This window comes from Nicotiana tomentosiformis, chromosome 12, assembly GCF_000390325.3.
Source record: "Nicotiana tomentosiformis chromosome 12, ASM39032v3, whole genome shotgun sequence".
NCBI lineage: Eukaryota > Viridiplantae > Streptophyta > Magnoliopsida > Solanales > Solanaceae > Nicotiana > Nicotiana tomentosiformis.
The window spans coordinates 123,986,254-124,058,342 of NC_090823.1; the positions used below are offsets into that span (position 1 = coordinate 123,986,254).

A 72,089-nucleotide genomic window follows, 5' to 3' on the forward strand; every position below is an offset into this window, starting at 1 on the left:
TTAAAAATAGATGAAGATGATAATATTTGGTGTTTTGAGAAGATGGTAGCAGTGAAAATTATGGATTTGCAGATGAAGAAGTTAGAATATATAAAAAGCTTTGGAGATTAAGAATCTAGAAGTAAAAGTTCGAAATGGTGGAGTGAGGGGCTATTTATAAATTTCACAACGACAGTTCAATATTGGCAGTGGCCGACCATTGACTGACGTGCATTTAATGCCTAGGAAACTGTACAGACAGGACGTTTCAGTCACTTCCGTCGCTTACGTCACAAAGATGACGTCATGACAGGTCGAGGTAGAAAATCGAAGGCTCAATTCGTTTCTTGTCATTACACTCCAAACAAACGAGGGGACTATCTGTATACGGTTAAAACCGGGCCCACCCGATTTTACTATTTGACCGAGACCGAGAGTTTGCATCGAAGGACGATTCCGAAGTGGATCGGATCGAGGCACGAAGACAAGGTACCGAGATCGAGATTCCCTGCCAAGATCGAGGCCGACATCAATCGAGACCAAACGAGACAGGCATCGAGCAATACCAAAGATAGCGTAATAACGGAAAAGCAAGATATCCGCGACTGGTCGAATATCATGACGGAAATCTCGGAACAGATCGAATCAAGAACGGTTGTTTTGTTAATCATGGGATTTCCTTCTGTAATTAGAATTGTACCATATATAGTGTCACGACCCAAACCGATGGGCCGTGACGGGCACCCGGTACCTTAATCAACCGAATACCAACATAACGTATCTTTTTGTATCATACTGTCATGGGTAAATGAGACGGAAAGGCTGTCGTAGGATAACTAGAATAAAACATGTAATACCAACTTGGGCATATAAGACCAAATGATCACTCGTACACTAAACGTAGGCCGACAAGGCCATACAATCTTTTGCATACATGGAATATGTCTACAAGATTCTAAGAGTAGATAAATACCATAAAGGTCAGGATAGGGCCCTGCCATACTAAACAATACACGTCTGAATCATACTGGCTAAATAAGTAACTCCGGATCAAATAGAGCGCACTAACATCTTCCGCTGAGCTGATAGCCTACTTGGAGAACTCTCAACCTGTCTATCGAGACCTGCGGGCATAAAACACAGCATCCCCAGGTGAAAGAGACGTCAGTACAAATAATGTACTGAGTATGTAAGGCATGAAAATCAGTACATAAAAGACATAGATGAAACATGGAGTAAAGAATTCCATCAGTAAGTCTAAATAACTTTGTGAATCCTGAAACATTTATAATGCCATGCACGTGTATGTAAATATAGTATCATGCATAGGTATAGGTGTACATAACATCATCAAGCCTCTGAGGGCATCCCATCATATCATCTCGGCCACTGTGGGCAAAATCATCAGCATATACCAGCTGATCAGGTGATGGTGCGTATATAACGCCGTAACTTTTTCCCATATCCCATATGCATATAATATACGCGTATATAACGCCTTCTGGTCATGGGTCAATGTACATGTATAAATGCATGAAATGCATAAGAAATACGTTAATAATATTTCTCGACTATGTCATAAGTTCACTATGCATTTGATTAATATCATGAAATAAACTTTTTCAACTTGCGTATTTTTCTGAAAATCATGAACAGATGATAGAATAATAAGACACACGGGGAATCAAGAATATAGACATTCCTAGTATTTCTATGAATAGAGTCATTTATAAAAGTTACGTATTTGCTCGTTTCGTTTGTATCGTACGGATCATGCCAAAAGGAAATGAGGGATAGCCTTAACATACCTTAACTCCGTTGAGTCCTTAATACCTTCCAAGAAATTATTCAAACAACTCAACCCAATCTACCACATCATAAGGAGATTCAAAATCAGCGCTAAGTAAAGGCTAAGTTCGCAACTTAAACTAGTAGCTCGTTTACGTAAATTTGGGCAGCATCTCCCCTGTAACTAGGCCCTCCTCCAATACCATATACCAACAACAATAAGAAAACTAGAATAACAACATGTAAGCATCATTTTCAAACCTTATCTCCATCACAATATACCAAAAAACAGCCTGCATACCCTAATCACTCCATACATAAAACGACAACCAAAGTAGTGTCAAACAACAAAAATAAATGTAACGACGAACGACCAGCCCACCATTCTGTCATTATGTGGTGTTTCTCCACACCATTTATCCTATAAAACTCCATTAAACAGTAGAAAAATATAGATCCCAAAGGCAACACGAAACATCCCACAAAACAGTCCACTACAAGTCAAATAACTCGAACTCACGACTTCCGATCACCGTCCCGTGAGTTCTAACTATTAGGAAACGAATTTATCAACATTCCTTGATATATAAACACTTAAATATAGAAAGTACACATTTTCTTAACTATGACGTACCTTCCAAAACTCAAACTACAAAGGAAAAGAGAGGTGATATAGCGATACTTACGTCATATGGATCGTTTTAATGTTAACGCTTCTTGATTCCGTGCCCGAGATGATAATCTTGTTTGAAGCTCTTGCAAAGAGCTTAAGAGTAAAGTTAGGGGTGTTATTTGGGTGTGTTCTCTGGAAAAATGAAGAAAGAGATGAGATGGGATGTAAATATCCCTTTTTTTAAAGTAAAAAATGTGCTACTTGGCACCCTATGATTGGCCATTCTTCAACACTTATAACTCTTTATACGTGTGTCGTATGAATGAACGGTTAAGAGCGTTGGAAACTACATTCCAAGGCCTTCAATTTGGTATATAATATATTCCAAAAAGACCTCATATAGAATATAAAATTTATTTTTCAAAAAGCTCTGTTACAAGGCAAATAATTAGTCGTTTTTTCCGCAACTTTAATCCGATTTTTCTCAAACTTCATATTTTCTATCCAAACATCATATATAGCCATATTATGACTTTAAAATCATTTAAATCATGATTAATAAGTCTCATATTCGTTACGTCACCTTGAGACGCACACTCTTGTTCTTTAGCTTATTATGTTTTTATTGTCCTTGCATTAATCAATTTGAGGATACTCTAACTCAAGGGTTGAGTTTTACTCAGATACTGGTTTAATTTACTTTATTGTATAATTCTATCATTTATCTTCATATATTTTAATTGGTATTAAGTGAAATCACGTATCCTTAAATCCACATTATAAGTTTAATTATTATCTAATTTTAAAGGTAAACATAGTTGACGCTTCTTTTTAATTTTTTTAATTTTTTCCTATTCTAGTTTTAGCGACCGGAAATATACTTGCTTAAGACCGGGTATTATCCCCTCGCTATTGATGAGCAGAAAATTGATTTTACCGACCGAAAAATAATTTGGTCGCTATAAATATATTTATAACGACCGGATCCACATCCCTTCGGTTAAGAAATGATCGTTAAAAGTTAAATGTCCTGTAGTGGTGAAAAAATGCAGTTGATGTCTTCGCTTCTTTCTTCCTCTTCTGAACTAAGTTTCGACATCTTTAAATGTTGTTCCAACTCGCAAGATGACGACTTTTGTGTTCTTCCATCTTAATGTTCATTTCAGTGAAAACACACAAAAGTCGCACAATGGAGTTAAAGATTTTGAAGAAAGCGAGCGCAAACAAAAAAATGGAAGAAGATGTTCTTTGTGTAGTTGATTCTGCAGGTAATCTGGAAACGGCTAGCTACTGTTGAATTAAAGTTACGTGCTAGTCTTAGCTTGAAGTTGTAGTTGTTGATGAAGTGTAAAACGTAATTATTTTTGCTTGAAATTGTATGCTACTTAAAAATATCACAACTTTGGGGTATTTTAGGTTGTGAATTGTGACAACGACTTAGATAAGTTTAGTGTTTCATTTTTGGAGTTAAAGATCTTACTTCTAATGTTAAGTGCCTGTTAAGACATAACTTTCTGTCTTAAACAAGCTCAATCTTTAACAGGCACATTTAGAAAATCAGCTTTAAAATTTGAATTTGAATGTTTAATAAAATGATAAATGGATAAAATAAGAAAGCTGATTTTTTTTTTTTTGACAAGTGTCCGTAGTGCGTATCATGCTTCAGTGTTTTCAATTAAGTATTTTATTTCAATCTGTATTTTGACAAGGTGGGTTACTTTGATGGTAAGCACCCTCCATTTTCAACCAAGAGGTTGTGAGTTCGAATCATTCCAAGAATAAGGTGGGGAGTTCCTAGAGGGAAGGATGCCGAAGATCTATCGGAAACAGTCTTCTCTACCACAGGGTTAGGGACTGGGTTTCTTGTATTCTATCAATGGTTTAACAAAAATTGCACTCTCTTCACAAACACTAGTTTTTTTTAATCATTAACTAATATTCCCTTATGTCCACTTTAGTTGATCTTTTAACCTTTTTGTTTTGTAGTCCATAATATTTAATTTTTTCAGATATCCAAAAAGAATTACGTAACTTCTTTTTTTTCTAAAGTTGTCACTAGAGTAAAGAGCCTAGGAGTATTAGTTATATTTCTAATAAATAAAATAAGGTTAATATGGTCGATTTCGTTATTAATTAATATTAAAATATGAATTTCTTAATATGTGTGAAAACAATTAAAGATTAATTAAAGTGAACCGGACTAAGTACTAATAAGAAGTCTCACATTCATTGAAGCTTTGCCAAAATAACATAGAATTAAATTGTCAAACCACATATGTCGCCATCACTGTTAATTATGTGGTTTTCACGTTTCTTCAATGTCTGACTTTATCTTTATAATCTTAAATTCCATTATCATCTCAATTTTTAACTTGTATTCAATTGAACTAATTTATTCCTTATCTTATGCTAGACTTGATTTCTTCCACTTGAAGCTAACTTGAGTTTCGTAAAAATAAAAACAATCTCACATTAGCTATTTAAACAACATTATCATCAAAAGAAAGTACATACTATCCCATTTTTTATGATGACAAAACATTGATCCCCCCTAACAGAAATAAAAAGCCAAACTATTTTATCAAATATCACACCATTTCAATGCAAATTAAGTATTTCAAGTATCTACCTTTTTTTTCTGCAAAATGATGATATTCGAGAAGATCAATACTACTCTTTTACATCAAAGATTCATGGAAATGCACATAATTTAACTAACAGTTGTAATATGTTGGACTAGTATCACTATCCTCCTTAAAAAATAAAAAATAAAAAATAAAAAGGGATGCGTACAAAGCATCTTGCATCCTCCTAAAAAAATGACGATTTAATTTATCTTTAATGGGATATAAGAACCCCTCTCGCAAATAAATAATTTTCAAATGAGCTTAATGTGAAAATATATAATTAGGCATGTTGATTAATTATGTTAATGTATATATATCTACTAGATGAGGAAAGGCCCGTACGGGCCTAACATTATAGTCTTAAAATTATTGTTTGTCAGGGCTCAATTAATTTTTTGATAAATAAATCGATCCTTGTTATATCCATTTAATCACGGATAGAGAATGATATTGGGGATCATAATTTATAATTAGTTTATTTTAATAATTTACTTAAAATTAAACTATAAATTATAATCTGATTAAGTTGCTCCCATTAACATAAAAAAATATATGTGCTATAATACTCATTTTTAACATTCATATCAAACAAAAATATCAAATTGAAAATTTAATTTCAATGGTATTATTTTTCCAATGTATTTGAATATTTTACAAGAGAATACATTAAAACTACAAGTGTCATCTATATTAACAAATTTTCTAGAATAAGAAGCTTACCAATCTATCTGTAAACTATTCTTGAATACATCCAAATTGGTTTCGCAAGAGTTTCAACAGTGGGAACAATCAACTACTTGATGAAAGTTAACACGAACAACATCATTCTTTACAATACGATAAAAGATGAAAAAAACTTACTATGATTTTATTTCATGTCTTGTATACAACAAAATCAAGAGAAATTTTTAGTACATTAAATAAAGAGAACTTTCAAGGAGACTTGCATCCCTAAAGAGGCAATTTACTACTTCAAACAAAGAGAACCAAAGGCACTAAACAAATATTAACATGATATAAATTGTAGTAATTCAATATAGTAGTTCAAATTATATTTTATTACAACTCGTTTAAAACGATGTTAACTGGTGATAAAATATTAAACATTTGATAGAAGTCTATATAAATTATTATAGGGATTTTAATTTTTTTCTTAATTAAGGAGATAAGAGAGATGTTTTTATTTTTCTATAGATTTATCATATGTTAATTTTCATAATGAAACAATATAAAGATTATAACAAATGATGTTTAGGATAATTTATTGATAGTTGAAAACTTACCAGGGAAGAATGAGTTCAAACCATGTAGATTAAATTTTCACATCAATTAATCATATAAGATATAGCCCCCTAATACAGTATGAACTAATCTCATCACTTAAATTAACTTTTGAGATTTAATAAACTATAGTTTTTAAAATTACTTTTGAATATGAAATTTTCTAGTTTGAAATCGCTTTCAAATAGTGTGGATAGATGAAAACCTTTTAATTTTAATTTTTAAATTGCTTTAAAATAGTATGGTAAATATGAAAATCTTGTAAATATTTACCGATATTTCTTTTTGTTGCTCTATTATTTAAATCTTAAGTTTTTCTCTGTGGAAACTTCTAGTTGACTAAACCAAAATCAATAAGTAATTTTGCCAAATGAGAAAAGGAACGTTCCAAATGAGTATTTGCATGAAGTACTCTCTACAAAGTCTAATCAACAGAACATTTAAAGGAGTGTTGTGGTTATGGGAATGTGAGGTCCACGTGTATCAATGACAATTTGCATTTAAGAATTGCAAACAATGTAGGAGTTTTTCTGAAATGATATATATGCCCTTGGTTGACCATCTTTTCTTTTCTATATAATAGAAAAATATCTATATCTAATTTTTCTCTCTCTCGATATATATAAATACCAAAATTAAGAGCTCGTTTGTCCATGATTTTTTTTTCTTTTTTCGATTTTTTTTTACTTTTTTTAGAAATCAATGTTTGGCCATAAAAATTTTATTTTTCACTTGAAGATAAAATTTGAAATTTTTCTAAAATTTGAAATTCCAAAAAACTATTTTTTAAAATTCTCACTCATATCACCCACAAAAAATCAAAAATAATAAAAATTATATTCATGTTCAAACACAACTCTAATTTTCAAATATCATTTTCACTTGAAAAAAAATTCTTTTTTTTTTGAATTTTACAATTCTTATGTCCAAATTGGTTTTTGTTTGTGTGGTGGTATCAAATTGGTATCAATCTAGAGGGAAGAAACGTAATGTGTAATGCTGCATGATAATGAGAAATTTAAAATAAAATAGTTGGTAATCCTTAACCAATTATCAACTAGTAAAAAATGCACTTACTAAGTACCTCACTTAAAGTCAACAAAAAAAAAGTTAGTAGGAGTAATTAATAAGATATTCAACAATATAGTTTTACTAACTATCTTAATAGCGGATGATCATAGTTCATAGGAAAATGGTAAAACCTAATTTCACAAATGCTAATAAAATTAGTGCAATAAAAAATAATAAATGAGAAAAACTAAAAAATTGAACAATTCATTATTTAAAGTTTAAAACTAAAAGTATGAACTGAAGAATGAATATGAAATATTCATAAAATTTTAAAACTTTCCCTAAGGAGTAAGGTTTAAAGATCAGTGACGTCCAAGAGAATTAAGAGAGTGAGAAAATAAAGCCATAAGGTGACTTTATATATCTAAGGATAAAATTATACTTTTAATAAACCTTATTGGGTTATTCGTCAAAACCGTTAATAAAATTGGATAAAACGAGACCTGAAGTGATAACCCAATAGTCAAATAACATTACACCATTATCGAACCATTAACTCAATAATCTGATACCGATAATTCAGTAGCATTTTTTTAGTTCGGACTATCGATATATCCAATATAGGCCCAACCCTAGATGAAGGGAAAAAGCTCTTTTGAACAAAATCAACAATTTGTTTTACCAATTTTTTTTAACTATTTAATAATTGCATTAACACCCTTATTTTTTGTGCTATTTGTACGCCGTCACCCGGCCATCTATATTGACGGTGGGTCCCACGCAAGGGTCATAAACTCAAATTACAATTGTAAATCAGGAAAAAGGTCAAATATACCCCTCTACTTTGGTATATTATTCACATTTACCCTCCACACAAGGGTCGTAAACTCAAATTACAATTGTAAATTGGGAAAATGGTCAAATATACTCATTTACTTTAGTATATTGTTCACATCTACCCTCCGTTATACTATTAGACCACATATACCCTTATCGTTAGTCAAACCTTTTTAAAAATACTCTCCACCTAACGAAAAACTATCAAATTAAAAAAAATCATTTTTAAAAAAAAAATACACTAACCCACATACCATTAAACCCATCATATAAAAATACGGAACCTAGATTTCTGAGACGTCTTAATATATTTTATTCATTTAGAGAGAGTGTGAGAATGATGGTGGCGGTAGGATTAGTAAATGCTTATATTTTGGTTCTTAGTTGTTCACGATGGCGTTAGAATGTCATGTTATCACTTTCGATTGTATTTTGGTGTGGTTATAACATGGCATCCCTTTGTCTAATGTAATGCACATTTGATAGTTGGTTTGTATGTTGGTAACAACTGATATATACTTTAACAATACTTGTGTTTGGTTAATACATTAAGTTAGTGTGCTTATGTTGTTAAGTTACTTTCCAACTTGGTGGTGTACTTTCTTTTATTCTTGATGAATTCCTTAAACTGTAGCTTGGTATTAAATTGAATCTCCTCTAATTATTTTATGATTTTTGTTCATTATAAGTTCAGTTGTTACTAAGAATTATGAGTATCACACCTCATACCTTGGACTCTAATTTTGGTTCTTAAGACGTGATTTGGTGATAATACTCGTAGCTCAAATGCTTTAAGTAGAATAAGAAAATCATAGTGCGTAAATACTCATCAACAAAGACTCACAATTGGAGGAAGAAATATATCGGTAGTTGCCTTAAGACTTCAGAACTATCAACCTAATAAGAGACTATAAATATTCAAGTCATGGTGGAAAGAAAATTATGGTGAATACTCGCTACAGTTCGACATGACAAAAAAAAAAGATAAGCTAGAAGAAGAAAAAAAAATTTGGAAAAGTTAGAATATACTAAACATACAATAAGGATATTAAAATAATTGTGACTAAATATATAAATGAATATATGGTTGATGGTATTTTTATATCTTTCGCTTTTTAGTTCAACAAGACACTACGAAGGAGATGACTAATATTTAAAAAAAAGTGCAATAAATAAAAAGGGTTTAACGGGTAATTAATGGGTTAAAAAAAAGTCTTTTTAAAAAAAAATTGTTTGCTTCCCGTTAGGCGGAGGATATTTTAAAAAAGTTTGGCTAATGATAAGGGTAGATGTGGTCCAATAGTATAAAAGAAGCTAAATGTTAACAATATACCAAAGTAGAGGTGGTATATTTGACCCTTTTTCCTTGTAAATTTCATTTGTAAAGGGCCAAAAATAACAATTTGACCCGACCCACAACCCGGTTTCCCGTCAAAAACCCAGCTAAAGCCCTCGCGACTTGTAAAGACAATTTCACTGAAGCAGCAAACAATCAGTCTCCGAATTCGAATCACTGAATCATGTACGGCGGTGGTGAGTACCAGTTACTTCCTTTCTCGAGTGTAAAAAAATACTTCTATTTACGGCTTTAACATTTTTCTTATTATAAGCACAAGAATTCAGCGCGTTTTTTTGTTTGCATTTTTATTTTTTGGGTCTACAGATGAAGTATCAGCAATTGTGATAGATTTGGGTAGCCATACTTGCAAAGCTGGTTACGCTGGTGAAGATGCTCCCAAAGCCGTTTTCCCTTCTGTAAGTTATAAAGTTTTTGTCCTTTTTAGGTTGCAGATTAATAATGCAGCTTTCAGTAAGATGTTCCAAATCGTTCTTTCGGTCCAAAGTTCAAATTTTTCAAAAGCATAATTACAAAATAGTAGCCTTTTATAGTTACGTGTACCAGCATTTTAAAGGTTATATGCATTATCAGGTTATTTAATAGATAATTACAGGCAACTTTCACCTGTCTATAACAAGTTTGAGGTGGTAACCTCGAAAAGAAAAGTAAATAGCTTGTTACAACTGGTGAAATTGTGGAAATAATGTAAAATAATTTTACACTGATAGAGTGATAGTATATATAATTTAAATCCATGGAATTTTTGGGAAATGCAGCCTGAACACCAGATTTGACTGCTAAAGATGAAGCTTCTAAAGTTTAGAACTTTGGTCATAGGCAGCAACTTTGAGCTTTCATGGCATTTAAGATGCAATTGAGGTAAAAGTATAGGGTAGTAGTAAATATGGATTGACATGGCTTTAGCACGCTACTATTTGCCCGGCATTCAATTTTTATTATTATTTTGGGGATTAATGATTTTAATATAGATCATGAACTCTTCTTAATTATTTTTTGATTTTTCTTGAAGAAATTAGAATATTTAGAAATTAAACTCATTAACTAGAACACCAAAAGACTGAAATTGAGAGATTCAACCAACTTTCCCATCAGCATTTATAAAAATTATCAGGTATAATTTGAGAAAATTGGAAACTTTACATTGTTTTCTCATTTACATGGTGGAGAAACTTGAGGACTATTAGACTCAAGGGCTAGAGAATCCCATACCCCATGTGATGTTTTTTTTTTTCCTGGAGTGCATCAACGTGTGGATTATTTATTATCCAATAAATGCTTACGGTAGCTGTATGCTCTTTGTCAGGTCCTCAAGAACAATCCTTTCAAACAAATTTATACCTTCTTTTAGGTTGAATAGCTGTTGAATATGATTTGGGAATGGGATACTTGTAATGGATTTACGTGGGAGCTTTTACCACATTTAAATGCCAACTCTATGTTATTACCATGAGACCACTGTTATAGATTATCCTGCAAGGTCTTGTAGCTCTAACATATAAGTAGCTTCTGTGCTTGGGGATTTAATACAAGACTTACACATCTCAATCCGTTATGTTTTTTTTTTTTTGGGGTCATGGGGAAGCAATCTTGTAATTTGTAAATGCTTGCCCTTAATCTATGTCAAGTGTTTCCTTGGGCTAAAAGTCAAGCTACTACCAGAAGGTTTGGGTTCCTTGACTTGAAATATTTGGCTATCCACTGAAAGAGAGGAATCCATTTGCCATCTTTAGCTATTTAATTGCGGCATGTGGTTGATATGAATGTTATGGCCACTTGTGCTGCTATTGTAATATTTTTCCAGCTAAGCGGCTACTAGTAATATTGCAATGTGTTCTATTTACAATAAATGACTTATTATTCTTTTACTAAAAATGGATCTCAGTGTTCTATGTTTTGCTGTATGCATCCCATGTCAAGGTTTCTTTCTTTATTCCAAAGCCTGCTAATGGCTTTCTTCTATGCAACTCATGCACGAACAGATATCAAAGGAACCAAGAACAGATTGTCCATTCTCTATCAGTCTAATTATAAAGAAATGATTCAGTTCATCACACAGTTAATGGAGGTAAAATTGGTCAAGAAAACTAATGGTGCAGTAGATGAATACTGAGAAATACTTCTCTTACGTACTTATTGAAAAAAGAAGAAGAAATACTTCTCTTACGCATCTCAGAACTGGAAAGTATAAATGAAGCTGACCCACATATATGTGCTACCATTTCCTCTTTTAACCTTAAGAAAAACGAGAAAACATAGATGCCCCCAAGGCTAAGTTCAAGTGGCAAATGTTGTGGGACTTGTGGCTTAAGTCGCAGGTTCAAGCTCTGCGCCATGGGAACTAAAGCCAGGTATTTAAGTGGAGAAGATTAGAGGGGCGGGCCCATTATCCCGGAGTTTCGAAGGCAGCGATTGGTCATGTGAGTTGGCCCCAGATGGATTTCTCGGTCATTAAAAAAAGACAAAATATAAATGGCTTATCTTATTATATTGCTCATACCCACTTTTGGAGAATGTTGGTTCAATGAGAGAAGTCCCTAATTGCACTCAAGGGTGTAGCCTGGCTGTTAATGAAGTTAGAATGAACCATGAGAGAATGGGGTTCAAATCACAGTAGTATGATAGAAGTCCCTGATTGCACTCAAGGATGTAGCATGGAGGTTAATGAAAGTTAGGATGAACCATGATGGACTGGGGTTAAAATCACAGTAGAGGCAAAAAAGGTAGCTGATTTCTTTCCATCTGTTTACGCTTCGGTGGATAGTGTTACCCTACACCTTTGTTGGTGGGAGGTAGCAAGTAACCGATAGATTAGTCGAGTTACATGCAAGATGGTTCCGACACTGCCATTACAAAAAAATAGATTTCCTACTTAGTCTTGAACAATAAGATTTCTAGTGGAAGCAGCTCAAAATTTCCAGGAAACTTTATACATAAGATAGCTGCTGAGATAATCAGCAAGATCTCTTCTGTTATTTTCTTTTTATATAATCAATTATCTATAACTCTTGTTTTTTCAAGATTAGTTCAAATCCTTTCCTCATTATAGTTGGTGTCCTTTTGAATTCTTGAATATCCTTAGCAGGTTAGCCACTCACAAACTAACCCGCCTGGGTTGTGATGTCTATATCATTATTTATTTTCCTTCATATATGCTCATATTCAGTTTCTCTTTCAACTAGTCACCTACATTGTATTATTTCTGTGTAAAGTTGTCTTGATTTTATCATCTTTTAAAGATTGTTGGATCAGTTGATCAAATGGAAGTTGATTATCCTGATAATCCGGAGGATAATTCTGGATCTGCTCCTGACTCTAAATCAAAGGGTAAGCGGAGATTGTATGTTGGATCTCAAGCCTTGGGATTTCGCCGTGATCTCATGGAGGTCAGTTTGCAAGTTTATATAGAATTGCCTTGTGATGCCATTTCCTTATCTCTGCCATCTAAGATATTGCATTATCTTGGGCAGGTGCTATCGCCCATCAAAGATGGGATGGTTGTGGACTGGGATATTGTAGAGAACATATGGGACCATGCTTTCAGGTAATTGGCCCTTCCTTTCATTGATATGTTGAAACAATTTCCCATGTAACATTAGGGCAAGAATATTACTCTAAATATTTTCAACTTAGCTAAGTGGGGATTTTCAACTTGAAGCAATATGGCACAATTGCATGAGTATGCAGTATTATATTTCTCTGTCTCCAAATCTTATCCCAAAAAAAAGAAAGAAGAAGTCTACTACCCAGTTGCCAGGGATATTTGCAGCACAATATAGTTCGTGGATTTTCTTTCAGACTGCAAAGTGACTGTTTATATACAGCGGATAGTATGTAGTGGCATACGCTTTGCTTATTGTTGCATGGTCGTTCTGTGTATGTCACATCCTCCCCTCCTAGTCTGGGAGTACCCTGGAGACCCTCACCGAGGGATCTTACCACCTTAAGGTGATATACTGCTGATCTTGTTGCTCTGGCACGTTTGCTTTTGATTACCGAGTGCTATGAAACATATTGTAGAATTATTATGCGAGACAGACAAAATCTAAATAATTTCCTTTTAATCTCATTTAGTTTAGTTGATATTGGCCTATTTCACAATTTTCCTAATAGTTGAAAGGATAGTTTTAGGCAATTAACAATATCTAGGACATTGTAGAGTTTTTTTTTTTTTGATAAGGTGACATTGTAGAGTTTGTTGCAGGGTTGTTTTAAGCAATTATTCCTAATGGCCCTCCAGACCACCATTAGCTTTCAAGATTGGACTGCATTACTTTTTTCCCCTTCTTTTAGTTTTACTACTTGGATTACTGGCACTGTCCTCTTTTATACTATGTTGCTCGGAACCTTCAATTTCCGACGGCACTGGAGTCAACACGACAGGACAGACCGGTACAGTTACAGGGTTCGTACTGGGTTCTGTCAACATTCGGTGGATACTTTTACAAAGGAAAGGTGAAACTGAGAACCAAGAAGACAGAGATGAAGCACCAAGGAGAAGAGGAAAAAAACATAAAAGAACAGTTGGAGACATCATTTGAAGCCACCATTCAACTCAAACAGAGGAGTGCATGCTAGGGTTACTGTCTGCTGAAGCCGCCACTGAACTCAAAGGAGGAAATGCCCTAGGAGGGTATCTTTGCCAATTACTGGTGGACTGGGCCTTTACAAAAACACCTGGAAAAATGTATTCTACAAAAATACTGTGATTTAACTGGGTCACAAACTCAGTTCATTGTATATTAATAGACAAGATCCATAAGAACAACATTAATTGGGCTAACTTTGATCATTTAACACTACTTACAAATTATTATTCAACATAACTTAAATTTAATTATACAAAAATGGATTTTGGCGACAATTTATCTAAAAGTTGAGTTATTTTTCTATGTTCTAAATAACTAGTAATTGTTATGCATATTATATTTAAACATTTATTAGCTGTATCCCAGTATATGCACCCCTACTGTTATCCATATCCGGAATATTAGAATTTATGAGATGATGATCCGACCTCTAAATCCATACCTGTGTCAGACACTTGCACCCGTATCCGGGCAACATAGCTTTTGTATTAATGTAAATAATGCTGTATTAGTGATTCATCCCCAAAAAGGAACATGCTTATTCTACAGACACTGGCACTGTATTTTTGTAGATGGGGCTGCATTGTTTTTCACTTTCTTTGATCACTGAAAAATATCTGCTTTATATAAAGATGATGTTGTATTTACTTATAAAAAAAAATAAAATAAAAATAAAGATGATGTTATATTACTTATTCATTTTGAAGAAAGGTAAAAACTGTCTTCTTTATATGCTTTTCCTGCGACATCTTTTTTGCTTTTTCCTGTCCTTTGTCATTTGGTTAAGTTGATGCGGCTCTTAGACTGTTGAAAGAACCTTTTTCCCCTGCCTACTTACATTCACTTACAGGGAATGCTTACTGATCGATCCGAAGGAGCATCCAATGTTACTTGCAGAGCCCTGTTCGAACACTCAGCAGCAGAGGGAAAAGTGAGCAATCCAATCTGTCTTTTAGCAGTCTCATTACCTTACATTATTCTAAGAATCATGCCTTTTGTCTTTTGGGCCTTGTATAATTATTAGGTACAAGATTTCAAGCCTTTATTTTTCCTGAATATGCTAGTCATTTTATTTAATGAAACTCTTAACCTTTCTAATTTTTTTTTGCTGGCATATCTATTTTTGCGTCTTACGTTAATTCTGTTTTACAGAGATAAAGTTTCATTAGGAAGACTAGGAAAGTACAAGGACGAAGCATGCTCTTAAGTAAAAATTACGTATTTATTAATCCTGTAGGCCCTACGTCTTTGCTACTTCAAAGGGCAAACAATGAGCACTGCAGCAGCTTCCTGTCATATTAAAGTCATAAGCACCAAAAGCTTATTATAATTTAATGAGTAAACAATATATATCCCATGAATCAAACTAATCTTGTCCTCAGCTAAAAACAAAGAGAATAATTTAGCAGTCTGTGACTATACTGCATTTCTACCAGAAGGCACATCTAGCAGTGAGTGAAAGGAGGAAGAACAGCGAAACACAGTAAGAGGATTAGTTATTAGAAGGTCGTGGATATTCAATGGATGAATAAGAACCTGAGCGGCTGATACCAGTGATGTAGCACCAGAAAGGGAGTAGGGTGAAAGAGAAGGGGAAAATATGAGAAAGGGGAGAAGGAGAGAAGAATAAAGACAACAACAACAACAACAACAAACCCAGTAGTTTCCCAATGTACGCAGCCTTACCCCTACCCCTGGAAGGGCATATAGGCTGTTTCCGATAGACCCTCGGCGAGAGAAGAATAAAGAGAGGAGAGAAAAACTGAAAGAGAGAAAGAAGAATTGAAGAATCCGCAAAAGAGAGATTTTACAAGTAGTTCATCTGTAAATCTCTTTAGAGTGATTCTTGTAGCCTTGATTGAGCATTTTGATCTCTCAATATAGTCCTCTGAGCTTTCTGCACAGTTAAAGAACAGATTTGGGTCAAGTTTTTGGTCAAAGCTAGGTCCTTCCACTTTGACCTTTTCTGTGAGGTCATTGTAGCCCTCATAGCTTTGCCTGAAATTCCTATCATGGTTGTCTCTTAAGTGAGGATTGTCAAGTAGTGGCTGGTTTACTGATGAACTGCTCATTTGCCGCTGAATGGATCCCAAGTCCCAAGATAGAAACCTTACCTTGTTTAATGTGTAATACCCCTTGTTTAATGTGTAATACCTTGTGAAATTACTCTATTTGAAATGTTTCTTCCCCTTAACGAGAAGAGTCTACTGTGAAAAACTTTGTCCATCGTGAACTGGAATAAAGGAAAGAAGTTATTGTTCAAAGCTATAAATGAAGTTTAACTATTGAGGGAACATTATCATTTAAATGTTTTCTCTTAAGGCAATCTGGTGCCTGCATTATCATGTCATCTGAATGCAAACTGAAAATTACAGTGGACTGATCATATAATTGACAGGGCTGCAGAGATAATGTTTGAAAAGTACCAAGTTCCTGCATTGTTTTTGGCCAAAAATGCTGTAAGTGCCTTTCTCAATTCTTGAATTTTTAATTTGTGGCATCTTAACAGAACCTTCATTGTGCTGTTCAGTAGTGAAACTTTCACTTTTACCTGATTACGAAAAAGAAAAAAAAGAAAAAAGAAAAATACTGTATCTTCATAATGTTACAAGATCATTCCACTCCGGTTGCTAATTATCTCAGGATACTGTTACTGCTAGGTTCTCACATCTTTTGCATCAGGACGTGCGACTTCTTTGGTTGTTGACAGGTAGGAGCTTATTTACGTACTGGCTATCATCCTTGAATTGCTTCTTTGACTTGTCTTGTCAATAAAGTTCTTTTGCGGAGATATTTCACCTCCCAGCGATAATAGCATTCATTTTATCTGCATTGCGCGCTTCTGTACCTTCCCTTTTAGTGAATATAAATTATTGGAAAGATTTCATGATTTCTGATGCATGATGGCATATTAGTTTCAGTTTCTCTTCATCTCGAATTGTTAAGTTTCTACACATTTACATCAGTAGCAGTCTGGTTTGATTCATAACTGTATGATGAGCGAATGATGAAAAATTAGAGCTCTTCAAGTAGGTTAGCATCTTAACTTTTAAGAATCTTGTAAGAATTATGTTTGAGAATATGGAGATATGATATCAAACTTTATAATTATATTAAGGATATGTAAGAGTTGTAGTAATGATATAAAACTTTCGCTTAGATTAGGTGGATGGTATTTTGTATTTTTTATTCTTTTTCAATCTCTACTATTGCATAGTACACCCGTAATACTCTTCCATTTCAATCATCTTTATTTAATGCTATGTGATATCCCAACAACAACAAAAAACCCAGCTTAATCCCATATGTGGGGTCTGGGGAGGGTAGTGTGCAGCCTTACCCCTACCCTATAAAGGCAGAGAGGCTGTTTCCGATAGACCCTCGGCTTAAGGAACAATATAAATAAAGCAACAAGCAATAGCAGCAGTAATTTAATAAGGTAATGGAAGCGAGTGACATCACAAGTAATAAAGAACCAGGAATAAAAGAATACAAGAATAGTACTAGTACTACTGATAAACCTAGGAGAAACTCATAACTACCTGTCAACCTACCACCTTAATCCTCGACGTCCACACACCTTCCTATCGTGAGTCATGTCCTCGGTAAGGTGAAGCAATGACATGTCCTGCTTAATCACCTCTCCCCAATACTTCTTTGGCCTACCCCTGCCTTTTTTCAAGTCCACCATGGTCAATCTCTCACACCTCCTGACCGGAGCATCTATGTCTCTCCTCTTCACATGCCCAAACCATCGCAACCTCGATTCCGGCACCTTGTCCTCCACAGAGGCCACTCCCCACCTTGTCCCTAATAACTTCATTCCTAATCTTGTCTTTCCTGGTATGTCCGCACATCCATCTCAACATCCTCATTTCAGCTACGTTCATCTTCTGGACATGGAACTTCTTGACGGGCCAACACTTAGTTCCGTACAACATAGTCAGTCTAACCACCACCCGGTAGAACTTGCCCTTAATTCTAGGCGGCACATTCTTATCGCATAAAACCCCCAAAGCTAGCCTCCATCTCATCCACCCCGCTCCAATGCGATTGGTAACATCCTTGTCAATCTCCCCGTTGCCTTGGATTATAGACCCAAGATACAGACTATCTCTTTTGGGAATGACTTGAGTATCAATCTTCACTTCCACTTTTGCTTATTGCATCTTTTCTTAATAGTAACTTTTGCTACACTCACAAAGTTAGATACGCAGGAGTATAACAGGAAAGATATGAAGGTTAGACAGATCTCAATAGAGGTTTGGAACTGCCTTGTAAGGGTTGTAGAGGTTTGGTTTAGTATGATGTATCATTATCAAATTGTTCAATGTTGTATTAAGGAGTAGAAAGATACCAAAATAGTGTTTAAGTTAAATTGGCTATTGGTTAGACACCTCACACCAGGACCACAAATGAAATTCTTCAATAATTAAGAAGCTAAATTTGCTATTATTGTTGAAATGTGTGCACTACCTTATCTAAGAGTTTATGGTGTTAAAGAAGGCACACTCTATTTGTTTAGCTCTACAAGTATTTTCCCTAGCAAAGAGAGCTATACAAAGATGTTGTTCTCTGGAATGCTCATCCATGCAATCAACTATACATCAAAAGTCATCCAATCATTTATACAAAATTGAAGCTCAAGTTACCAGTTCTGGAATATTTTGCTTTATATTTTGAAGCTGGTGAAGGAGTGGTTTGCATTTTTCTATGTCCTCGGATCTGCTGACTATTTTCTTTTCAAGTTATAGCTGTTTCTATTTAGGAGACTGAATGCATGTGTACTCTTTTTGTTACTCTACCTTGTTAACTGCTATGAATCTAGCAGTTTCTGCTTGCATCTTTTCTCTGTTGCTCATTGGATATTGCTAAAAGAGCTGTTCTTGAACTAATACAGTGGTGGAGGATCGACTACTGTTGCTCCTGTTCATGATGGATATGTTCTTCAAAAGGTATCCCTCAACAAAGAGCAACTGCCTTAGTGTTTTCCCTTTTCTTTCCTGATGACTGTAGTGTCTTCACTTAATTAAGAGTTTAACATATGATCACTTTTACCTATTTACTTGAGCTATCTATTGTAAAATATACTACTTCCAGTTTGAAATATGACCTCTTTTCCTTTTCTTTCTTATGGAATTCTTTTATTCAATTCCTAGCATTAGCAGAGCTCCTACTTAACAAACAGAGATCTCCATTAATGTTTGTACTTCTGACATGCGTCTGGGAATTGTTTAATGGCACTGAAGCAAATGAATTTGTTCCCGAATCTGCTAACCTCCCCTTCTCACTCTCAAAAATAAAATTAAAATAAAAAAGAAGAAATATCTGTTATCTTGTTGTACTTCCCTCATGGTAATAACTGAGGGCCTCAAATTGTATCTCGCTAGAATTTCTTTAAGAAAAATCATATAATGGTTTGGCTGGCATGTTTCCGTCGAGTAGATGTGTTAACTGACTATTCATTCATAGAATATTCCTTGCTGTTTTCTAAATTGTAAGCCAGAGTAAAGAATAAATCAAGTCCAGGATATGGATTTTAAGGTGGAAAAGCTAATTAATCAATGCAGGATTGATCATGTACTTTAGATGTTGAAGATGGCAGGCACTCAAGATGAAAATTTTAGATGTTTATTTTGTCTATGGGAGGTGGAAGGAGGAAAAGGATTTCATGTTTAGTTGCATCATCCCTCCTCGTTGCTTGGGGAGACAGGGTCTAAGTTGCTGGCGCACTTGTACAATCTTTCTTTTATATTTTGAAGGATGGGAAAATATTAGTGGCTATGGATGTTAAATCTTCAACACATGGTCTGTGCATTGTTGTCCAACTTCTCAAAGTTATGTTTTTGGTTTCGTTGAACATATATTCTATGTTTCTTTATTTTGATTACAGGCGGTTGCTACATCTCCTATTGGGGGAGAAATTCTTACCGATTGCTTGATAAAAAGTTTGGAACAGAAAGGCATTACGGTTAGTTATTTATTGTCAGTTTCCCCCCTTAAGACATGATTTCATACACAATGATCTGCCTTATCTTGAAACAAACTTTTCTTTTCCTTTTTCTCATTATTCTTCTAGATAAAACCTCGGTACTCATTCAAGCGGAAGGAGATCCGTCCAGGAGAATTTCAGGTAACACACCTTTGTTTTAGTGCCATAACCAATCTGATTGGTTAATCCTCACCTAAATGTAATTTTTAAGTATCTTGGTTTATATTTCTTCATTACTATCTTTTTAAGCTTTGTTCACCATTAATCTTCTGATGTTTTGTCGAATTTCTTGATCACATTTATGCTTTGTTTCACAGACAGTAGACCTTGACTTCCCTGATACAACAGAGAGTTACAAACTGTATTGCCAGGTTAGTCATTATTAGCATTTCCTTTCTTCAGTTGTTATTTCTCTTAGCTGCTCAGTCTTGTTCTGTTTGTGCAGAGAGCGATTGCAAGTGACATAAAAGAATGCGTCTCACGAGCCCCAGATACTCCATATGATGGTTTGTTTCTCCTCTTAACTATTATATTCTTATACTCCTTTTGACTCATGGACTCTGTTGTTTATTATCCCTAGAAGATACAAATGTATCTAAATATGAGAAGGCAGTTCTCCAAATAACTTGCTTCCACTCCCAATTGAATGCCCACTTTTATTTTTTGAGGTTCAATTTTGGAAACAGTTACTTCGTCCTGCGAAATTTAATTGAGATACTATAAAAACTTATCATAAACTTTTAAAATGCAATTGGTATAAAAAAAAACTGTTTTGACTCTCAAACAGGAAAATGAGTTACTTTAGTTGGGTCAAGATACTATAATGAACAAAAGCAGCTTCTGCCATAGATCCTTATCTAGCATAGGTATTAAATACTATGTTGTTTCCTCTTCCCTCATCCAACTCTGCCCTGAAAAACTATGAATCATCTAACATCCAAGGCAGGAGAAATTTACAGGGAATTGAATCTTGACCTAAGTGTAGTGAAAGGATATTAACTTTGAAGATATTGCCAACATTCTATTATGTCTTGACAGAAATAACAGTTGTTTCTTTTGTAATCCCTCAGCTATAATGTACCCTTATCTAAAAGGAAACAGAAGAAGGGAAAGGGAACAAAAGTAACTATCCTCATCCAACAAAATGTCACTGATATATTTTGGCCATAGTCTTAGACCTTTTAGTATATATTGTTGCTTACGTTGGCAGTTGACAGAAGAAGGAAAAAGGAAAAAAGTAATCTTCCTCATCTAACAAAATGTCACTGATATCTTTGGCAATAGTCTTAGACCTTTTATTATATATACTATGCTCATCATGGCAGTTGAGATTGCTTCAAGTTCCAGTGATACTATATTCTTGTTGTTTTCATATGCTTTTTTTCTTTGGTGTTGTTCTATATGTAGTATTTTCTTTTTTTGAAGTTTGAAAGTAATATGCTGCTACTCTATTTCTTGCAGACAGTTCATATTCAAACATTCCAACGACGTCTTATGAGCTACCTGACGGGCAGTAAGTGTTGTAGTCTTCCTCTGTTTCATTGGAGAATGAGTGATTGAGTTTCCTTAGATCTTTGGTTGAAGATCTAAATGCAAAAATCGGAACCCCTTTTATTTCTTGGTTTGTAGTTTTACTCTTTCTTGGTATAACTAGAAGCCCCATGGTAGTGGTTTTCGGTCCTAGATGATTAGACCTCAGCCGTTCAGAGTTGCTGCCTGTTACCTATTTTGATTAACCTATGCCTTCTCAAAAACATGTGAATCTCTTTCCTTAATTGGCTGAGTCCATCATTTAAACAATGTCAAGCCGAAGATAACATTCTGTATAAGTTTGTATTAATTGAATTTGATGTGACATCTTTATACTTTTTCATATGACTCAAATATCTAGCAATGTCAAATATAGTAACTCAATTCAATTCTCTTACTCTCTGCAAAAAAATCAATTAAGTCAATTAGATTGGAATTGGGGGATATTCCTTTGTATGGTTAAAATTAAGTTTCATATGCCTTCTATTTTTTTGTTTTGCATGATGAAACAGAACGATAGAAGTCGGAGCGGATAGATTCAAGATTCCTGATATTATTTTCAATCCATCATTAGTTCAGGTTGGTATTTCTTAGCGTCCTAATTTTCGGGTTTCTTGTTCTGTTCTCTTATCTAGTGGGAGTCATGGTCTCATGGATGTATGTGAGCAGTTGTTTTGTGCGCGACTTTCATCTTCTTCTGTGCATGATTCTGTATTTTTAATTATCTTAAGATGTTGAATCTGTAATGCTTCTTGCCCTGCCTCCCCGCTGTCGTATTTTTCACTTTTTATGTATTGATCCTTCAGAAGTTGGGTATACTTATAGCTGAAGCAGTCCTTGGTATGATCTGCAAGGTCCTATCTTTGCATTGCAATGGTTAGAACTATATTTCAAGAATTATATTGATGGTAAATGAGGATAATGGACCTGGCTGTGCTAATTTACACACCTCCAGTACTGCTCACACAATTTGGTTCGATATTACCTTTTTAACTTTGCATCTCATTTCCTTGCATTTCAAGGTTCAACAAAGTTTATAGAATTTCAGGTCATAAATTAGTGGGATGTTTCTGGGGTGACAGTTTATTATGCCATGATCTCTACCTTTGAGATTCAGATTTAGTTGTTGAATTGTCAAAGATATGTATTATTTGAGATATCAGTCTCTAATGATTTTTAATAAAGTATTTTTTTTGTGTTCTTTTCTGTATACTATCATAAGTTGTCAGATGTAAGACAGAACATTCTGTCTGCTTAAGCATACCTATTATCTGGAGAATCTGTCATCTTGCCTTCTCAGGCTAGCCGCTTCAGATTTTCTGGTTTATCTAGTATTTTACTTTGGTGTTTTTCTTTCTGGCGTGTCACAGACTATCCCCGGTATGGAAAGTTTTGCTGAGACTGCTGCTTCTCTTCGTGGTCTACCACAAATGGTTGGTCCTTTCTCCCTTTACTTTGCTCAAATAGATAATATCAGTTGACATTCGTCCTTCAAATTTTGTTCCTCTTTCACATTTCCTTTGTCGTTTGGTGTAGTAATTTACTCAAAATTTTCAGGTTATCGAGAGCATTAACAAGTGCGATGTGGATATCCGAAGAGAACTTTTTAGTAGTATATTGGTAAAGCCATCAATGCTTCTTGTAATCTCTTTAAATATGAGGCTGAAGTTTCCTTTTTGCGCACTTCCTTGTAGTTGCTTTTAACATTTAAATACTTGTGAAGATCATTTTATAAAAGTCAATTCTTTTAAATTCCCATTTTCACATTGTAAGCACTGAAACTGAGAGGACGCTTTCCTTCAGGAGAAAAAAAATGGAAATTGCATGACAAAGTGATTTTAATTTTTCTAACCGGATGATGCTCCTTATGACTTTGTAGATAAAAATTATATAAAGAACAATATGAAAATTCAATGGCAGATTAGAGCCAGTGCTTTTCAAATTTATCATTGGATTAAGTCCCACATCTACCTACCACGAGCATATGGATTTCCGAAGACTACTTATATTTTGCCTGTTTGAATATGAAACTTTGGATGAGATTTTAGTTTGATTCACTGCTTAATACAGCTTGCTGGGGGAACAGCATCGATGCAGCAACTCAAAGAACGGCTGGAAAAGGACTTGCTAGAGGTGCCGTTTCCCATTTGACTCTAACTATGCCCGTCTCCCCTTTCATGCACTTGTTCGAATTCAAGGACAGCAGTCTTATCTTTTCTCCTTAGCTTGAATACCTAATTCCATATCTCGTTTGCGCTTTTTTCCAGGAGTCTCCCCAAGCAGCGAGAGTCAAAGTGCTGGCTAGTGGAAATGCTACAGAAAGGAGATTCAGGTTAAACTATTACTCTGTAGTTCTCATTTCATCTTTCTCAGCCTCTCTTCACGGTGATAGTTCCTTTAGATGTTGAGTGTTTAAAGTAAAGTTAGAAGCTTTCAACTGTCTACGGTGTGTACTGAACTTACTTTTCTCATCTACATGCAGCATTTCGATTTGGGTTTCCTCTGATATTTGCTACTTCTAAGTTTAAAGCTGACAGCATATAACTGAAGCATTTTGCTCAGTAAAATTTCAAGTACTATTGGCATATCCTTTTTTCTCCTTTTCAACAACAAAAAATCCAGTGTAATCCCACAAGTGGGGTATGGGGAGGGTAAACATATAAATGCAGATTTCCCCTTTCCCTATATAAATGCAGATTTGAGAAAACAGTAAACATACTTTTTTTGTTGACTGCTTTTAATAAAATCTTGAAATGCTAGTTTGAAGAAGATATATCTGTTCATCCATAAATAATGGTTTGCATTTAGCAATTAGGAGAGGGTTTCTTTACACAATTCTGATCTAACAAAGGCGTTGTGCAGTGTTTGGATAGGGGGCAGCATATTGGCATCTCTTGGTTCCTTTCAACAAATGTGGTTTTCGAAGTCTGAGTAAGTTCTGCATGTTTCTTTGAAACCAATGCTACTTTTGACAAGCAAGAGCACTCCTTGTTTCTGTTTCCTTTAAAACAGCTCTTCCTACGCCACATAACTACAGTGGTTTTTAATGAGCACACCTCTTCATTATGCTAATGACAGGTACGAAGAGCACGGGGCATCTTACGTTCAAAGAAAATGTCCTTAAGATGATTTCTTACCGTTCTGTTATATTTTGCGGAAAGCACTGTATTTATTTGATTAGCATCAAGCAAAGATGTTTTTCCAAGTGGACTTGCTCTGCTCAAGTCTTGTACCAATGTACATCCATATCGGACTTGCACCGTTGACTAACGTTGTAGGAATCAGAGTGACTTTCTATTTGTATTAGGCTGTTAGCTGTACCACTACTGAAGCTGTTCAATGAAAATGCTAGATTAAACACCTTGTGCTAATTGCTAAGACCTTGTTTGACAACTAAGTGGGTAAAGAGTAAAGACCCCTTTGTAACACTTGGAAGTTCACCGAGTGAACACGGACGATGGGTCAATCATGCTGATTCTTATGCCTATAGGTTGAAAACTGGCTACTTCAAGTGATGAAGCAAGAAGTTCTAGCAAGTCCAATCAAAAGGTAAAATGATTATATGATATCTCAGACAAAAGTTAAAGCCTGTTTGGCTAAACTTTTAAAATCAGCTTATTTCGAAAAGTGATTTTTTCGATATTGTTTTTCAAAAAAGTACTTTTTGTGAGTGTGTTTGGCCAAACTTTTAAAAAGTGCTTTTAAATATATTTTTCAAAGAAGTAACTTTTGTAGAGAAGTTATTTTTTGTGCTTCTCAAAATTGCTTCTACTCAAAAACGCTTTTTTCTTTTTAAAAGTTTGTCCAAACATTTAACTTTTAGAAAAAAGTGCTTGACAAAAAATAAAAAAAAGGAGCTCGGCCAAATAGGCTATTAGTCTCGTTCACTTTTTTTAGGATGCAATGTGTATTGTGATCACTTGTTGGGTCGAACTTTCTCTAGAGGAAGAAACAGAAAACGTTAGGTGGTTTCGGCATGAGAGATCCACAGCCAATATGATCAAGATCTTGCTTACAGACAATAAAAAAAAATTGGTTAAAAAGAATTTCGTAAATTCTCATTTTACTGTGTTGGGTTGGTCACAATCCAATTGACGCTTACAGCATCTCCATTGATATGAAAATGTTTAGCTAATATTCAACAAATTAGAAAAAGGATAACTTTCTTATATTTCCAACCTTTATCGTCGTTTGTGGTCATTCGTCATTACTTGGGGAAAATTACAAACAAGAATCTCATATATTAAACATATTCGTCATTTGTAGCCTTTCTCATGCTCATGTACTTCCTATCAATTTCAACATATTCTCATCTTCTCGACATATAATTCTTTTTCCATGCAATTAAGCTATAGCTAGAAAAAGTTATATGCCTAATGGTCTCAAAGATTGTAGGGCAACAATTACTTTTAGCCCAGCCAAAATTATTTACATTTAGTAGCCGTAAAAGTGTATAGAATTTATTTTTTATTAATAATATACAGAAGAGAGAGAGCGTATGTATAATGTATATTTTTTCGGCTATTATCTTGAGAGTGATTATATAGTGTCATATTTTTTCAAAATTATACACTATGATTCGACTTATAATCTAGAGGAGCTTAGATGCTCAAATGAGCCGATTATTTTCCGGATCGTGATAGCGTAATTTAGGAGAAATAACACCATGTAGTTGTTTTGAACACCTCTATTTAGAACATATTTAGTAAAATTAACCCAATTTTGACAAAGAGGTTTGAAGTTTGTCAAACGTTAGATCACTACACTTTTTTGGCAATATGAAGTTACACTATTAAGGTTTATCCAATTTTGGCAAACGTTAGATCACTACACTTTTTTTTCTCCTTAAAACCTTTATATCAACTTAAGTTATCGGGTTTAAAGTTTAGAACTTATTGATAGTTTACAATTGATTTAGAGGCGGTTAAACTTTAAATTTTTCGTAAATATTGACTATTCTTTAAATAGGGGCCTAAAACGGATTATTTGTGCACTTCCCCTCTGTAATTAAAGGAAAGGAGGTGACCTTTTGGTCATTCCAGGTTAATCTAGGGAGTGCTTTCGCAATTTAAAACATATTTACACACATTTGCGTATCTTTTTTTAGGAATAAATAAATAAAAAGGTACACGCGTAGTCAGTAGGCATAGGACTTTGAAAGCGATAGTCATTTACTGTATCCGACAAGGAACTGCCACGTTGCATTTAAGAGAAAATAAACGGACTTCATCTGACTCCGACCCTTTTCTCCTCTCTCTCTCTCTCTCTCTCCATTTGCATATTTGCATTTGAGAGAAATAGTAAATTTGTTTGGGTAGATTCTGCTCTCATATTGTTGCCATTACCAAATTAGTTATCGCAACTAAATGCAACGGCTCGTTGACCACGTCCTTGCTGTTACCAAAGAGTATGTTCCTTCTTTATATTTGTATATATAATAAGTATATGCCATGCCTAATACAGATTATAAATATTCGAATTAATGTGCATAAAACATGGATGTCTATTTTCTTTCTCAATCTTTCTGCACCTGTAATTTAGCTCCTTTATTTTTGTGAATTTTGAAGGTGCTAGTTCAGGTGACAAGTAAAATGGTCATTTTGGAGTTAATTGTTTTTTAGGTTGGGGGTTAGGGGGTGAGGAGTTAGTTGCCGAATTTTGGAAAATTTAGGGAAGAACAATGTAGCAATTTTAACTACTTTCTTTCTGAGGTTTTTTGGCAGTATTAGCTAGGTCAATTGCTGGATCAATTGTGTGTATGCATAATGACAAATGCATCTCCATTCAGGCATCTGGATCAATGTGTGTGGGAGAATTCCTCTCTTTTTTTTCCCTCTGTTTTGATGTCTTTTAACATCATGTAAAAAAGTTGATATTGATAAGCATTGGTACGCAGCAAACTATCAGAACTGACAGAACAACTATTGATCAAGTGATGGTCTTCTAGAGAGTGTATATGCCCCCCCCCCCCCCCCAAAGAAAAAAAAGGTTGGGGGGGGGGAGGGGAGAGAGAAAAATTAGACCTGTTACTTGCACAAGGAATAGAATTATGATGACACCAATTTGGTGATATGTTATTATAGAAGAATGCCAAAGTGATGTCTTGTTTATCACTGCTAACGGTATACGACTATACAAGCGTCAATTCATTTGTTGCTAATTGAATCATGCAACATGAGGTAAACGCATAATTACGGTAAAGTTCATAAAACTCAATTAACAAAGGAGTGGTTTCAGGATAAGATTGAATTGTGTGAAGTTTCTGAGTTTGACCGTCTGACCAATGAGAGAGGAGTTTGCAGTTACAGAGTGTTGAAGACTAGGAGTTATAGAGAGTACCAGGCAGATGTAAGAGAAAATTGACATTGGTCCCTATATGTTGAAAAAAGAGCCCTTTATAGTTTATATCACTGGACCATGATGGTCTTTTTAGTAAACCTGGAGGATGTGTATTGTTTTTATTGCTTTACCTGGTAGCATAAATGAATGAACTAGGTTAATCACTTACAATAAGAAGGATACACTTACCATAGAGAAAAGGCGGAACTAGGGAAGATATCATTATTAACTATATCAAAAGAAGACATTTTCGGCGTATTCAAGGTTGTCACAACATTATATCCTGTTATAAGTTGGCAGCTGAAGCTTTGCTATTGACATTGTAGGATGTGTATTTATTATTTAAGATATGAAACCATGAGCTTCGGATATACTCTTGCTCACTCACCTGGTGGGAAAGAAGTTGTATACGAGTAATGTCTTTGTATGTTAATCTCTGTAATCTCTCTATTGGCTGTTACTGCTCAGCAAATAACTAGCTCCAACTAAAAGTGACCGATGTCTGCACGAAACAAGCCTTTAGCTGGTTTTATTTAGTTCTTGACACAATTCAAGTAACCGAACTAATGGTGAAAGTACGTAAGACGCAATCTTGGCCAATATGGACATGCATTCGAAGTGGATAGGCTTGGCTATCATCACCTATGTTAACATTCCTTTTTAGCAGGATAAATGAGAGATAGTGCCAAAATTTTTGTGTTGTAAATGAAAGTATTTCTTCTGAGGATAGCCATTTAGTTACGCCACTAAGACATAGTAACTGCCTATCTTATCTAAAGGACGTTTAACTGTTTAGAATGTTTAACTCGAGATCCTTGCGGTTACCGTCATGCTGTTTTATGTGTGTAGTTTTGTCTCTTAACCTCCTTCAGAAATTTGCTGGGATGGATGAATTATTTGATTTTTATATATCTTTCTTCATTCTCTCAGGTCAGTTAAGACATTCACTTATGAGTCACTGAACAATGTTGTGAGGTTGATTAATGGGATGGCAGCACTATTATTGACAATATTGCCAGGGAACTCTTCTATTCTTGAAGGTATTCATGGTTGGGAGCTTCGCCCAACATTTCGTGGACCTAGGCTTCCACGATGGATGGAAAAGTATGTTTCCTCTTTCCCATGTTTTTAAATTCAGAAAACTTGCTTTTTCTCAGGCTATGCATTGACAGATGTGTTATTTTCATCTCCTCTATTTTCCAGTATGTCAAAAATGTAATAAAATCTTACTACCCTTTTCGTATGTTTAATAACTGTGAATTGTGTTAACATATTCCTTGGTGATCACAGTGGCGTCTCATCCTTTAACCAATTCATCCATGAGCTTTCTATTGATTCCAATGCCTCCTCAAGTGTCGAGTGCTCATCACCGGAAGAAGATGGCGATGAAAACATTTGTCCTACATCTCCTCTGTTACGAAGTTCTCGAGCATCTAGAGTGAGCAGTTTTACCAGGCAGAGCAGCCACTGGGTACATTTGCTCGGATACATCTTCTCATGGTTCTTTTTTCCTGTTAAATTTATGTTGGGCATACCTTTGTATCTGTGTGGTCCAAGTAGAAGCAGTGGAGCCTCTAGTACGTCTGTGAGCCTTCAGCCTTCCAATGTACAAGCTACCAAGAGATTACAGTCACTGAGGGACCACTTTGTCCAACGTACCACTGACAGAAGGCGAGGCATAGTTGAGGTTTGGCATGTTTACTTTTCTCCTCATATAGTATCAATCTGCTAAGCCTGAATCCAGAACTAGTTGAAGTGGGCTTAGCTCTCATGAATCATACGTATGATGTATGTATTTAGATCCATTTCGCTTTTTGGATGAACATGTTGGGGTTTTCGTTCACATTACATATTGTGCTCATCTTTTCGGTTTGGGGCTGGAGTAAGGGGCAATATACGGGCTTTTTCGGTTTGACAGCTTGTTGGTCATTTAAGTAATCATCTTATTGCTCTTTTGCACTTCCATTAGGCCATTACAACTTTTATGAAAATGACTGGTCTGATTTTGTTTTATGTAGGATCTCCATCTAGCAATTGAGATCATCATCGAGGCTGTCTTTGGATTTGTTCACAAGGCAGCACATTGTTTTCTTTCACCAATAGTCACATTTATGAAAGTGGTGAAATGGTTCTTTTCTTATATGAGTGGTCGTGAGGATGTTTCTGCTGATGGTTCAGGTGTATCTGTACCTGTGGATACTCTTTCAGAGAATGATCCTATGCCTAAGGAACGACAGACAAGCTTTTATCATTCCCTTAATACAGATGCTAGGACGTGTCAAGATGTCATAACAGAGCTTGGGTATGGCATTTTGGTTTGATTCCGCCGCTTCACAAATCTGACATGCGTGTTTCCTTGGATAGAGATGTTTCCAAACAGATAACAAGCTCAAATAAATTTTAATTTTATGCTTAGTGAAGGCGTCGTCAGTGATAAATGGATCTTCCTATTGCCGTCTTTTAATTTGTTTTCCCTTTTAAGTAAGTCGTTGTTGTTCAGTGAAGACAAGATATTCTTTTATACAGTCCTCTTTCGTTTCTCCTCTGCTTTAGGAAATAGGGTTGTCTTTGTTGTTCAGGGTACTGCATTGTTCTTTACAGAGTTGAAGCATGGGTTTTCAACAGGAACTCTTGGATTCCTAACTAAGCAGTTGATATTTTCACAAAAAATATGGCATTACACATTTATTCTCAGCATGACTCCTTTCTGTTGTAGGTACCCATATGAAGCTCTTCGTGTGGTAACTAACGATGGATATATTCTTCTTTTGGAGAGAATTCCAAGGTTTAGATTCCTGTTTACCATCGCTGTCTCTTTGTATCCAGAGCTTTTAGGTGGATGCATGTTTATGAATGTTTGACGTGTTGATTTTAATCTGATGTTGCAGACGTGATGCTCGGAAAGTTGTTTATCTGCAACATGGGGTTTTTGATTCATCCATGGGGTGAGCCATACATCTACCTGAACTCTTCGTGTCACATTTGCTTTTGTGTGTATATTGTTATACTTGTCTAAATTGGGGATTGCAATGACCAGTGATGTATATCGCGTCGACAGATTGTTAAGTTGTCCTTTCAGGTCCTTCAGGTCTGTAACTAGTATAACTAGATGAAGTTCTGGAAGGCATACTAATCAATTCGCTGCAAGAATTTTCGAAGCGATATGTTGTTGGATCTGGGACGTGTATATGATAAGCAACAGTTTGAAGAGCCATGTCTTCTCTTTTCCTTTTTTTTTTTCCCTTTGTTGCTTCTAATATTATATTTAATAATTTGGCTAGCAAGAGCATCTGTGAGTAGGTCAAACATTGCGTTGCATTATGTGCTTATTGGTTCTGCTGGAATAGTGGACTAGGACTATGAACGTTGGAAATTCAGTACTCCACTTCTTAATTAAATTTTGTTACTGACAAAGTTTGACTGATCTTGAAAGCAAGATACTTTTGCTTGAACTTGCTTCTGCATAAGCGCGGTATTGCAAATTTTACTTTTGAAGATGGTGTATATTCTGCAGTAGCCCGTGGAAAATTCTGAGCTCTGTTATTTGTGGGGAAAGTTGATTAAATTGTCTGAGCATGATATCAACAATTATCTTTTACTTTGATCTTGTGGATCATGAACCTTGTACCTTGCGGAAGTATCCCATCCAATTCGCTAGAAAACTGACCAGTGCATCTCTTTGTCAATGTATATGTTCTAGATTTCTTTGAGGCATAACAATCTTTCCGTTCTTAGTTGTTTTTCCTCCTTTTGTTGCTAAAAGAGTTGTTTGATCGGTTATAATTGTAGCCTATGTAGATAATTTAGTACATCTTGCATCTTAAACGTTTGCCTGACTTTACAGTTGGGTATCAAATGGAGTTGTTGGTTCTCCTGCATTTGCAGCCTATGATCAAGGTTTGTCCTTCAATCTTGTGAGCCAACGTTTAAGGTGTAAAATACTGCGGTTATTGCTGTACCGAGATATTCAGCTGTATATACTCTTCTCTATTGTTTTCAGGGTACGATGTTTTCCTTGGAAATTTTCGTGGACTGGTTTCAAGAGAACATGTTGACAGCAATATATCCTCAAGACAGTAAGTGTACAACTTCATGCAGCTCCCAATCTCTTTGTCGAAATGGTATTGATTTCGAAATTATTTGCCATTGTCTTTGAGGATACTTTTAATTTCCGTATGTGGCATGTGCATTTAGGTACTGGCAGTATTCCATAAACGAGCACGGGTCACAGGATATACCTGCAATGATAGCAAAGATCCATGAAATAAAAGTTTCTGAATTGAAAACTAGCCAAGCAGGTCTTGAAAAAGAGTGTGACAGTGATCAACCTTATGAACTCTGTGCGATTTCCCATAGTTTGGGTGGAGCTGCTATTCTGATGTATGTCATAACACAGCGGATTTGGGAAAAACCTCATAGGCTTTCAAGATTGATTTTGTTATCACCTGCTGGCTTCCATCACGATTCGAATCCTGTATTCACGGTGATGGAGTACTTATTCCTAATATTATCTCCTTTACTGATGCCCTTTGTGCCAGCTTTCTATATACCCACTTGGTTTTTCCGCATGTTGGTCAACAAGTTGGCGCGGGACTTCCATAACTTACCTGCAGTTGGAGGTCTTGTTCAAACCCTGATAAGCTATGGGGTTGGTGGCGACAGTTCAAACTGGATTGGAGCTTTAGGGTTACCACACTACAATATGAATGATATGCCAGCTGTTTCATTTCGTGTGGCACTCCACATGGCACAGATCAAACATGGTCGTAAGTTCATCATGTTTGACTATGGGAGTGCAGCTGCAAACATGGAAGTCTACGGTTCCCCTCAGCCTTTGGATTTGGGAGAGTACTATTTTCTTATTGATATTCCTGTAGATCTTGTTGCTGGGCAGAAGGACAAGGTCATTAGGCCATCCATGGTTAGGAAACATTATGAGCTGATGACTGATGCAGGTGTAGAGGTATCATATAATGAGTTTGAGTACGCACATTTGGATTTTACATTTTCTCATCGCGAAGAACTACTGGCATACGTTATGTCCCGCTTAACATTAGGACATTCGACAAAACAACCAACTGATGGGAAAAAATCATTAAGGCATCGGAGAAATGAGGGACAACCGGGCAGCCATTAAGGTGTAATGCTGCAAAAGCCTGAGACACTAGTTTTTTTGGGGGTGCTTCAGGCTGTTTTATATAGCTGTGCAAACATTCTAGGATAGATATGTGAAATCTAGGAAACATAGTATCTCTATGTTAATCCCTCTGTGTTTTTCCAACGGGCAGGGGATGTTTTTAGTCCAATGAAGTGGATGTCTTCTCCTATGTATATTCTCTTATATGTTGTAATAGAATTATCTCAGGTGAAGATTTGTAGTCCTGAGAAGTAGATGTTTGTCCTATGCATGTTATTTTTTGTGTTGTAGGATCAGAGTTTTTGCAATAATTGTTGTAGGGAGTCATTATGGATTAGTCTGAGGTTCTTTAAATTTGATTCCAGTTGGCCATCTCCCTTGTAAAGCTGAGGACTCGTGCATTTTATACGTGTATGCCCTAAAACTTGTAAAAAATGTACGGAAATGAGTTGAGAAGGTATATATTCAAGATTGAGCAATCTCATCTAGGAAAAACTAAGGACAATCAATAGCCACACAATACACCATACAATTCATAGCTCAAAACCAATTACAAGGGCTAGCAATTGCAACTAAATAATCAGCGCCGCCTAATCTTCAATTCCTTTTACGTTTATAAAAAATTTCCTTTTAGGTTTTAGGATTTTTTATTTGTTTGTTATGACACACGGAAAATTATTGACTTTTTAAGTTTCGAACGCTTTCATCTCCTTTTATGTTTCGGATTTCTTTTTTTTTTTTTTTGGATAAAATTTGAGCACTTTCACCTCTTCAACTTTCAAACTCTTCCTATTACACATACATTATATTTTTTTTTATCTTTTACTAAGAGCCTAAATTTTTTATTGATCTAATCTAAAAAATATATGATATTGCATAAGCAAAAATACTCATGATATAAGAAGAAAAAGAAGAAGGTGATGTATACCTTGTACACACAATATACACATTTTACACTAGTATAAAGTGTGTACACTTTTTATACATCATAAAATAATATATACGCTTCTTATGCATTGCAGAATAATATATATACTTTTTATACATCGTAGAACTATATATATATATATATATATATATATATACTTTGGATACTCTAAAACGCTTAGAATACATTGAAGATATTATAAGGGTACACCAAAAAATATCGGATACACTTTATATACAAAATTTATACAATGTATTAGTGTATATACAATTTCATCTCATTTTTTTTGCTCACCAAAAATAACCCAAAGACTGAAAAACTTCTCATAGTTGAAATTGTATAAAGTATATATATATATATATATATATATATATTGTATAATCAATGCACATTGTATAAAAACTCAAAGTGTATATAGATACATGGATTATACATAAAGATACACTAAATATACATTTATTGTACATGGAATACACTAATTATACATCTCTATACAAAGACCTTTAGAATCCATGGAAGAAGAAGAAGAAGATAGCAGCAACAACCACCTGCACAAATACACTTCACCTTTTACTTCTTCCTAGGAAATGCACATAAATTCATCCCAAAAGAATCATGAAGCCCCAACCTCCAAAACATCTCGCAAAATACCGACAACCCACCAACAACATTTACATTGTATAAACAATGTATATAAATTGTATAATTGTACATATACACTTACTATATACCATATATACATTTGTAAGGACGCTGCAAAGAAATTAGAGCCATGAATATACACTAATGATACATTAGGGATACACTAAAATATAGAGGATACACTTTATATACAAAATTTATACAATGTAATAGTATATATATAATTTTTTATACATTATATATATAATTTTTATAATATACACTGAAAAATACAGGATACACTTATATACAAAATTTATACAATGTGTATATAAAATATATAATATATATATATATATTATATATATACACACACCCAACTACCCCATTAAATCCAGACCCACCTTCGATACTCACTGTAAAAGATCTTCACTCACAAAATACTATTATGACCAAAGAAGAAGAAAAGGTAGAAGAAACTTGACTAGAAAACCCCACGACTTTTGCTGCCACTCTTGTATCATGTATCGTAATTGAGTAAATCTTTTTAAGAATTGAATTAAAAATTATGTGATTTTTCTAGGTACTCAAACAAGTTTTTTCAGTGTGAAGTAAAAAATAAAGAGAAAAAATATAGATCTGAAATGGGAGATAGAGAAGGGAAGGAAAATGAAAAAAAAAATAACCAAAGAAAAATAAAAGGAAGACCAAAAAGACACAGAGAAAGAAAGAGGTGAGAAAGAGGGTGAGAAAGAAAGATGATAAGAATGAAAATGGTAATGGGAAGAAAAATTTGTGCGTTGGATAGAATAAAAGAAAGATAAAAATGTTAGGAATAAATGTTATCTTGGGAAAATAAATGTATTGGAAATAGATAATGGCTACTAGTTATAAATAAATTGGGCCGAAAAATCATTTTGGGTTAGTAATAAAAATATGGGCTAATAAAATCTTTGAGTGACCGAGTCATTTTCTATTCAAGATTGAGCTGAAATTAGTGTTTGTAGTGCTTTTGCACTCAGTAGCAAAAATACCCTTTAGCAAGTGGTATCGGACTTCCGCAAAAAGATTTTTCTTATATATGTCAGTGTAAATGACATTGTTCTAAAAGAATAACATGTACTATCTATTTAATAAGTTGAAACTACTTGCAGATGTGAACCTATGATTTAAAGTTTATACTTTTGAGATTGTAATATTTTTAAGTTATTGGGTTCTTAATCAATAATTTATACACATTCAATAGATTTTTTAAAGATAAATCCAAAATTTGAATCAAAGTTCCTAGGTTCGACGAATCCGTAACTAACACTCTAACTCTGCCTCTTACTACTTGCAGAGGCGGAGCCAGAATTTGAAATTTATGGGTTCGAAATTCTAAATCTTTTAAGTTACTGGGTTCTAAATTAATAATTTATACATGTTTAATGAATTTCTTAAGACAAATACATAGTTTGAACGAAAGCTACTGGGTTCGGCCGAACCCGTAAGTTATACTCTCCCTCCGCCCCTGACTACTTGTTAATATATGTTTAGTTGTTAGAGAAAGTAAAGCTTTAAAACTATGTTACAATTTATACGTAAACTCACTTACAAATTAATAAATTGTAATTATAGAGCGCAAAATTTTTAGTACGCCACAGTGCGCTAAAATAATCTTTGAGTCATGTCCCAATAAAAACAAAACAAAGCTTGGATTGTGAGGCTTAAGTCAAGTCGATTATTGATTGCTTCTTATTTTTATGTTGGATTTTATTGTTTGTATCTCTTTACAAATATATATGAGGATGCTGAGGCTCAGCCAGCTAATGTTATTTCCTGTCAATCTGGGATAGGCTTATCTTTTAACATTTTTAATATGTGCAATTGGATACTAGATATTTTTATGGTGCAAATAGTTTCTATACATTTGAATATCTTCTCAATGATTCCTTCTGTGCAAAATATGGTTGTATTTGTTGTTAGTGAAAACTATTTTCAAAAAAGATAGTATAAATTATAGATTAATTTAATATTATCAAGTTGAAGAGTGTTTTGGTGAAATTCTTGAGTGATAAATATTAGTAATAATGTCTAAGTGTTAATTGTAGTAAGTAATATAAAATTAAAAGTTAAGATGGTTGCACAAAAAATGCTTTTTTTGCCCATAAGTGAGGAGAGTCTTTACCCTTTTTGATGAAACACCTGAAAATCAGGGACGGACGGTAGAGGGTGTGGGCTCGGGCGAACCCAATGACTTTTTTTGAGACTCTATATTTGTATTGAAAATTTACTGATTCTATATAAATATATCATGCCGAACCCAGTAACAAAAGGGCTCTGGGTTCAATGGTAATAGTTCTGGGTTCGCTTGGAGAAGGCGCGAGTTCGAATCACGTTGAAAGTAGTGAGCTATTTTGTTGTTTTTTACAATATTTCTTTTTAAGAAAGCACAAATTAAACGACGTCGTAATTCCGAAACAACTCCAAAGTCCAAAGGATACTTTGCCTTCCTTTAAACTAATATTTATACTTTTTAATAAATAAAACATAAAACCTTTTTTCTTTCTAATAAACATATTCTTCTCTAAACAAAAACACGTCTTCTCATCTTCTCAATCCCAAATAAAAAAGCTAGGGTTCTACCTCTGTTGATTGCTGGCGCTGCTACCACAATCTGCCGGATCTAGACGCCTTTCAACTCTCACTGTATAGTATGCTCTTTTTCCCTTAGCAGTTAGACCCTTTTTCCTTCTTTAATTCTTCTTTCCTGGTTTTTTTCTTTCATGTTTTCCTCTTATATTTTATATTTGACAATTTATACAAAATCTGATTTTTAATTTTTGATTCTAGGGTTGTCCCACATTTTGAACTTCATTCTCTTTATCAATTTGTGCTTTGATTCTTTCCAAAAGTTCAAATTTGGAGTCTCCGACAAGCCGATAGACAAGGTATGTGGTTGTTGTCCTACTTTCTTATTTTTAATTTCTTAGTGAGACCAACTTGCATTCACATGGAGTGGCCTTATGCCCTTATTAAGAAGAAAACTTTCATATGTAGTCGCGGCAGAGCTACAATAGAGCTACAGTAGAAGAAAAATCGATGACTTTTTTCGAGACCCTGTATTTATAAATTATAATTTAGAACCCATACATTTTAAATTTTAGCTCCGCCTCCACTGAAAATGACTTTCTCATAAAAGTTATTCTCGTTGGAAAATAACTTCTATTATAAAAAAACACACTCTAAGCTCGTTTATGAATGTGGCACACCCATTCAGAAAATTATTTAATAGACTTAATTATAAGGGTTATTAGATTAAATCTGTAAATCACCCTTTATATCTCCTCTAGTTACTATTTATCTCATTTCAGTATTTTTTAGATTATTTTATTGGATTAAGAGTAGAATTAAAAAATAATAATTAATGCTTTCTTAATTTCCTAACGCAGCACTATTTGGGCAAAATTGATTTGACTAACATACAATTATTTTGAACCGTAAAAGACTAAAGAGTACTTTTTTGAAAATATACTAGTTCTTAAAGGCGTGCGTTACAAACTTGCACATGTGTGTCCTATGAAAGTAGTACCGAATGAAATGACATATGCATCACATTAAAACTGTAAGTGTGATGAGTAATAGAAAATTTAAGGAAAAAAAAATAAACTTAAATTGATGAGTGGTCACCTTATTCTTGACATCTTTATTGAACGACATATGATTAGATATTATGTGAACCTGCAAAATTAAACAACTAAATTTAGTTATGTATGTAAAATGTATAAAGAGTTACATTTTCAAATTATTAGGGACAAACATAAAATATATTCGAATCGTATCTAATATTTTCTTATAGACAATATTCTTGAAGTACCTGCTCTAGTAAAATCAATTGCCTAATTTACATAACAAATATGAAATATTCATTTTCGTTTTTGAAAGAGCAACTATGTACTGACAAAGAGAGTAAACACAAGAGCAAAGTGATATGATGTAAAGTCCGGTGTTATATATGCTTGCATAAAGTGTAATGTAATAGTTCCGATTTTTATGTGTATATAGTAAGTGCTATATTTTTCAAAATGCCATAAATTAGCTCATTCCTTATTAACCATTAACAAAGCAAAATCTTTGTTTTTTTTTCTTTCTTATTTTTTATTTTCTTTTTTATGCCAAGAGAGGAGTATTGGGAAAACATAAACATCTACGTAGAATCAATCAATCAATAAAATGGGTCAACGAGCGAGAAAAAGATCAATAAGAAAGATAATGATTAAAAAATAGTGACGGTAAGTTGCACACCCTATCCATGGAACATGCTCTTTCCAAGAATTTGAAATTTATTTAGCAAAAGGAAAAAAAGAAGAAGAAAAGAAATGTCATGAAACTTCTAATAAAGCTCATTATTTTACAAAGACCAAATTTCTCAAAAATTTATTAGCTAGTCGATTAGCTTGATTATAAGAAATCATTTCTCAAAAACTCACAAGCTAGTCAATTTGCTTTATTACGAAAGTTGATACTTGTGCAATTTATTATCCGGTGAAATAATTAATAATATTACAAAGTGACAATAAAAATTAGCATAAATAAAAATATATAGTGTCATGAATACTCATAGGAAAAAAAAATAAAAAATGAACATACCTAGTAAATCTGCTGCTTTCTTGATCTATTGTTTCTTTAATGGTGAGGGTTATACATTTCCATTTATAAAAGTGAACATTGATCTGAAAAGAAACCAAAAGTTCTTCAGCTAACGTTAAACTATTAAAGCTATGAGGTAAACCGGTGAAGAGGCATATATTGTGATAAATATTCTTTCCAATTAACAGCTCATTTGTAACGACCCGACTTGTCGTTTTGAATATTTATGCTCCTTCGAACTATTTGAAATCTTGAATAACTTCATATGATATATTATGATGTGTATGAATCATCGGTTTTGTTTTCAGATGTTTCAGAATATGTTCGGAAGAATACATTCCATGTTGGAAGCCTTAAGTTGAAAGAGTTGACCAAATTTGACTTTTATTATTCGACCTCGGATCGGAGTTTTGATGATTTCGTTAGGTCCGGATGGTAATTTTGGATTTGGGCGTATGTCTGGATTTGCATTTGGATAAGTCTAAAAGGTTTTGGCACTAATTGGCGAATGTTGGAAATATTAAGCAGAAAAGGTGTCTTAATTTGTACAACACCTGCCTTTCGACGGGTATAACTCTCATAATGTGAAGATAATTTCCATGAATTTTGTACTTAAAGTGTAGCCCTTTGAGTCTAGTTTCTAACGCATCAAGTCGTTCGTCATTTGGACATTCCTACTAGAAGTTATGATCAAATTACCTGTCACGACCCCAAATTCCCTCCGTAGGATGTTGTGATGGTACCTAGTCTCTAAGACTAGGTAAGCCTATCAATGCAGAATAATAATAAATATCTGAAATAAATAAACTATAATTCAAACAATTTCAACTCCCAAAACCCGGTAGAAATAAGTTACAAGCTTCTAAGAATTTATTCTCTATGTCTCTATACATCAGAGTCTAAAACAAATAAGGAAGCAACATAGTAAGATAGAAGGGGACTCCAGAGTCTGCGGACGCTGGCAGGTATATCTCGAAGTCTCCTCGTATAGCTAGTTTACTGATGCCTAGTCTGATAAGATGTACTTGGATCTGCACAAAAAGATGTGCAGAAGCGTAGTATGAGTACACCACACCGGTACCCAGTAAGTGCCAAGCCTAACCTCGGTAGAGTAGTGACGAGGTCAGGTCAGGCCCTACTGGAAAATAAATAATAACATGGTAAAATGTTTAACAATATAATAAGATAAAATGACAATGGAAATGAATCAAGTAGCAGGTCACCATTTAATTATATAAAATAATGGCAAATAATATTTCGTAGAAACTAACAAAATTTCCTTTCAACTTAAGAAAATCACAACAAATAATCAACGACAACTACGACCATAAATCAAGATCAACAAGGGCACTCCCGAGGTACCGCCTCGTAGTCCCAAATCATAAATAAATTCACAATATCTCATTTTCTTATCTCACCGCGGGAGCCTTCACAATTTATTTTAAAGAAAATATTTTTTCCGAAATAGCATCCCGCGTTTAAGCCATCCTTATCACACCGCATGACTTCTAGTAGTTCCCCCTACTAACCAAGCGTATCACGCCACCCTTATCTCACCGCATGCGTTTCAATACCCAGACCTTATACCACCGCATGCGTATCAATATCACTACATATCACAATTTGCACCTCAAGTGCCCAAATATTTCAATTTGCCAAAGTAAATCAACAACAATAGTTTTTCACAATAAAGAGCTCACGACTTATGCCAACATAAATCATCAATAATATTTTTTCACAATAAAGAACTCACGGCTCCATCACAATGAGTACAAAAATCTTACAAAAATATTTGGAAATAAATAATTTAGCAAAATAATATTTCAAATCTTTAATACGTTGCTTCAATACCAAATTTAAAAATGTCAAATACTTCATATTAATAATATTTAATTTAAAGAAAATTAATTTCTAATAATGCACAGAATAAAAGAAGTCAAGTTTCAACTAAACAGGTAAAACAATTAGCAGGAAACGATCAAGCAAATTTTAAGTATACAAATCAAATCAATGATGGATAATATAACAAGATTTAATAATTTAATTAATGTGCAACAGTGATCTTCACAATTTAAAAACATAATCCTTCACATTTAGTCCGTGTACACACTCGTCACCTCGTGTACATGACTTTCATTATATTACAATTAATATCAATCCGAGGGGAAATTTTTCACACACAAGGTTAGACAAGTCACTTACCTCGACTTGCTCCAATTTAACCAAGTAGTATGCTTTTTCCTCAATTTTTTGATTTCGGTCGACTCGTATCTAGTCATAATTAATTTGATACAGTCAACAAAAATTATAGAATTAATTCTATAAGAAAATACTACATTTTCAATAAAAATCCAAAATTAACTCAAAATAATGGCCAGTGGGGCCCATGTCTCAGAATCCGGCAAAAGTTACGAAATATGAATGCCCATTCAATCACGAGTCTAACCATACCAAAATGACTAAATTCCAATAACAATTCGACCCTCAAATCCTCAAATTTATCCATGAGGGTTTTTCAAAATTTTTCAACTTAAATCACCAATTAAATGTTAAAACAGTGATGGATTCGGGTAATCTAACCAAGATTGAGTTAAGAACACTTACTCCAATGTTTTCTCTGAAAATCTCCCAAAAATTGCCTCAATCCGAGCTTCAAATCGTTAAAAATGAAAAATGGGATGAAGTCCCATTTTCTGAACTTAAACATTCTGTCCAGTGGTTTCTTCTTCGCGAAGCACAAAAATGTGCTGCCTAACTTTCCTCTTCGCGAACGCGAACTACGATTCGCGAACGCGAAGCTTTGCAAACTCAGACCTTTGCGAACGCGTCCCTTACCTCGCGAGCGCGTAGAACAAAAGACTGGGGTTCCAGCTGCCTCACTCTCCTTCGCAAACGCGACGCCACTCACGCGTTCGCGATGCACACACTGCCCTATCCTTCGCGTTTGCGTCCTCTCCTCCGCGAACGCGTAGAACAAAAATCTCAGCAGCTCAGAATACTCTTCGCGAATACGAGGCTCCTCTCGCGAACGCGAAAGAGGAAACCAGAAAAATTGTAGCAGCATATATCAGCTATCTCACCAAGGCCAAAAATGATCCGTTAACCATCCGGAACACGCCCGAGCCCCTCGGGACCTCAACAAAATATACCAACAAGTCCTAATATATCATACGAACTTAGTAGAGTCTTCAAATCACATCCAACAACACTAAAAACATGAATCACACATAGATTCAAGCCTAATAAACTTTGAAACTTTCAATTTCTACAAACGACGCCGAAACATAACAAATCAAGTCCGATTGACCTCAAATTTTGTACACAAGTCATAAATAATATAACGGAGTTGTTAAAATTTTCAGAACTGGATTCCGACTCTGACATCAAAAAGTCAACTCCCGGTCAAACTTCCAAACTTAAATTCCTATTTTAGCCATTTCAAGCCTAATTTCATTACGGACTTTCAAATAAAATTTCGATCACGCTCCTAACTCCAAAATTACCATACGGAGCTGTTGGAATCATCAAAATTCTATTCCGGGGTTGTTTATATATAATTCAATATCCGGTCACTATTTGAATTTAAACTTTTAATTTTTCTTCAAAATTCCATATCTCGGGTTAGGGACCTCGGAATTTGATTTCGGGTATACGCCCAAGTCCCAAATTATGATACATACCTATCAAAACTGTCAAAATACTGATCCGAGTCCGTTTGCTAAAAATATTGACCAAGGTCAACTCAGTTGAGTTTTAAAGCTCTAATTTACATTTTAATTCATTTTTCGCATAAAAACTTTCCGGAAAATTTTTACGGATTGTGCACGCAAGTCGAGTAATGATAAATAGTACTTTTTGAGGTCTTAGAACATAAAATTAATTATTAAATTTAAAGATGATATTTTGGGTGAGCACATTACCAAAGATAGATCACCTAGCTATTTTGGCGGACTTCGAAGTGAGGTCACTTCGCCAGACCGGGCGTGGATCCTGCCTTCTCTTGCATGCAGTGGATAGCGAAGTAAAGGTCACTTCGCCAGACCGGGCGCGGACCAGCTCCAGCTCTTTTTAAACCAATTCGCGGCTCATTTTCCCCATTTTATTTGGACGAATTTTAGAGATCTTCTCCACTTTCTCAAGACTACCAACTCCTCCCATCTTCAAGGTAAGCAATCCCTATTATCTTGGTGTGAAATTCAATCATTTCTACAATAGTATTGATGAGATCTACACACAAAATACATAGATCTTCAAGAAATTTCTTCAAGAACTCAAAGGAAGATTTTGCAAGATTTCTTCCAAAAGATAATCCTACACCCTTAAACTTAAATGTATGGATATATTAATAGAATATGAGTATGAATAAAGTATTAGAACTTATGATATAGTGATTGGAAGCCATATGTTCCCAATTTAAATACATAACCATTGTAGAGATTGAAAGGTGATTATTTGATGGGATTTTGTTGGTTGGGTGTGGATGGATGGTCATGTATGTGATGCTGGAAGTTATAACTTGTTGGTAAATGGTAGTAATTGGATAAACTAATTCTATGGTTAAGATATGTAGAGATTCATGCGTACTAAGTGTTTGATAAAGTGCCTAAATGACCAAATCTGGAAATTTGTTTACTAATATTGGTCCTATTGAATTATGTTGATGTAGATTGAAGTTGTAAGAGTAGTGAGAGTTTTTAATATTACTAAAGAGCTGAATTAAGAAAACTCGATTTGTGGCGATCTTATTATCAAGGGATTTTTAAGGAAATCATCGGAATTTGAGCCGTTCAGAGGTTGATACGCGCGGAATGGAATTTTTGGAGTATTATACAGCTTGCTCAGTATTGGATTTGGCTTGTTCGGGGTAAATAATATTTTTAAACTTGGAGATGAGGGTATAAACCCCGAAATTATGTGTTATATGATTTGTTTGGAGGTGGCGCACAGGCTAAGTGACGGGCGTGTGGGCGTGCACCATAGAAATTGTGATGTAATTGGTCCCATGGAATTGTGTAGTCAAATAATCTTGGCATCATCCATGTACTTTTATGTGTTAAAGAAATTGAGCTGCGAAGCATGTTAAAATCATGCTGAGGCTATATGCCAGTATTATTGAGACCCATAGAGGTTATATTATTGTTGAATTTGTTTAAGTTGTAATTTCAAACTCAGTCATGTTCATTTATTTATATCATATCTCAGTCTCTGTTGTTGTTTATTGATACATCATATCATCATTTTAGGGATGATTTTCATGACATTTTTGAGTCCGAGAGACTGGAGAGATTGATGACTGAGTGAGGCTGAGGGCTTGATGGTGAGGATGTTTATGGGATCGGGCTACATGCCGCAACATATTTTTATTGATTTATGCCATGATTGGCTTATTATAGAGCTTGGGATGAGGGAGCCCCTCCAGAATCTATACACACCCCATTGAGTGCAGGTACCTACTGAGTGCCGAGCGCAAGTGCCGAGTGACTTGGGAGGAATGAGTGACTGTGAGGCATGAGTGACTGTGAGGATTGAGTGACTGGGAGGACCGAGTGACTGAGAGGATTGAGTGACTGGGAGGATTGAGTGAATTGATTCTCTGAGAGTATGCATATGGTTTTATCACTATGTTGCATTGCATTGGCATGCACATTGACATGTATGCATAGAGATGTACTTTCCTCATGCCATTTGAAAAATGAAATTTCATGTTGTGGAAGAAAGATCTTGGGAAAAATCACAGTTTTCCAGATTTACTCATATGTTGGTGATTTCAGTGAAAAGAATTGAGTTTTACTATTATACTTGAAAAATATATATTTATTTTTCAGGAAGTGTGAACGAGCTGAGCATTTTATTATTGAGTTTTTTTTGTGTGCTGCTTTAATTAGATTGTTATGAGATGTTACTGGATATTGGTGTGGACTCTGATCTTGGTATAAGCTCGTCACTACTTTTAACCTAAGGTCAGGTTTGTTACTTATTGAGTACATGGGGTCGGTTGTACTCATACTACACTTCTGCACCTTGCGTGCAAATTTTGGATTCTGATGTTGCTGTGCATGGCGGGAGCTAGCATTGGAGATGTACATGCGATCCAGTCACAGTTGACTCTTGTTCTTGGTAGCTTTAGAATTATTAATCTGTTCATGTATACTTCAAACAAATGATGTATTTTATTTCACACCAACTTTGTAAATTTAAATCTTAGAAGCTCATGATTTGTACTACCACTCCTCGGGGAGTGTATTAGAGTTAGTTAAGTATTAGTTGAATCGTATTGTTGTTATTTGTCTTACCTAGTGGATGAGGTTAGGTGCCATCACGACTGGTCGGATTTTGGGTCGTGACAAGTTGGTATCAGAGCTTTAGGTTCATAGGTTCTACAAGTCATGAGCAAGTGTCTAGTAGAGTCTTGCAGATAGGTATGATGATGTCCATACTTATATTTGAGAGGCTACATGGCATTTTAGGATAAACTTCCCATCTTTCTCTCCTTATCGTGCAGAGTTGATTCAACTTGAAATATAACTCTTTGAATTCTTTCCACACATTCGTGTGCACATGTGAGCGCTCGGTATCAGCTGTGCATTATCGGCTTGTGATTCCATGAATGAGGTTCGAGATGTATATTCTGTATTTTGGTGATGGGCCAATCTGGAGGACTTGAGGTCAGGTTTAGACCGCAGCTTAGGCTCGGTAGCTTCAGTTGTGTGAAGTTGTACATTTAGACTCATATGTCCAGTAGTGTCCCTTGGAGTGAAATTTGTGGCTCTATGAGCGGTTGAATGACTATATGATGAGTATGATGTGAATGCGAGATGTGTTCAGGTGGGTTGAACAAGATGAATAAAGTTTACTTGTCACTCAAGAGTCTGCTATTGGGTACTTGATTCTTGTTTTGATGTGACAAACATTCTTGAGTTGTGAGTGCGTTGAGGGATATGTCATGCTGTTTAATTATGGAGCAAAGTAGATTTTCATGTCGTGTTGATGATTTCAAACTCAGAAAGATTAAGTGATTGCATAGTAATTGTGACTGCGAAAGGGTATAACAAGATGCCAATTTGAGGCTAAGCAGGTGGGTTATCCCATAAGGAGTAATCTACGTTGATGTGTTCCTTAAAATGTTGAGTGGAGAATTTCTTTTATGCCAGCGGGGTGTAGGTGTTGAGACTTGAATTTGAATCTGGTTGAGAAAGTTGACTTGAGTGTTAAGAGAATGAATGCGAGTTTAGCGGATGATTGAAATATTTTTATGGTCGGCATTGCATGAGCTTGTGAAGAATTTTTGTTGAACTGACTGCGATATTATGGCAGTAATAGAGTATGGGTATTGTGAGTTATCAAGTGTTTTAATTTATGGCTTTGAGCCAAGTGGGGGAGCCTGCTATTGATAATTCAATTTCATGGTTATATGTTAAATTTTATTTTTGGTCTGAGGCATACTTGTGGATTAGTTATGACTTGCAAAGGTTGAGATCGAGGATGACTCGAGTACTGAAATTCCTAAATACGTGCTATATTGCACTTTATGAGTATATAAAAATCATGGGATGAATGAGTTATTATTTGTGAAGGATGTAGTGCACATATAATATGAATTAATTGGTGGTGTTAAGACAGGGTTACCTCTTTGAGTGTTGTTTAAGCTAAGGGAGAACGTGTCTTTGGGCTCGTTTGGGCGGTGCAATTTAGATTTGATCAGGGTGGATGACTCTCTAGAAGGTTCTAATGGGTTCGAGATTTATATATAGCAATCGAGAATTTTTTCGGATTTGTGTATGGATAGAATCTGAGATTTACGTTTAATGGTGCCGGGACGTGCGGTAATTCTGTTTCACTATGGATTCTACATTTCAGTATAAGAAAAGAAATAGGAACAATTTTAAATTCACATAAGGTCCTTAAGAGTGAATGTCTCGGTTGTGGTATTTATGGAGGTGCTTAAGAAGAATAAAATATCTTATGGGCCTTAGGGCGGTGTGGTTTTATGTTAGGATGTCTTGTAGTAAGCTTTGGGTAAGAATTATGGAGTTATGACGAGGAGAAGTGTCAACTTGAGGATAATTTAGAAGAAACTCAGAGAAAATAGAACGACTGGGTAGTAGGATGGACTAGTATGGTAATGGTATGATTGGTTCTTTGGTTACCTATGATGTGTGAGGCTCTACAAATGTTTTTGGTTGAAGTATTCTTGGGTTTGGTGACCTACGTGGCTTGGTCGAGTTAGAGGAATTCAGTTTTGATAGCTTGGTTATGTGCAAATGGATTTCAAAGTGTTCTTGATGGTTTCTACCATGGTTTGAACCAAATATTTTCTATCGGTGTGGGGAACATGTTGTGTATTGTGATTTCCTTCTAGAAAGAAGCAAATGGAAGGTTTCTAACTAACCAAGTATGTATTTTGCTTGTGACTCAAAGTGTTAATGAGGTTCTCATGTTTTCATAAGATGGCCTAATAGAGGCGGTACATGGAGTGAGATTGGTATTTGCATGTTCAAGTATACAGTTCAGTTCCAAAAGGAAGGTAATGAGTTTATGGCGCACAGACGATTTATGATATTGGCACTAGTGGTATTACCCGAGAAGAGTGTACATTCAAAAGGGCACATTGTGTTTTGACTTACAGATGTTTCGTTGGTATTGCAGTATTCACCTGGTTGATCGACTGCTGATATTAAGATTTTTTCTATGTGGCACGGGAGAATTATAGAAGTATTCCTCGTGGGATGATCATGTATGAAAGATGTGTTAGTCATTCGAGTGCTGGAGTAGGGATCGATTACGGTGATTTATGCATTCTATGAATCTGGAGACTGGGAGTTCTCGGAAGCATAATTGTTTCAGGGTTGCGACCTATTTGAGGTGAGTATTTTATTAAACTCGGTGGAGGCGCTAGTTGCGCTAATTTTTTTTTGATAGCTACGCGCTATGAGTGCGAATATATGTGAGGTTTGAATCCATGTGCGGACATTAGAGCAAGTATTCATACTCAGAAGAATGCTTAGGCAAAGATATGCCTAGAGTTCACTATTAAGCGTAAAGTTATAACGTTTCTCGTATTCGTACCTTTATCGAGAACTACCTGGACTATACTTGAGGTTACAAAGAGGCCGATTCCCTGAATAAATCGGGTAGTTACTAATTTTGCGTTAACTTACTGATTTGAGTTGTGATAGCACACTTTGCATATGCCTATCCTATGGTGTGTTATTTATACCAGTCGAGGAGCATGTGAATCTTATTTCATTTATCATATACATGTGTACTTATTTGATTGCTCATGTATGATATGCTTGGACTGGAGGCCTATGACCATGCCAGGTGGATTATGTTATTGAAACGTGAGTTATCCGTACGGATCCATATACTGTTATTATTGGCACGTGAGTTGTTTGTGCGGGTACAGATATTGATATTACTGGCACGTGAGTTGTCCGTGCGGGTCAAGATATTGATACTATAGCACGTGAGTTATCCGTGCAAGTGATGTTAATGCGAGCTCTAGAAGAGCTGGTTATTGTTATTAAATTTGTGTGTCTTGGTTCTACTATATATAATGAGCTTATAACATTGCAGTTGTGGTGGTGCTTGTTGAACTCGCAATACGGTTCTCTTCTTTGAGACATTTTTCATTTTTAGGTACACAGATTGTGCAGTTATGGCTTGAGTTATATTGGTGTGGCATGTCTGTGGGATAGTTGTGTTTAAAAATATAAGGTCATTGGACCTAAAATGTGTACTATCGGATTTGATAATGGTATATTTGGGAGGATAATATCGAAAGTCAGCTTAGAAAGTGATTATGGTTCTGGTTGGGGCGAGAGAGCTCCATGACTAGTTGATCTGATAAGTGGTTATGAGATTCCACGTGTTTCTTTAATTATCAACAGTGTATGAAGGTTTTGTGAACGAGGTTTTGTTTGATGTGAGGTTTAATTTGAGTAGTTACTGTGATCGGAAATGGTGCTGTGAGTATGCGAGTTATGTAGTATGTTATGTGATTATATCTGGGGTATGGTCAAGGCCTAATACATCTTGTTAAGACTCATACAGAGTGTAGATGTAAGATTCGGGTCTTGAAAAGAAATTTTTGGATGTTGGAAATTGGATTCCAAGGTTTATAGGCTTATGCTAAATTAGTAATTTTCAGTTATGTGGTGTCGTCAGGCCTATATGGAATAGGGTGACGTTGGATCACCCCCGAGAATGTGCGTGGTAAGGTGGAATAGTGATTTGAAGGTTTAGGAATAACTCTTGGCACGTTAGAGGACGAACGTATGTTTAAGTAGGGGAGAATGTAATGACCCGACTTGTCATTTTGAACATTTATGCTCCTTCCAACTATTTGAAGTCTTTAATAGCTTCATATGATGTATTATGACATGTATGAATCATCGGTTTTGTTTTCAGATGTTTCAGAACATGTTCGAAAGAATACATTCCATGTTGGAAGCCTTGAGTTGAAAGAGATGACCAAATTTGACTTTTTAGTATTCGACCTCGGATCGAAGTTTTGATGATTCCGTTAGGTCTGGATGGTAATTTTGGACTTGGGTATATGCCCGAATTTGCATTTGGATAAGTCTAAAAGGTTTCGGCACTAATTGGCAAAAGTTGGAAATATTAAGCAGAAAAGGTGTCTTAATTTGTACAACACCTACATTTGGACAGGTATAACTCTCATAATATGAAGATACTTTCTATGAATTTTGCACCTAGAGTGTAGCCTTTGAGTCTAGTTTCTAACGCATCAAGCCGTTCGTTATTTGGACATTCCTACTAAAAGTTATGATTAAATTACCAAAGTTAGATCACCCAGCTATTTTGGCGGACATCGAAGTAAGGGTCACTTCGCGAGACCGGGCATGGATCCTGCCTTCTCTTGCATGCAGTGGACACCAAAGTGAGGGTCACTTCGCCAGACCGGGCGCGGACCAGCTCCAGCTCTCTTTAAACCAATTCGGGGCTCATTTTTCCCATTTCATTTGGACGAATTTTGGAGCTCTTCTCCACTCTCTCAAGACCACCAACTCCTCCCATCTTCAAGGTAAGCAATCTACATTATCTTGGTGTGAAATTCCATCATTTCTACACTAGTATTGATGATATCTACACACAAAATACATAGATCTTCAAGAATTTAAAGGACGGTTTTGCAAGATTTCTTCCAAAAGGTAATCCTACACCTTTAGACTTACATGTATGGATATATTAAGGAAATATGAGTATGAATTAAGTATTAGAACTTATGATATGGTGATTGGAAGCCATATGTTCCCAATTTAAATATATAACCACTGTAGAGATTGAAAGGTGATTATTTGATGGAATTTTGTTAGTTGGGTGTAGATGGATGGTTATGTATGTGATGCTGGAAGTTATAACTTGTTGGTAAATGGTAGTAGTTGGATGAATTAATTTTATAGTTAAGATATGTAGAGATTCATGCGTACTAGGTGTTTGATAAAATGCCTAAATGACCAAATATGTAAATTTCTTTACTAATATTGGTCCAATTGAATTATGTTGATGTGGATTGAAGTTGTAGGAGTAGTGAGAGTTTTTAATATCACTAAATAGATGAATTAAGAAAGCTCGATTTGTGGCGATCTTATTATCGAGGGATTTTCAAGGAAATCATCGGGATTTGAGCTGTTCAGAGATTGATACGTGCAGAATGGAATTTACGGAGTATTGTATAGCTTGCTCGGTATTGGATTTGGCTTGTTCGAGGTAAGTAACATTTCTAAACTTGGAGCTGAGGGTATAAACCCCGAAAATATGTGTTATATGATTTGTTTGGAGGTGACGCACATGTTAAGTGACAGGCGTGTGGGCGTGCACCATAGAAATTATGACGTAATTGGTCCCATGGAATTGTGTAGTCAAATAATCTTGGCATCATCCATGTACTTTTATGTGTTAAAGAAATTGAGCTGAGAATCATGTTAAAATCATGCTGAGGCTATATGCCAGTATTATTGAGACCCATAGAGGTCATATTGTTGTTGAATTTGTTTAAATTGTAATTTCAAACTCAGTCATGTTCATTTATTTATATCATACCTCAGTCTCTGTTGTTATTTATTGATACATTATATTATCATTTTTGGGCTGATTTTCATGATATTTTTGAGCCCGAGAGACTGGAGAGATTGATGACTGAGTGAGGCCGAGGGCCTGATGGTGAGGATGTTTCGGGGATCGGGCTGCACACCGCAACATATTTTATTGATTTATGCCATGATTGACTTGTTATAACGCTTGGGTTGAAGGAGCCCCTCCAGAGTCTGTACACACCCCCAGTGAGCGCAGGTACCTACTGAGTGCCGAACGCGAGTGCCGAGTGACTTGGGAGGATTGAGTGACTGTGAGGCATGAGTGATTGTGAAGATTGAGTGTCTGGGAGGACCGAGTGACTGAAATGATTGAGTGATTGGGAGGACCGAGTGACTGAGATGATTGAGTGACTAGGAGAACTGAGTGAATTGATACTCTAAGAGTATGCATATGGTTTTATCACTATGTTGCATTGCATTGACATGCACATTGACATGTAGGCATAGATATGTACTTTTCTCATGCCATTTGAAAAATAAAATTTCCTGTTGCGGAAGAAAGATTTTGGAAAAAATCACAGTTTTTCAGACTTACTCATATGTTGGTGATTTCAGTGAAAAGAATTGAGTTTTACTATTATACTTGAAAAGAAAATATTTATTTTTCCGGAACTGTGAACGAGTTGAGCATTTTATTATTGAGTTATTCTTTGTGCTGCTTTAATTAGATTGTTATGAGATGTTACTGGAAATTGGTGTGGACTCTGACCTTGGTACAAGTTCGTCACTACTTTTAACCTAAGGTTAGGTTTGTTACTTATTGAGTACATGGGGTCGGTTGTACTCATACTACACTTCTGCACCTTGCGTGCAAAGTTTGGATGCTGATGTTGTTGTGCATGGCGGGAGCTAGCATTGAAGATGTACATGCGATCCAGTCACAGCTGCCTCTTTTTCTTGGTAGCTTTAGAATTATTAATCTGTTCATGTATATTTCTAACAGATGATGTATTTTATTTCACACCAAATTTGTAAATTCAAATCTTAGAAGCTCATGATTTGTACTACCAGTCTTTGAGAAGTGTATTAGAGTTAGTTAAATATTAATTGAATCGTATTGTTGTTATTTAGCTTACCTAGCGGATGAGGTTAGGTTCCATCACGACTAGTCGGATTTTGGGTCGAGACATCATTGTAGTAATTATTTACCATTTAATAGGGTTCCAATATAACAACCAACTTAATTTTCCCGTTGGCCAAATGATTAACGACCATATTGGTTGAAAAGAGCTGACATACCACAGGCCCGAGAATAATTAGCAGAAGATGAACAACTCTTCACATATGTTAGAGTATTCTAGAAATGATTGATTGTGGTAAATAATCATTTAATGGATTTTATTTGGCTAAAAGCTAATTTAAAGGATATTTTAGTAAAATAATTTCACCTAAAAATCTTCACACTTGTAATATAGTACGATTAAAAAAGCTTCAAATATATTTGGTGGACGTGAAATATTGGGCATATGGTTAATAATTAATAATATTATACCCGGTCTCTAGCTATCAATCTAGGAGGAGTTACATTATTGAGATGCGGCTCAATTGAATCTCCTTTAGTTTGTCTGAAAATTATACTGCATAAATACAATAACAACTTGTTTGGATGGTTGTTATATGTCGTTTCATAATATATTGTATTGTATTGTATTGTTTGATGAATATAATATTTAAATAAATTGTATCTTTTGTCGTTGTTTCATGATGTCACACACCAACAATATAAAAAATAAACTTGCAATATTACTAAGAAAAAAAAGAGATACATAATAGAATTATCATATAAAAGTAGGGTAAAGGATAAAAATAATTATTTTAATAATAAGAAAGGACAAGAAAAAAGAAAAAAGTAAGGTAACAATGCTACCAAACTAAATTCATCGTGACGTAAAGTGACACTTTTCGTCGTTACGTAAAGAAGGATTTAACGATATGATACAATAAAATTTAAGTAACAATCGAAACAAATATTGTATTTAAAGTAACCTCAGTAAGATACAATACAACATATAACAACCATCCAAACAAGTTGTAAAACAAAATTGTGTGTGTTTGTTTGTTTGTATGCACTTATATTTAAATACTATACATAATATAAGTAACATCAGTAAGATACAATACAACAGGTAACATTTTTTATTTGTTAGTTGAAATGCAAAAAACAATTACAGAAGTTTAAATATATAGTTTGTTAATATGAGAGATAGATTAATTTGTTGAAATTATATTGTGATAGAGGAATTCCCTTTCAAGATTATAGCTTGTTACAATAATGGGACATGATTCATGATAGAGTGTAATGATAGTAAGATAAGTGCTGCCGGAAGCCCAAAAGAAAAACAAAGACGTCCATACCTATTCATATGCCGGCCCAATTTTTCTCACATACATGTAGCTAGCCTACCTTTCTATAACTGTTGTACACTTTCCACAATAAATTTCGCAACTTTGGACCTTCATAAAACCTCAAATCTTAGGAAAAATAATTAATACATAAACATTCATAGTTTGCTTTAGGCACGATTAATAAATCATCGTGGCCATGGGTACGGTTTCCGTGGCATGATCACGATACGTAAATCCCAACTCAAGTGCACATTTCACGCGACTTGACCATAACTTCAAATAATAATAATAAACATATTGTAAATCGCGGGTGCGTTTCACGTGGCGTGGTTTGCAATGTGTACTAAAACGATAAGTGTACGACATCATAACCTGTTCAAGAAATAACTACATGAATACTAAAAAATGTTTAAATATATAATTAAAAGCGGTCAAAGGTAAAATGCACAATATGTTTAAAATATGTAATAATTCAGATGATTAAGCCAAGTATTAATTGTTAAGCGACCGTGTTAAAATCGCGGAACTCGGGAGTGCCTCACAACTTCTCCCGAGTTAACAGAATTCCTTACCCGATCTTCTGTGTTCGCGGACCATAAATAGAGTCAATTTTCTCGATTTGAGATTTTAAAATAAATCGGTGACTTGGGACACCATAATAGTTATTCCAAGTGGCGACTCTAATTAAATAAATAATCTCATTTCGAATAATGTCACTTTAATTGAAAAACTCTCATATCCCCTAGAAAAAAAAGGAGGTGTGGCAGAGATCAAAACATTCATGTTTTAAGCAAATTTCAATTTTAATTTTTCATTTTACTCTGAGTCTCTCGCAAACCCCAGAAACTCTTACAAACAACAGAGTTGAAAAAGGTGTTGTATAAGGTTGTGTACTTACCAGTACTAAATGTTAGTAATCTGTACTCTAAACCAAAAAATCAGAGAAGTAAAGAAATATTAGTTCAATATATAAAATAATTTTTGAGCCCACGAGTTGTTTGTGTGTCCTTAAGAAATTTAATCTCCTCACCGTTGTCCAAGGTTATGAATTACTTCCTCCCAGGATATAATACGGAAAGACTATTCTGTAATACGGGCAATTGAAATTACAAACCTTCGTTTATTTGGAAAAAACAATGCAACAACGTAGAAAATAGAGGAGAAGTTTTCAGATTTTCCTTATATGAAAATTGAGGCTCTAAATTTATAGACAACGAAAATGTGAGACGAAAATGTACAATTGAAAAGGTACCTCTTACATTTCCTATTCACCATTCACGAAACTTAACACTAAATACTGCGTAATAATTATTCCCATAGATTAAGATGAGTCTATAATTTATTACTTCCCCGTAGTCAAATTTAAGTTGGCATGATATTTGAACATATAAATAGACCAAAGATTTGAAGTTTATGAATTCTAAATTTACCACCAAACCCATAAAAAAACGTGAAATTTTGCCGAACCACAAATCGGCTTTCCCAGACTCATCTTGCCGGTGAAATTCTATTATCTGTCCTACCTTGCGTTGGATCCGCCATTGGTAGTGACCCAAACAGTGGTGGATCTGCATAGAGCATTATGGGTGCTTGAGCACCCATTGTCTTTGACTAGATCTAGTAGATTTACATAGGCAAATAACAAAAAACTTAGATAAATATTGAGTAAGCACCCACAACTAAATTTGTTTTCCCTCTTCTTATGTTCGAACACCCACGACTTTAAAATCCTGGATCCGCGTCAAACCCAAAGCCGGGCATAGTAGGGTAGGGGACAATGTGTTATCCTTTGATGGCTTCGTCAATTCTCTATTTGACTCTTTGCAAATGAACCTGGAGAGTACTACATGTGGACCATACACTTTAAATGTATCATTCTTTTTCCTATAAGAAGAAAAGTAAGGGAAAACATCTGACGATAAGTACTCATTCTATCACTAAAACTCTGTTACTTGATTAGTCTTCAATATTTTTCAGAGAAATACAAGAAATTGTTAAAGATATAGAATTCTATGGAGATGAAAAGTTCAACAGTGGGAGGTGATGATAACAAGTTTTCATGTAAAAGTGTAAGAGAGTACATTAAAGAGCAAAAGGGTAGGCTGTTTATAATCCGAAGATGTATTGTTATGCTTCTTTGCTGGCATGATTAGAAGAGCTTACCACTGCATTGGCCATTTGTTATTAGTATATATTTACAGTCAATTTGGGAAAATTTTATCTACTTCTCAAAGACTACAAGTTAGAGACTACTCGTTTCCTAAGTTTTACATCTTTATAATTTTGTAAAGCCTTTGCTTCTCCTTTTCTCCTTTCTTTTATTTATCTTTTCACATACAAAGAAAGAGCAAATTGTTTGAACTATCAAATAATAGAAGCTCCTGTGTTTGCTAACAGGGAAAGGACATTTGATGCATCTGATTCAACTCTTGGTCTACCCTCTCTTTCAGCGTAGGAGCGCCAACGGAGTTAGGATAAGAAGCTTATTAATTTGGGATTTTAGTCGTTATTGGATTCTAAATTAATAATTCGTACATGTTCAACCAACTTTTTAAGACAAATATAAAGTTTAGACAAAAGTTATTGGATTCGATCGAACCCGTTACCTACCCACTAGCTCCCCCTTGAGCTAATCTCTGTTTGGAGTTCAAAACAAGAATTTAAATTTTCCCCTTTTAAAAGTTTGTTCCACCTTCTACTTTTTTTTAAATTAACATACAATAAGAATTAGGTCACAGTTTCAAACAAATTGAGATCGGTTATATGAATCCTCTCATAAATTGACTAGTTTTAGGCGTACCTGTCACAACTCTATTACTTTATCTGGCTTCAACCCCCCCCCCCCCAAAAAAAAAAAAGAATAATAATGGTGGAATTATTCTCTAGAACAAACGCTAATAGCCTGAGATTAAATGGAGTAGTTCGGTTGCCAGAACTTCAATGCCCTTTATTAATTCCTGTAGTTGGTAGAAAACGCATGAACTGAAACAGCTGTGCTGGCATAACTAATTCATATTATTATGTACACACATACTAATTCTGATGTTTTGGTTGAGAACGTGATATATATGAACTGAAAGTAGTAGGCTGGTCACACTATTTTAGTTGGAAGAGCATAATCTTCCATCTAATCTGTTCCCTTTTATTCACTTATATAAGTCGTTCATATACCATTATAAGTATATTATTTGCTTTCACTCGGAATCATTAGCAGACACGAGGTCTCAAAAAATTGTTGGTTACATCTGTTACACGGGTAGCACTGAATCCATTGTCAGCTATTTGTACGATCGACTAGAAAGGCTCACCAATTGAAAGTTTGCGAGGAAAATGTAAACACAGGCAACAGAAATTTTTTGAATATCATCTATCTTGATATTCATAAACTACTGTCAATTGTATGTATTCTATTGTCCGTGTTTACATATTTCCTTACAAACATCTCAATATTGAGTCTTGGTATATTTCAGCTAATACAAATAGTTATAGGTAGCAGCCCTCTATGAGTTCAGTGCTACCCTTGTAAGATATGTCCCAACAATCTCATACTCCTTACTTGTTGTATAGGACAAAATCCGCCCTAGAATATTTAGGGTGATATAGCATCAAGGAAAGAGTCAGCCGAAATGGGAGCAGCAAGATTCGTGGTCGAGATGTCAATAATGACTGAGGTCGAGCACCGTAGATAGAGCAGTAACGGTTAGTTTTTGAAATATTCTAGTGAATATTCTCTACACTTATACTATTAGGCTTTGCTAGAGATATGTCTCAAATAAATAATGAAATAGAGAAGGAAAAAGGCATGTAATATTCACTTGATAAGAAAATTTTCAGAAGAAGATTCTCTTTCTTGTAAAGATACAAAAACTATCTTTTTATCAAGATTCTTACCCATATTATTCCACACTTTTACACCAGATCCGAGAATAGTTTGAACAAATTTTGGATTTATCTGTCATTCGTCATTGTCAGGAGGAACATTCGTCCAATCCATCCTTTATTGGGTGAATCATTCCTCCTATTTACTTAAATGTCATTTATTGCTAGTTATATTTCCATTATTACTCATTTTTATGAACATTTTGTGTCTATCATTGTCAACATTTCACTGGATCTATCCCTTCTCACACGTTTTTAAGATTCACATCTAGAGTTATTATTACTAACTAGATTTAACCCGTTATTGTATAAATTTAATAGTTTAGCCGAAAGTTATACTTTTTGCACTTGTCACATTATAATTTTGCAATGTTAGGTTGTTTGTAGCAACTTCACCCTACTATCTCTGCACTTTCTGTGAGATTTGAAGTGCTGGATTGGTTGTATATCAATTTTTTGTGTATAGAACCGTGATTTACTGGAATGATGACCTTTTTTAATAGAGAAAGCATGTTGACATTCTGAATTCTGCAGTTAATGTTGTCGAGGATTCTGCTTCTGCTGTTTTTGACCTACATTCCTGCAGTAAAACAGACTAAAATCAGAGGAATGGTTGTGGACCTGTGCTACAAGAGATTTTTTCAACTTATATTGTCCACATATTTTAACATGTTTGGTTTACAAACTATAATACTATTAGAATACTCTGCTGGTCTGCTATTTTTATGAGAGCCACCGGCATCCCTGATGTCTCCTTTTTCATTTTTGGTTTCTGTCAACGATAGTTTCAGTTGATAATGGTCTATAACTCGATGCTGCTTAATCTCTTAAATCTACATATACATGTGAGAGAAAAGAAAATGAATCAAATTCATTGATTGCAAACAACAAATGAGAAGCTGAAAGTGGTAATTTCTCCCATTGCATGTCCATCTATATAGAAGAGTCTCTATGTATGTGTGTGCGTGTGACATTCTGTTGACGATAATGTTGGAAGTCAAGACATTTAAGACTTGAAATGCCGAAAAATCAAAAAGTAGAAGAGAGAAAAATCAAGAAAGTGCATGATTCATGAGACCACTAATTTGTAACAAATAGCAAAACAATAAAAAAGGACAAAGTTCTGCTATTGCTTTTCTCTCTATAATAATATAACCATGTCATGTTAACAGAGGTTCAGTTTCAATCACTTCTTAGAAACTGCAAAACCAATGATTATTCAGTGGAAAATGACTGAACATGGTCAACAAGCATCTACCGTCTAGTATTTACAAATTGCTCAATTTAGGTCATAGTAAAGACTTAATACTAAGATCATTTTTGACATTTAGAAACATATCATGAGTCTTTCAAAATCCACATTCCATGTGAAAGCTCAAAATCATCTTGACTCTGAAAGTGTGGCATTTACTGATGGTGCATGAGTGAAGGGGAGCCTTGACGTAACTGGTAAAGTTGCTGTCATGTGACCAGGAGGTCACGGGTTCAAGCCGTGGAAACAACAACGTAAGGCTGCATACAGGGTAAGGCTGCGTACGAAGACCCTTGTGATCCGCCCCTTACCCGGATCCCGCACATAGCAGGAGCTTACTGCACCGGGTTGTCCTTTTATTGATGGTGCATGGGCGGAGGAGGATGTGGCGGCATGTGATATCCAACTGGAAGAACATAATGTGGATGATGTCCGGGAGGAAGCATGACCGGTGTTCCGACTGCTGACACGTGGCTGCTCGGTGGAGCAGCCACCGGATGACCCATCGGAGCACCATACATACCCAAACCATGCATATTGGGCTGGTTTCTTTGCCCGACACTGGGTCCAACTGCATTTGATGGGCTTGGATTGGTTTGTTGGCCTGTTATAGGGGTCTGATTTGTAGCAACCTCTCCATTGTTGACACTTGTAATGTCATGTATGCTGGATCTTCTCCTATCTCTATTCATGGAATTTAATCGGATAAAGTACTTTTGGGCATGACTAGCCACTTGAGTTGGTGTTCTAGAAATCACATAATTCCTTGAAATACTTCTCCAGTCTCCCTTTCCAAACTTATCTAAACCAAGCAAGAATAACCTGTAAACAAAAGAGTAGGAAAAGTATGATATGCACATAGAGGAATTCAGGATTTTAAGTCTGCACCTACTACTTCTTTGTCACAATTTTGTGATAATAGGTACCAATATTACACAAATATACATTGTACATTTGCAACTAATGGTAAGACCTTATAAGCAATTATTCATAAAATAAACCATCAATTTTATCTACTCAAATCAGAAGTTAGTGCACTAGAAAAACTACTTTAAAAAAAGAAAGGGGAGATGCACATAGTATTCTGCGTTCATACAGGATCAAGGAAAAGATCGGACCCTAAGAACATGTGATGTAGGCATTCTACCTTAGTGGCTAATGCCATGGCTCGGACAGGAGACAACTTAACCACTAGAAAAACAAAATGTTTGAATTAAAGTTTAGTATTACCTATGCTCTTCTTCAGTCCAAGGTATTCCTTTTCTTCTTTCTTGTTCAGACTTGGAACTTCCTTTTCCTCCTTGGCCAATTTGGTCATGTACACTAGCTGAAAATCCATTTACATAACTACAATTGGACCGCCCGGTCGATAATCCAGAATAGCCATGGTTGCTATCTTTGGTTGATGAAGATGTTTCCTCTCCTGTGTAAATGGGAATTGGAACATTGCCAGCTTCAATGGCAGTAACATCATCCACTAACAGTTGGTAATGGTGTTTTAGTTCTTCAATGGTTTTACTTGGAACCATAGAAGCAATCTTTTGCCACTGTAATTTGGAGTCCTCAATCCAATGAATAGCAATTGCATTTTCAAAGGCTTTCTCTTCTTCTCTACTCCACACTAGAGATGATGTTGATGCTGACATGTTTCTTTTCTTGATTTGCTTCTGCTTCCTTTTTAGTTCTTAGTCTAATCTTGGTAGTGTGATAGCAGTGTTGGGGAGGAGGGGGTGGGTGGGGGGGGGGGGGGGTTGTTGGAAGAGATACTTTCTTGGTAGATTTCTTTGCTAATATAATGCCTCTTTTCTCTAAAAAGAAGGAAAAGAGTAGAGGGCAGAGGATAGGAGGAGAGGTAGTAGGGGAAAAATAAAGGGTGTAGGATAAGAATACTGTTTCAATGTATTAATGGAAGAGGACCACTTGTGACTTGTGAGGTTGAAGTGATGGGCTGATTTGACATGTTCAATATAAAGTCATGCAACAATTTGGTATAAAAACAAAAAGATGAATATAAAGTGAAATTCCCTTTTCAATTTCCTCACCTAAGAAAAAGAATGTAAAGAAGAAAAAAGAACTACAGTATGAATAGACTAAAGTTTCGAATGGTAAAGATCTCATTTGGGTCCATTTTCAAAACCTCAAAAGTGAAAGTACACCAAGAGTTTCATCATGAAAAATGAGAAAATTGCAATAAATAATGATTAAATTGGTTCGAATTTCAACAAACACCAACGGATTCGTGTAATCCCACAACTAAAATATAAGAAAGATAATGTGTACGCAAATTTTATCCTTATCAAAGATAAGGTAGGAGCTATTTCCAACATACCCGTCAAATGGTACTAGCAATGATTGAGAGGACTTTATCTAAAATTGTCTAACATGATTTTTTGGATTACGCACCGTTAGGGAAGGCAATTAGGCTGGGTTATAAAAGATTCTATTTTAAGGACTCTTTCAAGTCGGTTAAAATTTACAATGGTAAAATTCTTCTGTAACTATATTTCTCTCGAATAACTCTTGTACTACCATATACTAAAAAGTCAGAGTCCAACAACAATAACAACCCAGTATAATTTCACTAGTGAGGTATGTGGAGGGTAGTGTGTACGCAGACCTTACCCCTACCATGGGGTAGAGAAGCTGTTTTCGATAAAACAACAACAACCGAGTATAATCTCACTAGTGAGGTCTGTGGAGGGTAGTGTGTACGCAGACCTTACCCCTACCCTGGGATATGGAGGCTGTTTTCGATAGACCCTCGGCTCTCTCCCTCCAAGAACTCCCACCTTGCTCTTGGGGTGATTCGAACTTACAACCTCTTGGTTGGAAGTGAAGGGTGCTAAACCATTAGAACAACCTACTCTTGTCAAAAAGTCAGAGTCTCCTAACAGATATTCCGAAAATTTGTGGAGAAAATAAGACTAAATCATACTTCATGTTTTAAGCATACTACAGGAAATTTTGACCTCAAGCATATTCACAATATGGATAGAGTTACTTTGTTTTTTTTCCTTTGTAAAGGAAGGTAAAACACAATGTTTTCTATGGGGAATCTTAGTAGTTTGATTGTTGTTACTTAAATTTTTACCTTGTTGATGAGGTTTGATTCTTGTAATCCCTTCCCATGTTTCTCCTTCCTTGGATAAAAAATGGTTCTCTATTGTTTTGGAAGTTATTAAGTTGTGTTTCTCGTTGTCTTGAACCTAAAATAAAGTAGAGTATTATAGTATGCCAACAGTTTGGTACAAAAATAATTTAAAAAGTCCTGTGATGTGTCATCTAAGAGGAATGAAATGAACATTAAATATTCACATAATCGATTTCAACAAATTTGGAATTAACACAAAATTGGTTGATTGACTAATCGACTGACGTTGTCTTGTTAGTGCACATTTTTGTATGATGGAGTAATAATTAATCGGGTACATGTGAGTTACTTTCTTGCTTTGAAATGATTATTCTTCTATGCTTTCACACATAATGGCGGGGCCAAAGTAGTGAGGCGGGGAGCACCAATGTGACCCGGCCTGACCGGAGGGTAAGGCTGCTCAAGTCATTGCCTTAGTCCTAAATTTTAGAGGCTCCAGAAATATTATACTATATTATTATGTATTATACTTTTAAGAGTCTAATTTTTAATATTTATTTATTTGGTTAAGAATGCACATATGAGTGAGTAAAGAGCGATAAATTTTTGTCTTGTTAGTAATATATTTATTTTCCTTTTCCGTTCTAATTTTTCCTCCTTTCTTTCACATGACTTTGAGATTTCTCATTTCAATTTCAAACTCTGTTTCTTTAATTTATCTACTTTCTCATGTTTAATTGACCAATTGATTAGAACATAAGATCTTTTGTGTCTCACTGTTACATGAATTTTGTGAAATAGGCCTCTTAATACAATTTGGCTTTAGGTCACCAACTTCGTTGAGCCGCCCCTGAATGTGACAATGTGCAAAAACATTAGTCACGGGGGCTAAGGGCTATCTTAAATTGTAGTCCTTCACCTTTTTCCCATTTGTTCAGTGTTTCCTTGACACTCATGTTAACATTATTTATTAAGAGTTTATTTGATTAAATTATCCTTATTAATAATCATTAAAAATCTATTTATGTACTGGTAAAATCGGGAGCAGAGTTTTCCTCGATTTTCAGATGAGGAAACAAAAGGGAAGCACGATTCGACACGACTACAAGCGAGGCCGAAGGACCCCTTGTATCGAAACCCGGGAAGAGCGAACGATGCATCTGGGATCGGACACGGTGACATAACGAACCCAGGTCAAGTAAGGTTTCTGGACCACGAGAAATGCGTAGAACGGTTATGCATGACGAGTAGATTTTTATCGGAATATCAACTACGAATCGGCATTTACCGGAAAAAGAAGATTTTTACTTTATTTAGACTTGCACTAGGACTGAAATTCTCCTACTATATAAAAGAGAGGATTTCTTTTATTTTGACAAACTGTGACACGCAAATCAAAGGAATAAAAGTTTATTTTTGTCTTCTAGCTACTGTTGAAAGTGTTCTTCATTTGATCTCTTCTTTATTCGCGATTGAGCTTGTATCGAGGGTCCGATCGAGGACGAATCCCACTGTTCAACCTAAGATCAAGCTTGATCATCACATTGCGATTGGTTTGATCATTTATTTTATCTTTAACTTAATTACTTGTTGTTATTAACCATTCGTATTGAATTAAATCACATATCCTTTGAACCGTGTAAACAATTAATTATTACTCATTTTAGAGGGTAAACAGTTTGGCGCCCATCGTGGGACAAAGGATAATAGTGGTGATATGATACGAATCTCCATAACATACCCTATTTTACACTTGTTCTTTGAAGTTTTGATTCCAGGTTAGCCCAAGGATGTCAAATTTTCAGTCTATTCACTTGAACATTGATGCCGAGTCAGGCCATTATGGTGAAAATAATAATGTGATGCCTAGTAATGATGTTCCCCTTGTCGATCCCAATGGTGTCCCAGCCGCCGACTCGGTCGATGCTAACTCATAAGTGGCCATCAACATCAATCTACCGACTGATCCAGAAAACAGCATTCGCGGGGGACCCCGGCCAGCGGCTCGAGAGGCACCCAAAGGCGAAGGTGATGAGGTAAGCCTGCAGTTGATTTTCGAAATGTTGCAGGCTCAGTAAGCGGCGATAGCACAGTTACAGAACCAGAGCCACGCCCTAACAGGGTCGAACCCGAGCAGTAATGGGAAAATACTCGGAGGGATGAATAAGTTTCCATGGAACCGAGCAAATTCAAGCCCGGGGAACCTTCCGAGATGATGAAGATGCTCGAAACATTGACAAAACAGGTGGAGTCTGGCGAGAAAAAGATTTAGGTCAACGATAAGAAGGTGGAAACGTATAACTCCAGGGTCGATCAGATCCCGGGAGCACCTCCGATATTGAAGGGACCGGACTCCAAAAAGTTTAGTCAGAAGCCTTTCCCCCCGAGCGCGACACTGAAGCCGATCCTAAAGAGGTTTTGAATGCTCGACATCCCCAAGTATAATGGGACCAAAGATCCAAATGAGCATGTAACCTCTTATACATGCGAAATCAAAGGGAATGATTTGGAAGACGATGAAATCGAATCGGTATTGCTGAAAAGATTTGGGGAAACCCTGTCCAAGGGAGCAATGATATGGTATCACAACTTGCCTCCGAATTCTATCAACTCGTTTGCTATACTTGCAGATGCTTTCGTAAAGGCCCATGCCGGTGCCATCTAGGTCGATACCAGGAAGTCAAACCCTTTTAAGGTCAAGAAGAAGGATAACAAGATGCTTAGGGACTGTGTGTCGAGGTTCTAGATGAAATGGATGGATCTGCCACCGATTGCGGATGATTGGGCCGTTCAGGCATTTACTCAAAGGCTTAACCCCCAAAGTTCCGTGGCCTCTCAACAGCTAAAGCAAAACTTGGTGGAGTACCCAGCAGTTACCCGAGCTGACGTCTACAACATATACCAATCGAAGATTAGGGTCGAAGACGACCAACTTGGGGCTCCTTCTGGATATGTTTACCCCATCAGAACCGATGACAAGTCTAAGAGAACTATTGATCAAGAGACGAGGTCGGTCCGAGATCGATATCAGCCGTACAACGCGGATCAAAGGGGAAACGGATTTGGGCGCCACCCGATAAGGAACGAGAAGAGAAATTATCGAGGACCAAGAGGCCGGGGGTTGATGAGCAAGAACGGGTTTGACAGGTCGCTCGGGAGTAGGGAGGTACCAAGACTATCAGAGTATAATTTCAATATGGACGCTGCAAGCATAGTGTTAGCCATAGGGCACATCAAAGGGACTAAGTGACCATTGCAATCTAACCCTACCCAGAGAGATCCTAATTTGATGTGTAAGTACCACGGTACTCACGGTCATAGGATTGCCGACAGTTAAGAGAAGAAGTTTTTTGACTGTTCAACAATGGGCACCTTCGAGAATTCGTAAGCGAGCGAGCCAAAAACCACTTCAGCAACAGGGATGTCAACAAACAGGTCAAATAAGAGGAGCCTCAACACGTAATCAACATGATCATTGGGGGAGTTGATGTCCCCCAAGGGCCAATGATAAAACACACCAAAGTTTTTATCATCAAAGAGAAATGCACCCGGGACTACATCCCGGAAGGAGCTATCTCGTAGAGTGACAAAGATGTCGAGGGCATCGTACAGCCTCACAATGATGCACTGGTAATATATGTACTTATCAATAAATCTTGGGTTAAACGCGTTTTGATTGATCCAGGTAGCTCGGCCAACATCATCAGATCGAGAGTCGTAGAGCAACTAGTTCAAAGGATTAAATCATACCGGCGGTCCGGGTATTGAATGGATTCAACATGGCATGCGGGACCATGAAAGGTGAGATAACGTTACCAGTAAACATTGCTGGGACCACCCAAGAAACGAAGTTCTATGTGATCGAAGGGTTTATAAGGTACAACGCCTTATTCGGAAGGCCGCGAGTTCACAATATGAGAGCGGTGCCTTTGACCTTACACAAGGCGCTGAAATTTCCAACTCCGAGAGGAGTCAAAACAGTCTACGGAGAATAGCCGGCCGCATGTGAATGTTCGCTATCGATGAAGTAATCCCCGTGCCCGCGATTGCGACATCAAAAATCTTGGAACTGACCAAAAGAGAAGAAACTAAATGGCAATCAATGATACCGGCCTCAGCCGAGCCGAGCCGAAAAAAATAGAAGGAGCACGGAGCAAATGATGAGGATGATTACAGTGTCCCGAGATCATTCATAGCACCTGATAATACTGACGCCACCAAATCGACGATCGAGGAGTTGGAGCAAGTTATATTGATCGAGCACCTACCAGATCGAAAGGTATACATGGGCACAAGGTTAACCCCCGAGATCAGGAAAAACTTATTGATTTTCTTAAAGCTAATGCCGATTGTTTTGCCTGGTCCCATCTAGACATGACAGGGTCTCCACTGTACGTAACCACTCACAAGTTGAGCTTGGATTCGAAGTTCCATCCGGTTAAGTAGAAGAGAAGGCCACAATGCGAGGTTAAACATGCATTCATCAAGGACGAGGTATCCAAACTCCTGAAAATAGGTTCCATACGGGAAGTTAAATACCCGGATTGGTTAGCTAACGTAGTGGTATTGCCTAAAAAAGGAAATAAACTGAGGATGTGTGTAGATTATAAGGATCTAAACAAGGCTTGTCCAAAGGATTCTTTTCCTTTGCCTAACATTGATCGAATAATCGATGCAACTACCGAACACGAGATACTTAGTTTTCTCGATGCCTATTCCGGGTACAACCAAATTCGGATGGACCCGGGCGATCAAGAAAAAACTTCTTTCATAACTAAATTTGGTACCTACTACTATAACGTAATGTCGTTCAGATTAAAGAATGTTGGTGCCACATACCAATGCCTAGTCAGTCGGATGTTCGAAGAACAAATAGGAAAATCAATGAAAGTTTATATTGATGATATATTAGTTAAGTCCCTGTGAGCAGAGTATTATTTGAAACATTTGCAGGAAGCCTTTGACATATTGAGAAAGTACAACCTGAAGCTAAACCCGGAGAAGTGCGCATTTAGGGTCAGCTCAGGTACGTTTCTCGGATTCATGGTATCTAATCAAGGAATAGAGATCAAACCAGACAAAATAAAGGCCATAAAGGACATCACCGTAGTCGACAACGTCAAGGCAGTACAAAGACTGACCGGCGGATAGCCGCATTGGGTCGGTTCATCTCGAGATCGTCGGATAAAAGTCATTGGTTCTTCTCACTGTTGAAAAAGAAGTACAACTTCTCTTGGACTCCGGAATGGCAACAAGCTTAGGAAGAACTCAAGTGATACCTATCGAGCCCTCCCTTGATGCACATTCAGAAAGCGGACGAACAATTGTACCTCTACTCGGCAGTTTCCGAGGTGGAGGTAAGCGGTGTCCTAGTCTGGGAAGAGGAAGGTACACAATTTCCTATTTATTATGTTAGTAGAATCGTAGGCGACGCTGAAACAAGGTATCCTCACCTAGAAAAATTAGCGATCGCCTTGCTAAGCGCTTCTAGGAAATTAAAATTATACTTCCAATGCCACCCTATATGTGTCGTGACCTCCTATCCGCTAAGAAATGTCATGCATATACCTGAGCTCTCGGGATGATTGGCCAAATGGGCCGTCGAAATTAGCGAGTATGATATCGAGTATAAACCCGGGACCGACATAAAATCTCAGATTTTGGTGGACTTTGTGGCTGACTTCACACCGACTTTGATACCCGAGGTTGAAAAGGAATTACTACTCACTTTGAGTATTATCTCGGGGATATGGACCCTATTCACGGGCGGTGCCTCCAACGCAAAAGGGTCCGGTCTCGGTATCGTATTGAAACCGCCTACGGGTGACGTAATTAGGCAGTCTATTAAAACTATGAAATTAACTAACAATGAAGCCGAGTATGAGGCTATGATTGCAGGTCTAGAACTGGCTAAGAGCTTGGGGGCTGAAGTGATCGAAGCCAAATCTGACTCCCTCCTTGTCGTAATTCAAGTCAACGGAATGTTCGAAGTAAAAGAGGAACGGATGCGGAGATACATGGACAAGTTGTAGGTGACCTTACACCAATTCAAGGAATGGACTCTATAGCACATACCTCAGTATCAGAATAGCAAGGCCGATGCATTGGGGAACTTGGGATCGTCTGTCGACTCTAATGAATTCAACTTGGGGGCAGTGGTACAACTGATGAACTTAATGGTAGAAGAAGTCACACAGAGGTAAACTCGACAAGTTTGACTTGGGATTAGAGAAACAAATACATAGACTACTTGAAGACAGGAAAAGTGCCATCGGATCCCAAGGAATCAAAAGCCTTGCGCACCAAAGCTGCCAGGTTCAGCTTAGTCTAGGGGAAATTATTCAGAAGATCTTTCTTCAGCCCACTACCTAAGCGCTTGGGTACGAGAGAGATTGAATACGCTATGAGAGAGGTCAACGAGGGCACTTGCGGGAACCACTCGGGGGCAGAATCCCTGGTTCAAAAGTTAATCAGAGCCGGTTAATTACTAGAATGAAATGGAGAAAAATGCGAAAGACTTCGTATGGAAATGCAACGAGTGTCAAACACACGCCCCAATGATTCATCAACCGGGAGAGGAGCTTCACCCGGTCCTGTCTCCATGGCCATTTATGAAATGAGGGATGGATATCCTCAGTCCCCTACCATGGGTGCCCGGTAAAGCCCAATACATACTACACATGACCGATTATTTTTCCAAGTGGGTCGAAGCTCAGGCGTTCGAGGAGGTCTGGGAGAAAGAGGTCATCCACTTCATCTGGGATCACATAATATGTCGATTTGGGATACCGGCCGAGATTGTTTGCGACAATAGAAAAATATTTGTCGGCAGCAAGGTAAGTAAGTTTTTCATAGACCACAAAATCAAAAAGATATTATCAACACCTTACCACCCTAGTGGGAACGGACCAGCGGAATCGACGAACAAAACTATACTTCAAAACTTGAAAAAGACACTGACTGATTCGAAAGGAAAGTGGAAGGAAATCTTGCCTGAAGTCTTGTGGGCATACCGAACGACTTCGAAGTCGAGTACCGGAGCGACCCCATTCTCTCTATTCTACAGCGCGGAAGCCTTGATCCCGGTCGAGGTGGGGGAACTGAACCCCAGGCTCCAATATGCTACCGAAATGTCAAACGGCAAGGCCATGACCATGAGTCTGGACTTATTGGATGGAAGGTGGGAAGTCGTCGTGGTCCGGTTGGCCGCCCAAAAGCAGCGAGTAGGATGGTACTACAACCGAAGAACTAACCTTCGACATTTTCAAGTTGGGGACTTGGTGTTAAGGAAAGTAACGCTATACATCTGGAACCCAAACGACGAGAAACTAAGACCGAATTGGGAAGGACCGTATAGAGTTACCGGAATAACCGGGAAAGGTTCATATAAACCCGAGGCGGGAAACAGTGTACAACTACCGAACAACTGGAATGTGATACACTTAAAATGGTGCTACTGCTAAGGTATGAGTACATTTCCATTTTGAAATTTATTATATTACAGACTAACTTGTGCAGGTACTCGGCCGAGGGCAAATATGACTATTAGGTCTAAAAGCACATGTTGTACTCTTTTTTTCTTGAACCGGTTTTTTCTCGAAGTGGGTTTTACGGGAAGGTATTTAATGAGGCAATAGTAAAATATGCTACTTTAGTTTTGAAGGCCGGCCTAAAGCCGGAGTTGCTGATCACCTACACCAGATCAACAATATTCGAGCCTTCCCAAATTCGGCCTTAAATACTGGGGCCATTAACGACTAAGTTAGGATCCTTAGAAGGTGTTATTACTTAATATGAAAAGCCAGGGGTTGATAATTAGGATGCGTTGTAAAGGTCAAATAGTAAAATGAACCGTACCCATGTAGACCACTTTTTCCATGACATAAGGCATATACGCCTCTGATTATGTACTCCACATACAAAACAATGAAAAAATCTTTGCTTTCTTTATATTTTATCACTACGCATTTCACACCATTGATGCATCCGTTGAATTACTTAGAACGGATAACGGATCCTAAATTCTAGAGCCCACGGGCTACCCCGACTCGGGGATTGTCGTCCGATAAAAAATTGGATGGCCCAGGCTATCAAATCCCGGAGGCACCGAGCCTACTAGGCAGGGCCCGAACATGAAAGCCTATGGCGAACCTAAAATGGCTCGGAGACGTCCGAGTCCGTACTTAGAAAGTAAGCACTATACGTACGATTAAAACCTATTAAAGGATTACCCTCGGCAAAACACCGTTGTGTATGACTAAAACACTCAAGTATCTTAAAAGCCTTCATTTTTTATCTAAATTTCGAACCCGCGAATAACTCGGAGTTACCATCGAAATCGGGCCTCATTCGGGTTTTCGGGGAACGAATGCTCCAGATTACGTCTAATTTTATGCTAAGGAATTAAGGATGATCCACAAATAAAAATTGCACATAGATGCTGAAAAGTAAAAGACATAGTGTTTCTGAAGGAAAAGTTACATATATATATATTCCAAAAAGTATTTACAAAAGCACGATAAAACAGACTCAAAATAAACAAAAAGGAATATACATAAAGAAGAAAAAAATGGCCTAAGGCATCTCCGCCTAATCTTCACCGGAGCTCAACTCGGCACCGGAACCTTCAGGACCTTTGGGCTCACAAAGCTCTTTTGCCTCGGCCTCAAGCCTCTTGGCCTTTTTAATCTCGGCCGCCAGATCAAATCCCTAGGCGTTGATCTCCTCGAGGATCTCCCTCCGGGATAATCGCTTTACCTACTCGGCCTTTGTTATCAAATGGGCCTCGGCTATCTCCACATCAGTTTTATACTGGGCCAACATTTCTTCGATCTCGGAGGAATCAATCGAGGTTGCCCATAACTTGGTCTTCATCGCAGTATATTCTCGGCCGAGGTCGTCCCGTTCCAAGACGGCTGAATCTAGTTGTGCCCGAAGTTCATCATTTATCCGAGACCACTTGTCGGCCTTATCCTTTGCCACTCGGTGCTAGTCCTTGATCGACGTGAACTCCTCTTTTGTAGCCTCATTTTCTAAGTCCAGAAGGTCCATCCTGCTCCTCAACGTCTCGGCAGAAGTGTTGAGCTCGTTCATCTCGACGTGGAGCTGGTTAATCAGGTCTATCTTCTTTTGTACCTGTGAGGTTACGGCTTTAGTCACTATGCATAAACTCTCATTGTTAACCTCAAAATTCTTTACCTTCTCGACCAAGTCGGTATGCTCCCGTTTCACGGACAGAGCCTCCTTTTGAGCTTTTTTCAGCTCGGCTCAAAGAATATATAGGTCCTTGAGAGCCTCATCTTTCTGCTCACTGAGAAATCTATACACGTCCTTCTTCCGGACTTACTCTTTGAGCTCGAACTGGCTGTCTTCCATTCAAGACCAAAGGAAGCTTTCATGGGTAAGCACCGAAGCCTGAAAAATAAAACGATAAGATCATGAGGACATACTGAAGTTAGATAAGATGCACGAAAGGCACAAGGAAGGGGAAACTTACCCGGTTCAGTGCCTGTTGTGCCTCATTGAAGAGGCTCGATGTGCCTACTTCGTTCATCTTAGACTGGTCCTCTTCGATCACCAGTCAACAAAGATAGCTGGCCATGCCCATCAAAGCAAACAACATCCGGGTGTCCACCGGGATAGTAAACACGATCGTTCTTTTATGGTCGGGATCCACGCTCAGTGCAGGGAACTACCCTACCAGCTTCATACTTGAGTTGGGCTCCCCTGCCCCCATGACAGGTCCATTTTTGGGATCTCCATGTTACCAAACATGGAATAATCATCCAATATGCCCATGTCCATGCCATCAAAGAACATGTTGAGGGCCTCGTCTACGCCCAGTGTCGTCTCGTTTGACTTCTCCTTGCCGGCCTGAGCCTCATCGAACATGGACTCTGTGTGAGACAGAGTCTCCGCGATGTCAATGACACCGGCTATTTCCTTTGGGCCAGGGTTGGTTTCTCGGGAGGTCGTAGCCTCTGATTTTCCTTCTGGCTCTCGAGCTAAAGAGGGATCGGCCTCTCGGCCACCTTCCGCCGTTGCCACCTTTTATTCTTCGTCAATGGTCGACCCATGAGCGAAGAACTCTAGATCATCATCTTCGGGGTAATCCCTGAGCCGGTAGAGGGAGTCGGGGTCCGGC

The 72,089-nt window shown here is 36.3% G+C and overlaps 4 protein-coding genes across 6 annotated transcripts; 3 read left to right on the forward strand and 1 right to left on the reverse strand.

Moving 5' to 3' along the window:
* Positions 1–9,527: 9,527 nt before the first annotated feature.
* On the forward strand, positions 9,528–24,975 carry LOC104105504 (actin-related protein 4). 2 transcript variants are annotated; one of them, XM_009613823.4, is made up of 20 exons: positions 9,528–9,669; positions 9,800–9,891; positions 12,733–12,879; positions 12,964–13,037; positions 14,933–15,013; positions 16,481–16,541; positions 16,743–16,792; positions 18,983–19,037; positions 19,976–20,053; positions 20,162–20,215; positions 20,392–20,445; positions 20,520–20,580; positions 21,536–21,587; positions 22,117–22,183; positions 22,975–23,037; positions 23,162–23,224; positions 23,675–23,737; positions 23,872–23,936; positions 24,467–24,535; positions 24,683–24,975. In XM_009613823.4, exons 1-20 carry the CDS (start codon positions 9,657–9,659, stop codon positions 24,726–24,728), a joined length of 1,308 nt encoding a protein of 435 aa, XP_009612118.1. In that variant the 5' UTR covers positions 9,528–9,656; the 3' UTR covers positions 24,729–24,975. The 2 variants fall into 2 exon arrangements, with proteins under 2 accessions (XP_009612118.1, XP_009612119.1); XM_009613824.4 differs by lacking the exons at positions 19,976–20,053; positions 20,162–20,215; positions 20,392–20,445; ... (7 more) ...; positions 24,467–24,535; positions 24,683–24,975 and adding an exon at positions 19,653–19,767.
* Positions 24,976–26,844: 1,869 nt separating this feature from the next.
* On the forward strand, positions 26,845–33,465 carry LOC104105503 (uncharacterized). 2 transcript variants are annotated; one of them, XM_009613822.4, is made up of 9 exons: positions 26,845–27,011; positions 28,874–29,047; positions 29,234–29,630; positions 29,962–30,245; positions 30,660–30,728; positions 30,832–30,888; positions 31,788–31,840; positions 31,944–32,019; positions 32,138–33,465. In XM_009613822.4, the coding sequence occupies exons 1-9, from the start codon at positions 26,971–26,973 to the stop codon at positions 33,078–33,080; spliced, it is 2,094 nt and encodes a 697-aa protein (XP_009612117.1). In that variant the 5' UTR covers positions 26,845–26,970; the 3' UTR covers positions 33,081–33,465. The 2 variants fall into 2 exon arrangements, with proteins under 2 accessions (XP_009612117.1, XP_033514390.1); XM_033658499.2 differs by lacking the exon at positions 26,845–27,011 and adding an exon at positions 27,242–27,406.
* A 22,275-nt stretch (positions 33,466–55,740) lies between these two features.
* On the forward strand, positions 55,741–55,896 carry LOC104109018 (small polypeptide DEVIL 4-like). Its single transcript, XM_009618196.4, has one exon. It carries the CDS (start codon positions 55,742–55,744, stop codon positions 55,874–55,876), a length of 135 nt encoding a protein of 44 aa, XP_009616491.2. The 5' UTR covers position 55,741; the 3' UTR covers positions 55,877–55,896.
* Positions 55,897–58,712: 2,816 nt separating this feature from the next.
* On the reverse strand, positions 58,713–60,603 carry LOC104109017 (transcription factor MYBS1-like). Its single transcript, XM_009618195.4, has 2 exons — positions 60,085–60,603; positions 58,713–59,676 (listed from the first exon to the last, which is right to left on the reverse strand). The coding sequence occupies exons 1-2, from the start codon at positions 60,498–60,500 to the stop codon at positions 59,211–59,213; spliced, it is 882 nt and encodes a 293-aa protein (XP_009616490.1). The 5' UTR covers positions 60,501–60,603; the 3' UTR covers positions 58,713–59,210.
* Positions 60,604–72,089: the final 11,486 nt, after the last annotated feature.

Excerpts from the sequence above, each read along its gene's own strand:
- LOC104105503 (XM_033658499.2), top strand. The coding sequence starts at position 27,363 with ATGCATAATGACAAATGCATCTCCATTCAGGCATCTGGATCAAT. Across the intron at positions 27,407-28,873 it reads ATTCAGGCATCTGGATCAAT|GTCAGTTAAGACATTCACTT; the intron begins GTGTGTGGGAGA and ends TCATTCTCTCAG. Across the intron at positions 30,729-30,831 it reads CTTTTGGAGAGAATTCCAAG|ACGTGATGCTCGGAAAGTTG; the intron begins GTTTAGATTCCT and ends CTGATGTTGCAG.
- LOC104105504 (XM_009613823.4), top strand. Across the intron at positions 20,581-21,535 it reads CCCAGATACTCCATATGATG|ACAGTTCATATTCAAACATT; the intron begins GTTTGTTTCTCC and ends TATTTCTTGCAG. Across the intron at positions 22,184-22,974 it reads TCAATCCATCATTAGTTCAG|ACTATCCCCGGTATGGAAAG; the intron begins GTTGGTATTTCT and ends GGCGTGTCACAG.
- LOC104109018 (XM_009618196.4), top strand. The coding sequence starts at position 55,742 with ATGAAAAGTTCAACAGTGGGAGGTGATGATAACAAGTTTTCATGTAAA.
- LOC104109017 (XM_009618195.4), bottom strand. The coding sequence starts at position 60,500 with ATGTCAGCATCAACATCATCTCTAGTGTGGAGTAGAGAAGAAGAGAAA. Across the intron at positions 59,677-60,084 it reads TGGACTGAAGAAGAGCATAG|GTTATTCTTGCTTGGTTTAG; the intron begins GTAATACTAAAC and ends TTTTGTTTACAG.